Source organism: Dendrobates tinctorius, unplaced genomic scaffold (assembly GCF_039654945.1).
Source record: "Dendrobates tinctorius isolate UK_male_01 unplaced genomic scaffold, ASM3965494v1 ptg000044l, whole genome shotgun sequence".
Classification (NCBI taxonomy): domain Eukaryota; kingdom Metazoa; phylum Chordata; class Amphibia; order Anura; family Dendrobatidae; genus Dendrobates; species Dendrobates tinctorius.
In genome coordinates this window covers 23,539,103-23,611,191 of record NW_027361712.1, presented here as the reverse complement: position 1 = coordinate 23,611,191, position 72,089 = coordinate 23,539,103, and the positions used below count along the sequence as shown (strand labels likewise).

Here is a 72,089-nt window from a genome sequence, read left to right as displayed (position 1 = left end):
GCCGATACCCCATATGTGGTCGAAAACTACTTTTGAAGCACATTGCAAAGTTCAGAAGGGAAGAAGCACCATGTTGGAGTTCAAATTTTGTTGGACTAGTTTGAGGATGCCATGGCACATTAGCAGAACCCCTGAGCTGCCAGAACAGCGAATACCCATAAGAGACCCCTTTTTACAAACTACACCTCTCAATGAATTCATCTAGGGGTGCAGTGGTCATATTGACACCACAGGTGGGTCACAGAATTTTATACCATTGGGCAGTGAAGAAAAAAAATGCTTTTTTACCACCAAAATGTTGTTTTAGCCCCAGATTTTACATTTTGACACTGGTCAATGGGTAAAAATGGCACCAAAATTTGTCCCAAGATTTCTGCTGAATGTAGAAATACCCCACATGTGGCTTTATGGTACTGCTTAGCCATATGGTGAGACTCGGGAGGGACGGAGAACTATTTGCCTCCCTAGAATAGTTTGCGGACTATATATACAGAACCCCTAAGTGCTAGAAGGGCAGAATCCCCCCCTCAAGTGTCACGCTGTGACAGTCTTCAGTAATGAAGGGGGCCTCAACTGTCCCTGGAACTGGGATCCTAACTATCCCTGTCCCAGGGGGTACTCTTAAAGATAGGGAGGCCCTTGTCTCCGACCTTACAATGCCTCTGTAAAAACCCTAATCTGTCCCCTCCCCCACCCCCTAAGACATGGGACAGGAGTGAAAGGGTAAACCAGACACAAAGACAAAACAAAACAGAAATAACAGAAAACCACTATCACATAAAAGTACTAACCAACAAAAATGAGGAGAATAGGGACAGAAGCAATAAACTAAATGGGAAAAGGGAACAGGAAATAAACATACACGTACAACAGCAACCTACAGAACACCACAACTCCAAACTTCAACTACTTAGCTTTAGCACACAGCAAAGGAAGACAAATCTCCAAAAGCAACAGCGAACTCCTATTCAGCACAGCGTCTCCTGAGAGCAAGGAAGCAGAGCTTTCATAGGCAAGACATAGAGGGTCTTGCCAGGTTTTATAGGAAGAGGTAACACCAGATAAGAAGCTGCTGAAATAGGGCCGAATGTTACTGACCAGCATAGAAAGGTTCATTAACCTCTTCAGCAACAAAGGAAACCAAATTTATTCAATATGGGATTTAAAAACACAGGCTAAAAGGAAGTCTGCGATTCACATTACACAGTGATATTCTACTCCCAGATCTCACAGGTTGGCGTGAAACACTTGTGACATCAAATGATTCCACTTTGGAAATTTATTTACAGGTGTAGTGACAATTTTGACTCCATGGGTGTTTTCCAGAAACAAGCAGCAGTGGATGTTGCTGAGTAAAAATTGCAAACTGCCATTGTAGTGCCCAGTACATTGTAGTGCCCGTACATTGTGCCCCGCTCATACACCTGTAAATTAGGTGGGCTTTCATCGCTACAGAAATGCCAAACTTGTGGAGGCTAATTGTGGTTTAGGAACACTGTGGTGCTCAGAAGGGATTGGGACATTTGGATTTGATGATTTTTTTTTTTGGGGGGGGGGTGAGCAGCCATTTCACTTTTCCAGAGACTTTGCACTAGAAGTAACGTGGAAGCCCTTTATATTTATGTTAACAGATGACGGACAAGAGTGAAGACTTGCTTTTTTTGTGGATTGAGTTGAAGCTTTTGCATAACATTTTGGATCACATTTATCGATGAAACCCCCAATGAGCCACTCACTATAAGGCTGTGTGCACACGCTGCGGATTTTGCTGCGGTTCCGCAGCGGTTTTGGCCGCTGCGGACCCGCAGCAGTTTTTGCTGCGGTGTACAGTACCATGATTCCCTATGGGAATCAAAAACCGCAGTGCAGACGGTGCGGAATTTTCCGCGCGGATTATCTGCGGTTTTCAATCCGCAGAAAGAATTGACATGTCAATTCTTTCTGCGGATTCTCCTGCGGTTTGCCATCTCCTCCATTGAGGAGATGAAAAACCGCAGGGCAAAACCGCAGAGCAATCCGCAGGTGAAACCGCAGGTCTTTTGACCTGCGGTTTCACCTGCGGATTTTACAAAATCCGCGCGGATGAATCCGCACATAATCCGCAGCGTGTGCACACAGCCTAATGAGGCGGAAGAGTTACTCTAGACTCCTTATGGCCTCTGTTCAGCGGTATCCTTTCTTCAAAAATGCACAAAACTGTGACAGAGAGCAGAGGGGTCTCCCTACCTCGACATGCCTGCTAAATGCTGCAATCGATATCAATCGCAGCAGGTAGCCAGATAAAGTGCCGTGTGTTAGCTGTCAGAATCAGCTGACACCCGGCGCCGATTGCCCGCGCCCAGCCTACTGAACTTCCCGTCCATGATGTATATATACTGCAAATGTATGGAGTGGGTTAAACCATTTCTTTTTGTGCAAAAGGAATACAACAAAAATTATATAGAAATTGGGTATCAGTAATAGTAATCATATTGTACTAAACTATTGTTTCAGAGGCAGGAAAAACACTGATATTATGAAAAAGGAAAAAACAGTGCAACATTGCGGTTTACCTTCATTCATGACAACTAAAAGCGAAAGAAAAAGTGATCAAAAAAGTCACATTTACCCAAATATTGCACCAGCTAGAAACACAAAAAAAGTTAAAAAGTTAGGAGTGTCAGAATATTGCAATCAAAATAAAAAATTTTAAGTGATTTCTTTTTGTGCAACTGTAGAAAAACATGCAATAATTTTGGTATTGTCATTGTTTGATCGACCTGCGGAGTAATTTTTTTATTCGTTTTATAGCTCAGAAAGAGTAATGATTAAAAAGATGTATGTACCACAACAGCAGGTCACCCAAAAAAAAGTTCAAGTCATAAGCCCCGGACGTTACAGGAATGTCCCCTGAAGATCATTGCTGACATTCTCATACTGCCAGAACATTGCGTACTTCTCATATACTCCAGCCCTCTGGCCTTGAACTCTTACTAAACCTTATCTATCTCTTAATCTAATCTAACCAGGAAGTGCTCCAATTTTTAGTTGCACCCACCTCCTCCCATGCTGGGCTTGCCCCAAACATATTAACTATCCAACCTTGTTGTCATGATCCAGTTTGGATCTGACAGTTTAAATGGACAAAGTGAACTTTTTTTTCCTTTGGCTAGTTGCCAAAGTGATGTGATTGCCCCCGGTGACCATTAGAATTATCACACGTGGTGTCATTCATTCTGAGTTGGTGAGTTGGCCCCAATGGTGGTGATCGGTAGTGCACTTTAGTTTCTTTGGTTTAATGTGCACTTAATTACAAAGCAGGTGTTAGGCTCTATAAAAGAGAGTCAGAGGTTTTCAATCACTGTTGGTGATATTGTGTGTTCATTTGGCAAGTAAGCCTGGGGTGAGGAAGGAGCTGAACATGAGTCCTGCGTAGCCCAGCCAGAGGGGACGAGTGGCAGCTATGTGGTCTGCAAGAAGGGCTGGCATGGCGTGGTGGAGTCACAGTTTATGGTGTCGGCAGGAAGTGCTTGCATGGCTTGGTGGAGTGGTGACTATGGAGAGAGTTGCACTCAGCATGCGGGACTTGGTTGCAGAGAGCTGGACTCAAGCATGCTTGACTTTTTGGGCAGGAGCTGAACTCATCTTTGGGACTCTGTTACTGGACTTCTGCAATTGGTGGTGGACTCTGCTCCAAGGCTGCACGATGGATAAGGATCCAGTTATGGTGATGGATCCGGGTGGAGGAGAAGATGCATGCAGGTGGTGGGCTCTGTTGCTAGGAGCGTACGCAACAGAGCAAAGCTAAGTGGTGTTTCCCCTGTTTTGTCATCTTTCCTCATGTGTGTTTAGTGCAGTGGTGGGATTAGTTTCCGCACCGACCAATTCCCTAGTGAGGGTTTAGGTCAGGGCGAGCTAGGGCTTTTAGGTTCCTGTTACGCGCCCGGTGCGGAACCGGCATAGGGAACGTTAGGAGTGCAGGGACACTGGCTCAGGGGAGCTCAGGAGGTCTCCACTTCTCTATTCCCTATCGCAGGGCCCACCATTGTTAATGTTTCCCAGGTTTCCCTTATTGTTTAAATTCGCCTTACTGGAGGCGGGGTTTCCAGACTTATATACGTGTAATGTCTAAATTCGCCAGTTGGAGGTGGTGTATCCAGCTGCACGTGTTTATTATTTAAATTCGCCCCACTGGAGGCCGTGTATCCAGGGTCACGTGTGTCATATGGGTTCGCCTTGCGGTACTCGCTGCGTCCAGACACACGTGACCGTGACACTTGTGCTTCACTTCCTATACTTAATATGCCCGCCTCTGCATATTTCCCTTTCCTAAATCTAATTATCTCTAACCTAAGCATTAAACTGTATCCTACACTTTCCCTAGATCGTACATTACGCACAAATAACACAAATTGATTTTATTTATTTTTTACGCCGTTCCTCGTGCAGTATAAGTAATTAGACAGCTTTATTCTTTAGGTCAGTGCAATAACATCAATACCAGATTTATATAATTTTTTTTATGTTTGGCTGTTGTCACACGCGAAAACATGCTTTTATTGCAAAAAGCATCACCATATTTTGAGAGCTATCATTTTGCCATATTTCAGCCCACAGAGTCATGTGAGAGCTTGTTTTTTGAGGGACGAGTTGACATTTTTATTGGTACCATTTTCAGACACATTACTTCTTTTATTGCTGTCTATTCCGATTTTTGAGAGGCAAAAGGAACGAAAAACAAAAATTCAGGAATTTTTTTTGGGTGGGGGTGATTGTGTCGTTTTGCTAGTGGTTGAATTTAAATTTTCAACTTCTTTTTAACTTTTTTAAACTTTTTTACTTTGTCCCACTATGGGACTATTATTTTTTGCAGGCTGATTGCTTGTACAGTGGGTACGGAAAGTATTCAGACCCCTTTAAATTTTTCACTCTTTGTTTCATTGCAGCTATTTGGTAAATTCAAAAGAGTTCATTTTTTTCTCACTAATGTACACTCTGCACCCCATATTGACTGAAAAAAAACACAGAAATGTAGAAATTTTTGCAAATATTTCTACATATATATAGAGTATATATGCTCTTATCGGCCCAACGCGATTTGTAAAAGTAAAAATAAACACAAAAAAGTACACATTTGGTATCCTCATGTCTGAAGCGAGCCGCCCTATAAAACTGTCCCACTAGTTAACCCCTTCAGTGAATGCAATTGAAAAAATAAAAAATGAGGCAAAAAACAATGCTTTATCATGATATCGCTGAACAAAAAGTGGAATAAAACGCATTCAAAAAGACAAATATAAACATAAATGGTATCTCTGAAAACATCATCTTAGTCTGCATAAAACAAGCTGTCATACAGCTTCGTCAGTGTAAAAATAGATATCACTCTCAGAATAAAGCAAAGCAAATATAATTGTTTTATCTATAAAATATATTTTATTTTGTAAAAGTGCCAAAAGATAAAAACACTTATATAAATGTGGTATCGCTGTAATCGTACTGATAAAAATAAAGCTGCCTTATCAATTTTACCACACGTGGAACAGCATAAAAAAATCCCAAAAAACAATTTCTGAATTGCTGGATTTTGTTCATTCTGCTTCCCAAAAATCGGAATAGAAAGCGATCAAAAAATGCCCAACACTGGTACCAATAAAAAAATCAACTTGTCCTGCAAAAAACAATCAGTCACAGATGTTACTTGATTGGAAAGTGAAAATCGGTGGGAAGGAGTTTGTTGATAAATACGTGGTGCTAAGGGGGTTTAGTGCCAGGCTGAAGAAATAATAGGAAGATCAGTACCCGCCCTCCTTCCACTATTTTTTTATCACAATGTTTGCTGAAGGGGGGGTATGTCATACACTATGCTGGGTGAACTTGGTGACTGTTTCATGGTTTTGTTATTTTAACTATTTATTGATTAAAGTTTGGTTGATATTTATATTTATTCATGTCACTTATTTATTGGGTAACCTCATCAATAAACATTGGTTCAATCCACAATTCTGGTGTCTCTGTCATTTTTATGTTTGATGGTGTTCAAGGTATTTGGGATTGGGGGTTGTGATACTGTGGTGACAACTGTGCATGCCCCTTAGGGAGGGTTTGAGCACAGAAGATGAGGAAGGGACCAGCACTACTGCAGGTCCAAATCAAGGAGCTGCAACAAAGGGTTAGAAAGTCTATGTTCCCGTTTGTCCCCATTAGAAACAATATTTTAATTAAGATGAGGGATCTATTTAAGCAGGTGCTAGGTGATGTTTTTGGCTAAGGCAGAATTTAGAGCTGGCACTGGGATTGCTGAAAATTCTTTAAATAAGAACAGAGATACCCTCAGTTTTAGTAAAGATTCAGGGGTGGCTGAAACTTGTTTAAAGGAGGCCATTATTTGTTAGACATCCATTTAGGTTTTCATTTAAATACTTTGGAATAAGGAGTTTGCAGACTTGCTTGCTCTAATGCCCTCAACAATAGAGTAGCTTGGTAGTGGGGATAAAAAAAGCTGAAAATAATGAATAGAATGATAAATAAAAATGTAATATCCCCAGTTCATTTAATAACTGGTTGCAATTCTTTTGAATTCACTCTGCCATTCTGGTGGAAAGATATTCTGGATATTATACACATACTATATTATAATATATAGATTTATTTCAACATATCAACATTATACTGGAAATATACTGTATTGCTACTTTGGCAGTATAGCCTGGTTCAATTACAAAGAGTCATTTACACAGAAACCGGCAGTACACCCTTCTGTGAAGTGGGGGGTAAAAGACGTTAGTTTATGCCTCAAATTAATATTACCATACAGAAGTATAGTATGCAGGCAATCAACCCCAGGGCAGAGAAATAAAAAAGAACACTATTTCGCATTTAACCAGGAATCATGCAAATGGATGAGTAATTGTCAGTTTCAGCCTAAGTGCTCCATTAGTGGGGGGACACATTCCTTGTGCAAATGTTTTAAAAGAAATGCCCAGTTTAGCCAACAAGAGCCTAGCACCAAAAATACACCTATGTAAAAGCATCGACTCCAGTGAAGCTAGCAAGAATATTACTGTGATTCGAGCTGTTCCCAGATCGGGATAAAGCTGAATTGATTATCCAAGGTTTAATCAAGACTTTACGGTGCCAGGGTTTTAAGATCATGGCTGTTGATGGGTAGAGAACTTGGCATAAGTTAAAATTTATAAGGTACTGTATAAAACTATTGTTAAAGAAAAAATTGTTAAAAGGTTAGAACTCGATAGGATTTCAGGTCCATTCAGCACTCCTCCACCATTAGGCATTATTCCCAAAAAAAAAACATGATCTTTTAGGCTGATACGCCACATTTCTTATCCAAAGAAGGGATCTTTAAATGATGAGTGTCACTACTCTGTTGTCAGGTGTCCAGAACCAGGAGCTCCTTCCCTGTCCCTATCGCTAGGGGCGCCCTACCTCTCCCTGCTCCCGATTAATTTTGATGGTGAAGACACCGAGACCTCGTTCTTTGCCTTAGCTTCTGAATCTCCCTTCAGTCTGCACCCTTCCCCCACCCAGAGAAGAAGGGAGTAGTAGTGTACAATAGTACACCAACCAAACTAACAAGGTAATACGAACAGGGGTAACAAAAAACACCAAACATACAAGTATACTCACGTATAACAGGTGAATGCACCAGGGAGAGGAGGATGGGGTTAAACCAAAGTAGAAGAAGTAAGGGAATTATAACACTCAAAACCTAACAAGAGTCACAGATAAATCCACTAAACGCTTACTCCAATGATAACCAACAACCTCCAGCCAGGCAGCATAAGTTACTCTGACAATGAGTGCTAACCAGGACCCAGTTTATATAGGAGATTGGAGTGGCTAACAGTTCACAGCGGAGCGCCTTAATGCTCCAGGAGCGCTCAGCTGAGCAGATTAACCCTTGAACTGCCAAAATAAATTTACACAGTTTAATACAAAGTTAAAATGCTTCTAACCAGTGCAGGAATAGGAGAAATCAGGCGCTGCGGTCTTCTGGCTCCTCTCTGTTGCGCTAAACCCATGACAGTACCCCTCCTTCTACAAGGGGCCTCCGGAACTTCAGAACCGGGTTTATCAGGGCATGCCTTGTGAAAAGACCGGAATCAGCCAGGCCGCATGGACATCAAATGCTGGTACCCACATCCTCACTTCAGGACCGTATTCCTTCCAGTGTACCAGATACTGTAACGACCGACAAACTAAACAAGAATCAACTATCTTGGCTATTTGAAATTCCAAATTTCCATCCACAATGACTGGAGATGGCGCTAGCAGTGATGGTACAGAGGACACAACTTTTTTTCTAGTACAGATCGATGAAACACATTATGGATCCTAAAAGTGAGCGGCAAAGCATGGCGGAATGCTACGGGATTGACGGCCACAATCTTGAACTTGGGACCCTGTTTCCAAGAGGGAACCTTCAAACTATATGTTCCTTGGGGACAACCACACCAAGTCACCAACACACAGGTCTGAACTCTCCAAATGTCTCCGATCAGCCACACTCTTATATTTGGACCCCATCTTCCTCATGATCCCTGGACTATACAGTGGGGGAAATAAGTATTTGATCCCTTGCTGATTTTCTAAGTTTGCCCACTGACAAAGACATAAACAGTGTATAATTTTAAGGGTAGGTTAATTTTAACATTGAGAGATAGAATATCAAAAATAAAATCCAGAGAATCACATTGGATAAATTATATAAATTTATTTGCATTTTGCAGTGAGAAATAAGTATTTGATCCCTCTGGCAAACAAGACTTAATACTTAAGACTTATGGGTGGCAAAACCTTTGTTGGCAAGCACAGCAGTTAGACTTTTTTTGTATTTGATGATGAGGTTTGCGCACATGTCAGGAGGAATTTTGATCCACTCCTCTTTGAGCTCTAAATCATTAAGATTTTGAGGCTGTTGCTTGGCAACTCGGAGCTTCAACTCCCTCCATAAGTTTTCAAAGGGATTAAGGTGTGGAGACTGGCTAGGCCACTCCATGACATTGATGTGCTTCTTTTTGAGCCACTCTTTTGTTGCTTTGGCTGTATGTTTTCGGTCACTGCCTTGCTGGAAGACTCAGCCACGACCCACTTTTAATGTCTTGGTGGAGGGAAGGAGGTTGTCACTCAGGATTTTACGGTACATGGCTCCATCCATTCTCCCATTGATGTGATGAAGTAGTCCTGTGCCCATAACAGTGAAACACCCGCAAAACATGTTTCCACCTCCATGCTTGACAGTGGAGATGTTGTTCATTGGGTCAATATCAGCATTTCTCTTCCTCCAAACACGTCGAGTTTAGTTAATGCCATAGAGCTCAATTTTTGTCTCATCTGACCACAGCACCTTCTCTTGATCACTCACAGAATCATCCAGGTGTTCACTGGCAAACGTGACGGGCCTGCACATGTGCCTTCTTGAGCAAGAGGACCTTGCGGGCACTGCAGGATTTAAAACCTTTACATCATAATGTGTTACCAATGGTTTTCTTCATGACTGTGGTCCCAGCTTCAACAAAGGCAACAGTCTCCTCCAGGGATTGGAGAGGCTTTAGCTCGCCGAATTGGATACTTGTGCCCTTTTGGGCAATACATTTAAGTATCTGTACCGAGCTTGGAACGTAACCTTTTGAGGCAGTCACATTTACCAAGGCACTGAGACTTTAAACATATTGAATAAACCACCTCTCTTTATGTGAAATATGTCTGGATATATGATTATTCAATAGCAGAAGTAAACAACCTAGAAAATGTCTGTGCATTAGTTTAATGTGACAAAGAAACAAAATGAGCATGTTTGCTGAATCGGTCAACTGCTACCCAGATAGCAGTTTTCCCACCAGAGACAAATCCGTAATTAAATCCATGGACAAATGAGTTTGTGGTCTTTCTGGAATTGGCAATGGAGCAAACTCCTCAGCTGGCCAGCTATGACTGACTTTAGTGCCTGCACAGACTTCACAAACAGATACAAAATTTTTAATATCATTATGCATGGACAGCCACCAAAAAAGTCTAGCAATGGCTTCCGTACAGCAGTAATTCCAGGATGCCCACTTAAGACGGAATCATGAAATTCTCGTAACACCCACAATCTTAGGTACACAGGCACAAACAATTTTGACCCTGGAGTAGCGGAAGGAGCCAAAGACTGGACTTTACGAATCTCCTCTTCCAATTCCGAGGTTGTCATAGAAACCACAATACCCTGAGGAATAATGGAGGATGGAGGTTCTGGAGGAGAAACTGAATCGAGACTACGAGATAATGCATCAGCATTTACATTCTTAGACCCAGGCCTGAATGTAATAGAAAAATTAAACCTAGAGAAAAACAAGGACCACCTGGCCTTTCTAGGAGTTAACCTTTTAGGTGATTCAATGGAAGCTAAATTCTTGTGATCAGTGAGCACCGTAACTGGATGAACCGCCTTCCAAAAAATGACTCCATTTCTCAAAGGACAATTTGACAGCAAGTAACTCCCGATTCATAATTTCTTTTTGCCGGCGAAAAGTTTTTAGAAAAATAAAGCATATGGGGTCTCAGGTTAGTCAGAGTTTTGGGCCCCTGCGATAAAATTGCCCCCACACCGACCTCCGAAGCATCCACCTACACAATAAACGTTTCTTGATCAGATTGGATCAGAATGGGAACAGACATAAAACGCTCTCTTAACTTTTCGAAAGCTCTGATAGCACCCAGCGACCAAACCTTGAGATTCTCCCCTTTACATATAAGGTCAGTAAGAAGTTTAGCAATCTGAGAAAAACCTTTGATAAATTTCCTATAATAGTTGTTGTGATGGTGTGATATGCTATGTGGATATCATTTTGTGTATATTTCTATTTCACTGATTTTCATAATGTTTTTCTTGTTGCCTTGTAAATCTACAGCCTGACTGTATCTGTCTCTTGACCCCCTGTAGTTCCTTAATCCCCAAGGCTCCTTTGTCATGTCTGGGAGGCCTGCAAACCGCCATAACCTGTCTGACTACCCCAGGACATGAGGGGGCTAGGGAGGACAGGGGATGGACAAGTCAGACCGTGTGGTGATGATCGTGTGAAGACGGCACGTCAGAGAGAAGGAAGCATATGGACCCATTTTATACTCTGATAGATTATTGGACTCTCATCTCCTTGAACATTCATCCTGTTACTGAACTGCATTTGTGTTCTGGACTATTGTATCCTCAGTGTGGTGGATTGTTTATGGACCTTTTAGTTTGGCCTATAATAAAGGTCTTGGGATTGTTCACACTTCCCTCGCTCTGTTGATTGTGTGGTATCGGAGAAGGACCCCGTGACAGTTGTCAAATCCCAGAAAACGCTGCAAAGTCTTACAATTATGAGGTTGAACCTTCCCAGGGTCCATCTTAAACCCTTCTGCTGACAAGAATAAAATTTCCTGAACAGAAGAAACACATTTCTCTAATTTAATAAAGTAAAAATTCTCCTTCAGTCATTGTAACACAACATAGACATGTTGGTGAGAGTCCAAATCTGAATGAAAAATTAGAAAGGTAAATCACAACATATCTTCCAATGCAATCAGAGAAAATATCATTACCAAAATTTTGAAAGAAGGCAGGTGCATTGGATAAACCAAATGGCATGACAAGGTTTTCAAAAAGACCCTCAGACATTAAAAACATTGTTTTCCTCTCATCACCCTTCCGAATGCGTATCAAATTGTAAGCCCCTCTAATATCAAGTTTAGAAAACACCCTGTTCCCCAGAATCTTATATCGGTTTTGGATGAGTGGAAGTGGGTAAGAATTTTTAACCGTGATTTTCATTAGTTCTTGGAAATCGAGGCAAGGACAGAGACCCTCATCTTTCTTTTTAACAAAGAAAAAACCAGCAGCTACATGGGAGCAGAAAGGACTGATATGACCACTTTGTAACTTTTGCTAACATATTCTTTCATGGTGGTCCGTCCAGGGCCCAAAAAATTGTAAAGGCGAACTTTAGGCAATTTGGCGATAGGAATGAGATCAATAGCACAATCATAAGGATTATGGGGAGGTAGTATCTCCACCAGTTTTTATGAGAACACATCTCCGAAGTCCTTCAGGTACCCCATGCACACCCTTCATTCTAGCGGAGCATATTTGTACAGTATTTAGACATTTGGGGCTCCATTTAACAATTTGTTTCTGGCACCAATAAATAACAGGATTTTGAGTCTGCAACCATGGAAGCCCCAGTACCAACCTAGTAGGTAAACTATCCAATAGGAAACAGGAGATGGATTCAGAGTGGAGTGCTCCCAATTGGAGAGTGAAGTCCACTGTTGCCCTCTTGACCAAATTCCAGGCTAACGGCGTCTTATCAAGGGCGACGATTTGAATGTGACTTTCTGAACTGTCCCTAACCCTAACTTCAGAACCAGTCCTGAATCAATAAAGTTAGTAGCAGACCCACAGTCAATGAACGCCAGTGTTGATAACACCTGGTTCTCGAAGGATAACACCATATTTATCAGTACTTTATCATAGGAAGAAAATGGTAACTGGGAGTTAAGGTGACCGCCTCGGCCGCCACCCAGACTCCCGATGGTTTCCTAGCCTGAAGACGAGTTGGGCAATTCTTAAGAAAATCTCCATAGATGCCACAGTACAGACAAAATCCGAGATATTGTCTACATCTTTTCTCCACGAATACTGTCAACTCTAACCTCCAATGGCTCCACCTCTGGTAAAAGGACCTGCCCTGGGGAAGTGTAATGAGCAGCTTGCTGTTCACCACGTCTCTCACAGATTCTGTGGTCCATTCGTATGGTCTGGGTCATGGCCTCCACCAGAGAACAAGGGGCATCATGAAATACCAGAGCATCCTTAAGGGTTTTGGCAAGGCCTTTGTGGAACTGGCACCTGAGAGCAGCATAGTTCCACAGAACTTCAGAGGACCAATGACAGAACTCAGTACAGTAGTTCTCAGTGTGCAACCCTCCTGTGCCAGGATCATGATCTTAGCCTCAGCAACCTGGATCTTGTCGAGTTCATCATATATCAGACCTAAACTGTCAAAAAAGGTGTCAACAGTAAACGGTTATGGGGCTTGTGTGAGGACAAAGAAAATGCCCAGGTCTGAGGACCCCCGCACAGTAAGGACATTGTTATATGATTCCCGCTTATCCTCAAGGTCCAGCTGCTGCTCCGTGTACCGACCCCTGGCTATATCTTGACGATGCTACCTAAACCTATCGAAACGGCCGCAGACCATCACAATACCACCCCCAGCTTTTACCGTTGGTATAATGTTCCTTTAGTGAAATGCTGTTACGTCTACGCCAGATGTAATGGGACATACACCTTCCAAAAAGTTCATCTTTTGTCTCATCAGTCCACAGAGTATTCTCCCAAAAGTCTTGAGGATCATCAAGATGTTTTCAGGCAAAACTGAGATGAGACTGTATGTTCTTTTTGCTCAGCAGTGGATTTTGTCTTGGAACTGAGGCATACAAGCCATTTTTGCCCAGACTCTTTTTTAGGGCTCATACCCATTTGCGATAAAAAAAGGTCCGTTTTCTGGATGGAGAAAAACGGATCAAAAATATGCAATTGTCATGCGATTTGTATGCAATTTTTAATCGCACCATCCGTTTTTCATCCGTTTTCCATCCATTTTTCATCCATATGCAATGCGTTTTTTTAATCTGCAACTATTTTTCTACAGTCATTTACAGGCCCATTTACAGTGTTCTATAACACAGAATGGTAATGTATCCATAAAAAACGGATGGAAAACGGATTGTCCGTCTTTTTATCGCATCCATTGAACTGCATTGGTGAGTCTCATCAGAAAATCACAGCAAATCGCAGGATGCTGCGATTTTTTTCTCAGTCCGATTTCGGATGAGAAAAAAAAAATCACAAATGAGATGTCACCTATTGAATAACATTTGTCAGAGTGCAATCTGATTTTTTATCGGCTTGCACTCGTCCGATTTTCTCTCCAGTGAGTATGAGCCCTTATGGTGGAGTCATGAACACTGGATGGCTGAATGATGTTTAAATTTGAGGAGCTTTTGGTCTATTTCACTTTGTCAGGCAGGTCCTATTTAAGGGATTTCTTGATTAAGAACAGGTGTGGCAGTAAATTAAATGGGATCTCCTCTCTACAGAAATGCCAAACATGTGGACTCTAAATGCGGTTTAGGCACACTTTGGGGCTCAGGATTAGGGGGTATTTGGGAGCACAAATTTTGCTGGATTTCTTTTGGTGGGAGCCAAGTCACTATTCCAGAGCTTTTGAGTTACCAGTAATGTGGACACCTCCTATGTTTCTGTTAACAAGTGACGAACCTGAGAAGGGACTTGTTTTTTTGTGGGTTGAGTAGAGGCTTTTACTGGAGGTATTTTGGGGTACAGAACATTTTGGATCAGTTCACATGTATCTGGTGCATTTATCAGGTGATAGAAATTCTCTCCAATACATCTTGGTGGTTATGGATTACATGAACTGATACTCGGAAGCAGTGCCCCTGAGGAACTCGTTGGCTAAGAGTATCGCCCGGGAGCTGGTACACATCTATATCAGGACCGGTTTGCCCAAGGAAATTTTGACAGATCAGGGAATGCTGTTTATGAGCAAAGTGATGCATGAGCTGTGCAGAGTCCTCCAGATCACTTAGGCCTCTTTCACACTTCAGTTTTTTGCATCAGTCATAATCCGCCAAAAGGACGGATGGCGGATCCGTTGTACTACTGATGACAATGGATGGCACCCGTCCGTTTTTTTTACGGATCCGACAAATGAAGAATTTTAAAGGAATCGCAGCCTGGAAAAGGAGAGAGAGAGAGAGATTTTTTTGTCCGGCACCCAGAAAGAATTTCGGGTTAAATCAGTGTCTGGAGGATCCGCCAGAGAAAAAAACGTTGCAAGCTCCATTTTGAAATCTTTGAGGATGGTGACGGACAGCAACTTTTGGTGGATCCGCAAAAAAAACGGATGCAACGGACGGCAATCCGTCACAATCCGCCAATAATGGAAGTCAATGGGGAAAAAAACGGATCTTCAAAAGAAAATTGCGGATCCGGACTGATTGTAAAAAACTGAAGTGTGAAAGAGGCCTTAGCTGCGAACCTCTGTGTACCATCTGCAGACCGATGGCCTTGTGGAGCGCTTCAATAAGGCCATACTCAAGAGGGTCGTTGAGAAGGACCATCAAGACTGGGACTATCTGCTCCCATCATTGCTTTTTTCCATTAGAGAAGTTCCACAAGCATCCATGGGGTTCTCACCATTTGAGATTCTGTACGACCGACATCCACGAGGGCTCCTGGACACATCGCCAAGGAAACCTGGAAAGCCGAGGTCACGCCACACTGAAGCGTGATGGAGCATGCCACCCAGCTGCAGGAGAGGATTGCTCTCGTAATGCCCATCGTGAAGGAACATCTGCTCCAGGTGCAGGAGGCCCAAGCCAGGGTGTACAATCGATCAGCAAGGCTGAGGCAGTTCCAGCCCGGCCACCTCGTGCTAGCACTCATACTGATGGTGAAGAGCAAGTTCTTGGCCTATTGGCGGCTCACGGAGGCTCTGTTATACACTGCGGGAGCGATTACCTCCTGTCAGCGTACTGCTGGCGGTCGGGTGAGATCGTTGTGGGACACTCGGTATTAAATGCACTGCGGTGGACAGGGAGTATATGTTGGAATATTATTTTTGATTGTTTGCAGGAGACGAGGGCATCGGGGATTAGGTGTTCGGTGAATATGTATATTGTATGTGTCAATGTTTTGTTTTTTTACAATTGCACACAGGCGCCGGATGATGAGACTATTCTCCCATCATTGGCTCATGCTGTCTCTGCAAGGGTATGTGCACACGTTGCGGATTCTGCTGCGGATCCGCATCGGATTTGGCCCTGCGGATCCACAGGCATTGTACAGTACATTGCATATCAATGGGTTTTCAAAACCGCAGTGCACATGCTGCAGATTTTTCAGCGCGGATTTGCTGCGGTTTTAAATCCGCAGCATGTCAATTCTTTCTGCAGATTCTGCAGCGGTTTGACACCTGTTCCATTGTCCAGGTGTCAAACCGCAGGTAAAAAGCAGGTCACTTTACCTGCGGTTTTACATGCAAATCCGCAGATGATTCCGCACTGTGTGCACTCACCCTTATATGTGACAGCAGACATAGCCGGATAGAAGTTGTAGTCCCATCAGACGACGCCTAAGTACAATCACTATAGGGTGTTTGTGGCATGGGTACACTCTCGCAGACACAGACACGCACATATTCTCGGCTCACACATATTCACCGCCCACACACGCTTCCTCCTTCTGACATCATTTCCTTTGACAATTCTGCGTTTTTGGCAGCAAATCTGCAGCAAATCCTTGTCTGACTCAGTAAAAGTCAATGGGTGAAAAACGCTGCAGATCCGCAAAAAGAATTTACACACTGCGGAAATTAAAACGCTGCAAATAAGGACGTAAATTTCTGCAGCACAAGCACAACAATTCAGGAATGTCATTAACACTGCATAAGTAATCCATTGCATTTTTGGGGCATTTCCGTGCGGAAACGCTGCGGAAACGCAACAAATCCACGTGTGCACATAGCCTTAGGGTGCCCCCTCCCTCTCATAACCTTCCAAATTTTGCGATCACTATCGATTGTGGCATCTGGAGGTTTCATCAGCCAGGGACGATATCTGCATCGTCCCTGGATGTTACAGAAGCTTAGCTGTCAGCTGAGTCGAGCTTCTGTGGTGATCATGCAGGAAAGTGCTGATGTTTCAGCACCTCACGCACGATCATGCTGTAATCGATTAGTCATATTGACTGAGTACAGCGATCAGAGAGCAGACACCGATGAAATGAGGACTTGCATCTCTGCCCATGCCGATCAGTAGTCAGTGACCTCTGTGTTTTAATCTATGACTGACAAGTCACGTCAATATGCAGGAACTGACAGCTGCCCATAATGTGCTATGTCCGCCATTGGTCATTAAGCAAAAATTAAATTCCTTTCCATATGAAAAGGTTCGTTATATTTGACTAGATGGTGGCCCGATTCTAACGCATCAGGTATTCTAGAGTGTCTCTCTCTCCGCACCGCAGATCTCCCGACGGAGGCGTGCGTCGTTCGAATGCGCTGATTGGCCGCGGCCAATCAGCACCGCGGGATTTTCGTTACAGACAGAATTAGAAGATTTTATAGTAGATAACGAAAAACTTCCTCAATTGTAGACTTTTTTTTAATCAATATAAAGGTTGGCCCGCAACTTTGTCCAAGCTTTTAATTTTGGCACTTGAGTTGTTCAGTTTCACATCCCTGCGCTAATGCGTTTTAAAGGTTTTGTTCCCGAAAAACCATAAACTTTTCCAGGGGTTTGTATCTGTACAATAAACTGATTTATCCTCCCAGCTCATCTAGTGCAGGGTGCCCCATGGTCTGCAGGAGACGTTCTACGAGCCTCCGGAAACCTGTGATTGGCTGCAGTGTTCAGACTTGGGCAATGCCCTGCCCGCTGCAGCCAATCACAAGCTGCGACTTTTCTCCGCTGCCGGAACACTGATGTCTCCTGTCAGGGCAGCCTGAGCTGGATCAGCCGCTGAGCATCAGTTCTCCATTTCTCGAAGCCCCGGGGAAACGGCTCTCTTTCTGGTCCGCCGTTGAATTACTAATTTCGCTCCAGTTGCCTCGTCTATGACAGCAATTCTGTCCCATTATATCAGGCTGAACGCCATGCTATGGGCGTCCATCTTGTTGATAAATGCCACTACGTAGCCATGAAAACCGCAGTCAGCTTTTCACGACCAGTACTTTACATTCTTTCCTGCAGTGTTAGTAAAAAGTGCGTCCGCCATTAGTGTCCTGCTGTCTTGTGAACCCCGCTATCATTTACGTCTTCCTCCTCACACTGTGACTGCACCAATGGCCGTCCGAGCGCTCTACTTCCTGTCACGTAATGACGGGGAGCCCGACTGCTGCTGTGTACGCACTGCGCCTGCGCGTAACCTTCCTGTCCTCGGTCTCTAGCCAGTGACGTCACGAGTAACATGGCGGCCTTCAGTATGGAAGCAGCATGCCGGGCAGTGCTGGGCCGGAGGTTACAAAGCGTCTGGAGGATGACGGAGGCTGCAGAGCGGCAGGTCAGGGCTGTGTTACATGTGACTATGGCAGAAGTGTCAGGTCTGACCGCTGCTGAATGATTACAGGTGTGAGGGAGAAGATCCCTGGAGGTCATGAGAAGGTCCGGACTGTAACAGAGGCTTCTTGCTGTGCCCTGAGAGGACAGATCCTGGGCACGTGTCTGAGTAATGGCCTCTTACAGCAGCCTGTCACTGAGCAGAAGGCCAAATTCACCAATGTGTGTGGCCATTGTGGGTGATGGGGTGATGAGGGTCCTGTGACCAGCGGTGAGCATCCTTGTAAGCCGGGCTGCGCGCGGCGGGTCTCTGTTTTCTGAGGGTTTGCATCAGTTCATGTAAGGAAAATGCCTATAACTGTGAACAACAAATAGGACGAAATAACTGAAAACCTAAGTGCATAACTATTCACCCCCTAAAGTCAGAGGCAATTACAGCTGCAAGTTGCTTTGGATAAGTCTCTATGAGCTTTCCACTGGGATTTTTGCCTATTCCTCAAGGCAAAACTGCTCCAATATATGAAGAATTGCAGGGGGGATATATTTGGTTATCCCACCGCTGCCACCAATATGTCACGAACTGTAGGGGTGTTTGGTTGCCCCCAGATCTTCAGCAGAGATTTATGTATATCCCACTTTCCGATTTGGAACTTGCAGCTATCCGGCGCCCCCCCCCTTACCCTCAAGTCAGGGAACTGCACCTAGGATAAGTAGTCGCCAGACGGGCCGCCTCACCGTGTACAGGCTAATGGGAAGGCTGCAGTGAGGGAGATGACTAATCCCAGTCCTAGGCGGGATATACACTTATCAAACTCCGTCCGTCACTGCCAGGGTCTCCCCCCAAAAGCCCAGAACACACTACGCCACCACCAGCTCCTGGTTCTATTCAAAATCTGGTCAGGAGCCACCCGATCAGTAGCGTTGGCTTAATTTAGTACAGAGGTCGTGGGGGTACGTTATAGAGTAAGGAGAAACGAAGCTAGTAATTTTATATCTTACTCCAAAAAAGTAGGCAGTGTTTACAAATATACAAAAAGATGTTCAAGTAAGGTAGTTTCCTCTGGTGAACAGCAGTTTTCAAGTCTGACCACAGATTCTCAATAGGATTAAGTACAACCAATGCCAGATTCATCATAACATTAACACCGGGTATACACACACCCTATAAGTGCATAAACCACTCCACTGTGGGATATCAGAGAACCACAGGAGTTTTATAAAATAAAATAATTTTTATTAACATGTACAAAGGGTAAAATTACACAACACATGCATAGACAATGAATTCAATATATACACCAAAACCGGGGTAATGTGATTCTACGCTCGCCATAAATGACAGTCATAATAATGTGACCCCAGTAATCAATCTCCCATGTCTAAAGATCAGAAAAAGACCAGACGTGAAACCCCATTGAAGGTAATTTATGGTGCCTCAAAAAAGTCAGGCCTACCATATAGCCTGATTATCCTGCTTTTTAAGTAAGAAAAGTCACCATGTAAAGGTAGAAGCACAAAAATGTGGGAGAGACAACATGGGGGGCGGTAAAAAGTACTCACATAGTAGAGCGCAGACATCGCAGCCCGGGACACCATGAATTACCTTCAATGGGGTTTCACGTCTGGTCTTTTTCTGATCTTTAGACATGGGAGATTGATTACTGGGGTCACATTATTATGACTGTCATTTATGACGAACGTAGCATCACATTACCCCGGTTTTGGTGTATATATTGAATTCATTGTTTATGCATGTGTTGTGTAATTTTACCCTTTGTACATGTTAATAAAAATTATCTTTTAGTATACAGATATACACCAGCGCTACCAATAGAAAAGGAGGGCTGCTGGTGCCTAGACAGAAGCTGTGCTTGTTCTGCCAAAAAAGGGTTAAATAAGTAAATAGAGAAAGACACCACGCTCACAGGAGGATTCACAGATAATAACATGAAAGTCCTGCCTTTCACACATAAGCCTGATAGTCAAAGCTGCAGGAGATGAAAATCTGCCACAGCAAGATACACTGATGAATGGTAAAGGACTTGTACAAACTTACCCTAGCTCTGCTGAATGAAGGTGCTGTGCTGATCACAGTGAATGATCCACAGAAATGCTGGAAAACCAGGTGAGAAGCTGGGAGGATGAAGTGAATGAACTAGTTGACTGGGGTGCAAGTAATGGAGAGAACTGGGCAGAGCCAGGATAGCTTCGGCCGGTAGCGTCCTGGATGCACAGCTGAGGGGGGCCGACACTGTCCTGCACTGACAGCGTGTGACGTCACAGGCTGAGGCTACGGAGCATAGCTGGGGCCAAAAACCTACGCCTTTCAAAGCAAAACGTGCTTCTTCATCAACCCTTTGGTTAGTGGTGCCTCTTGATTAATGGTGTTGCAGCCTCTGTGGCCTTTCAGAAAAGGTGTATATATACTGAGGGTGTGTGCACACGCTGCGGATTGTGCTGCGGAATTTTCCACACGGATTTGTCTAAATCCGCAGATAAAACCGCAGTTCAAAAGACTTGCGGTTTATCTACAGATTTTCTGCGGTTTAGCCTGTGGGTTTCCCCTGTGGTTTGTCACCTGCCATGTAGGCGGAGGCATGCGTCGTTCGAATGCGCTGATTGGACGCGGCCAGCCGGGCGTGACCAATCAGCGCCGTGGGATTTTCGTTACAGACAGACATACAGAATTAGATTTTATAGTAGATAAGGAAAAACTTCCTCAATTGTAGACTTTTTTTTAATCAATATAAAGGTTGGCCCGCAATTTTGTCCAAGCTTTTAATTTTGGCGCTCGGTTAGTTCAGTTTGACATCCCTGCACTAATGTGTTTTAAAGGTTTTGTTCCGGAAAAACCTTAAACCTTTCCAGGGGTTTGTATCTGTACAATAAACTGATTTATCCTAATAACTCCCAGCTCATCTAGTGTAGGGTGCCCCATGGTCTGCAAGAGACGTTCTACGAGCCTCCGGAAACCTGTGATTGGCTGCAGTGTTCAGACTTGGGCAATGCCTTACCGCTGCAGCCAATCACAAGCTGCAACTTTTCTCCACTGCTGGAACACTGATGTCTCCTGTCAGGGCAGCCTGAGCTGGATCAGCCGCTGAGCATCAGTTTTCCATTTATCGAAGCCCCGGGGAAACGGCTCTCTTTCTGTTCTGAACCTTACAATTTTTTTGTGTAGGTAAAGGCTTTTTTCCGTCCACTTCTCCATAAAGGCCACTTCTATGGAGTGTACTGCTTATTGTGGTCATATAGACAGATGTTCCAGTCTTTGCTTAACTCTGCAGCTCCGTCAGGGCTACCTTTGGTGTCTCTGCTGCCTCTCTGATTAATGCCCACCTTGCTGGGGCTGAGCGTTTTGGTGGGCAGCCCTCTCTTGGTGGGTTGATTGTGGGACCCTGTTCTTTCTATTTGATAAAAATGGATTTGATGGTGTTCTGGGGGAATCTTCAGAGATTGAAATATTTTTTTTATAAACCAACCCTGATTTGTAATTCTCAACAACTTTGTCCCTGACTTGTTTGGAGATCTCCTTGGTCTTCATGGTGTTTGGTTAGTGGTGCCTCTTGCTTAATGGTGTTGCAGCCTCTGTGGCCTTTCAGAAAAGGTGTATATATACTGAGGCTGTGTGCACACGCTGCGGATTGTCCTGCGAATTTTCCAAATCTGTTGACCTGCGGTTTATCTGCAGATTTTCTGCGGTTTAGCTTGCGGGTTTCCCCTGCGGTTTGACACCTGTCATGGAGCAGGTGCCAAACCGCAGCAGAATCCGCACAAAGAAGTGACATGCTGCGGATTTGAAACCGCAGCAAATCCGCACTGAAAATTCCGCACCATGTGCTCTGCGGATTTCATTTCCCATAGACTAAAAGGGTACTTTACAATGCAGCAGAATCCGCAACGTGTGCACACACCCTGACCGACCATGTGACACTTAGATTGCACACAGGTGGACTTCCTGTCACTAAGCATGTGACTTATGAAGGTAATTCCTTGCACCAGAAAATTTTAGGGGCTTTATCGCAGAAGAAGTGAATACATATGCACATGGCAATTTTTAGTTTTGTTTCCATAAATTTAAAGCGTGCCTATATTTTTCTCACTTCACCAACTTAGACTGTTTAGTGCTGGTGCATCACACACATCGGATTACAAAAATATTTAAACACAGGTTGTAATGTAACAAAATAGGTAAAAAGCCAAGGGAGGGTGGGGTGAACACTTTCGCCAGCCTCTGTTCTTTGTATGGTTTAGTGTAAAGTGCCACTTTGATAAAATCATGCCTGTTTGCAGTGGCCGGTGAGCCTCTGTTTCCATGGAACGTGCCGTGAGCAGTTCACATAAATATTACTATTACAACAGCTGTTATGTTTTGGAATAATGAAAAATCAATGACTAACTGTATTTGTGTTGTGTTTTTCAGTATCACAGATGCCCATCTACAGCTCGTCTGCACAAGGTGCGAGCTTCCGGGACACATCAACTGCTGTTCGTCACAAATGTTCGCCACCAAAGCACTGTAACCACTGCTGCCAGTCAGGTAAATATTCAGTCTTGGCGACCAATATATCTGCTGCCCCACGGTATTGTTGACACAGTTGCAGTGGTGATATGACTACAACATGTGACCAGTGCAGCCAGTTACTGCACTCAGTGATGATTCCGATGTAATCAACAGAAGATCAATGAGCCCAGTGATTGGCTGCAGTGGTTGACTGCTGTTGTCATGTCACCGCTGCAGCATTGGAGAGCTAGTGCTGCACCTGCGATGAGTGAGTAAAGAAGTGTATTGTATTTTTACTGCAGGCAGGCCTAATCATTAAAGGCTTTATCAAAGGGGTAGGATAAATCTAACCCTTAATCAGAAATCTAAAATGTCACTCTCTTGGGAACATAGGCAAATAAGAACACAGACATAAATCGAGAAAAATTCCCGTATAGTTACCCAGTGCCAATATCAGGACACCTGTTTAGCAGTAGTATAACTATATGGGATATATTATGAAGAAATATCTTATGACATATTAGACATATTAATGAAAGACAAGTTTCACCCAATCTATAAAGGGATGCTCAAGTTGATCCTTCAAACGATCATGGGGGGCATTAATCCAATAGCTACAATCCTCCTTGGAAGGAAGAGTCTCATGCCAAATAAGATCTTTGTGTGATGTCTGTGTGTTCTTGCTTGTCTACGTAGCCAGGAGAGTGACGATTTTGATTAAAGGTTATATTTTATCCTACCCTTTTGCTATAGCTTATTTGCATAATTATTAATGTGTCCTATTCTACATTTATTTTTTTGATTTATGCCAAATGCTTAAGCCTATGCAATAAAATAAATTCTTTATCCGTCATGAGAGCAGGTCACTTTGTGCTCCTTCACTGATGTGATCAGCTGCAAGTGCGCTGCTGATATACAAAGCCAGGCTCTTGCTGTAGCTGCTCCAAATCAGTGTAGCCATTCCAAGCAGCTTCAGTAGTGACAGCGGCATGTGAGTAGTGTGGCAGAAGGACAGCTGGCACCTTGTGATCTCGTTGCTGGGTTGCCAGCGAGTTGCTGTGGCACCCTTAGGCTAGGTTCACATTAGCGTTTGAGTCCGCAGCGTATCATCCGCATGTGCAAATGCATGCAAAACGCAAGTGTACGCAGCGCTTTTTATGCACATCTTACGCATGACGGGGAAAAACCGCTGCTTGTACATGCGTTTGTATGCGTTTTTGCATGCGTCTGCATTGTTTATGCGCGTGCATTAGATATGACACCAGACAACAAATGGGCGTGTCTCATGGGATTTCTATTTACATTTTGAAGAATGCATGCGTACGCCTGTCCTTGCGCACCAATGCATTCCCATAGACAGTAATGCATTTTTTTGACGCACTCGTGCATGCCTGCACATATTTGACGGATTTTTGACGCCTCAAAAAATGCAACATGTTCCTTTTTCCGGACACCACTGCAAAACGACGCATGCATACGCCTACGTACACCATGTTAAATATATGTACGCATGCGGATCTATGCAGATCAAATGCTGCACACACAAACGCTAATGTGAAACCAGCCTTAGACTTGACAATAGGCTGTAAGTCTATCAGATTCTGCCGGATACGGGTTCTGCTAGACTACCTATCATTATTATTTATTATCAGGGCTGTGGAGTCGGAGTCGGTGCTCATTTTGGTGGAGTCGGAGTTGGAGTCGGTATAAAATGGACCGACTCCTAAAATATATAATAAATTGGGTACAGTAATTCAATGCAGGATGTGCTGAATATTTTTTCATAGGAGTTTGGGAAAGTTATGAAATGTCCTATAAATGGCTGTTATATTCCTGATCTAAGGCTACATTCACACACAGCGTTTTTCCTGTGTTTTTTGAGGATACGTTTTTCAGCTGCAAAAGCTGATCATCTTTTTAAAAAACTGCATCACCTGAAAGGTTTTTGAGCTCTTAGATAATGTTTTCAATAGCAAAAGCAGATTAGAAATCTGCTCTATCTATCCATTTATCCATATCTGTCTATCCATATCGTATCTGTACCAAAAAGAATTAAAACTGGGTAGTACACCAATATATATTCTGTTCTATATAAATATCTTGATTATTGGATCATAAAAATGATTAAATGTCTGAGGTTCACATTATACTACAATAAATTTTTCACTTAAATATAAGCAATATGTGTGGGAGTCGGAGTCGTGGAGTCGGAGTTGGAGTCGGTGTAAGGGAAATTGAGGAGTCGGAGTCGCAGGTTTGGCTTACCGACTCCACAGCCCTGTTTATTATAGCGCCTTTTATTCCATGGCGCTATGTGAGGAGGGGTATACATCATAAAAACACAAGTACAGTAATCTTAAAAAAAAAATAAAAAAAAAAAAGTCATGACTGGTACAGAAGGATAGAGGACCCTGCCCGTGATGGCTCACAATCTACAAGGGATGGGTGAAGATACAGTAGGTGAGGGTAGAGCTAGTCGTGCAGTGGTTTGGTGGTTACTGCAGGTTGTAGGCTTGTCGGAAGAGGTGGGTCTTCAGGTTCCTTTTGAAGGTTTCGATGGTAGGCGAGAATCTGATATGTTGTGGTAGAGAGTTCCTGAGTAGGGGGGATGCGCAAGAGAAATCTTGTATGCGATTGTGGGAAGAGGAGATAAGAGGGGAGTAGAGAAGGAGATCTTGTGTGGATCGGAGGTTGCGTGCAGGTAAGTATCGGGAGACAAGGTCACAGATGTATGGAGGACACAGGTTGTGGATGGCTTTGTATGCCATGGTTAGGGTTTGGAACTGGAGTCTCTGGGTAATGGGGAGCCAGTGCAGGGATTGACAGAGGGGAGAGGCCGGGGAATAGCGGGGGGACAGGTGGATTAGTCAGGCAGCAGAGTTTAGAATAGATTGGAAGGGTGCGAGAGCATTAGAGGGGAGACCACAGAGCAGGCGGTTGCAGTGGTCAAGGTGGGAGAAGATGGAGTGCAAGGACTAGGTAATGTACTGCATTACACAAGAAGCCAGTGCATTTATGCAATCATAAGATCACTTGTTCAAATCAGCTTGAAGACTAAAAAGTAGTTGGAAAAGAAAAATAATTTTCTTTTAAATTAAAAAAAATCACCTTCCCCAAATTCCACCTTAACCCTTTCTGCCATGTGACGTACTATCCCGTCCATGTGCCCTGGGACTTGGTTCCCAGGGATGGGATAGTACGTCACAGTGATCAGAGTGAGCGCCGCTGATCGCGGCCGGGTGTCAGCTGATTATCACAGCTGACACCCGGCACTATGTGTCAGGGACGGTCACGGACCGCCCCCGACACGTTAACCCCTTGCACACCGTGATCAAACACGATCACGGTGTACCGGGGGTTAAAGAGAAGCAGCAGGGAGGGGGGGCTCCCTCCGTGCTTCCCTGAGCCCCCCCACAGCAGCGCAATGTGCAGCTCTGCTGCGGGGGCTACTTCCCTGCAGGTCCCCGGATCCAAGATGGCGACGTGGACCTTCGGGGGCTTGCAGGGAGCTGGCTTCCTCAGTGCCTGCAAAGCGCAGGCATGAGGAAGTCTGCTTCTATGCCTGTGACAGATCGCTGATCTGTCACAGCGATCTGTGATGTGACAGATCAGCGATTTGTCACATGACAGTGATGTCCCCCTTGGGACAATGTAAAAAGTAAAAAAAAAAAAAAAAATCGCTAAATAAATTAAAACAAAATATTCCCTAATTCATTTCTTAGAAATAAAAAAAAGACAATAAAAGTACACATATTTGGTATCGCCGCATCCGTAACGATCCGCCCTATAAAACTGTCCCATTAGTTAACCCCTTTAGTGAACCCCTTAAAAAATAAAAATAAAAAAAGAAGCAAAAAATAATGATTTATTATCATACCGCCGAACAAAAAGTGCAATAACGCGCGATCAAAAAGACACATATAAATATCCATGGTACCGCTGAAAGTGACATCTTGTCCCGCAAAAAACGAGCCGTCACACAGCGTCATCAGCGAAAAAATAAAAAAGTTATAGCTCGCAGAATAAAGCAATGCAAAAATAACTTTTTTATATAAAATTGTTTTCATTGCATAAAAGCGCCAAAACATAAAAAAAGACATAAATGAGGTATCGCTGTAACCGTACTGACCCGAAGAATAAAACCGCCTTATCAATTTTACCGCACGCGGAACGGTGTAAACGCACCCCCCAAAAGAAATTCATGAAGCGCTGGTTTTTGTTCATTCTGCGTCCCAAAAATCGAAATAAAAAGCGATCAAAAGATGTCACGTGCCCGAAAATGGTACCAATAAAAACGTCAACTCGTCCCGCAAAAAATAAGACCTCACATGACTCGGTGGGTCAAAAACGGAAAAATTATAGCTCTCAATATGTGGTGATGCAAAAACTATTTTTACAATAAAAAGCGTCTTTTAGCGTGTGACAGCTGCCAAACATAAAAACCCGCCATAAGTAGTAAATCACACACACACACACCCCCCCCCCCCCCCCGTTATCAGCCCCTTAGTTAGGGAAAAATAATGAAATTAAAAAAAAATTATTTCCATTTTTCCGTTAGGGCTAGGGCTAAAGTTAGGGCTGAGATTAGGGTTAGGGGTGTGTTGGGGTTAGGGTTGGAGTTAGAATTGGGGGTTTCCACTGTTTGGGCACATCAGGTGCTCTCCAAACGCAACATGGCGTCTGATCTCAATTCCAGCCAGTTCTGCGTTGAAAAAGTCAAATGGTGCTCCTTCCCTTCCAAGCTCTGCCATGCGCCCAAACAGTGTTTTACCCCACATATGGGGTATCAGCCTACTCAGGTCAAATTACAAACAACTTTTGGGGTCCAATTTCTCCTGTTACCCTTAGGAAAATAAAAAATTGGGGGCAAAAATACCATTTTTGTGGAAAAAAATGTGATTTTTTTTTTTTTTTATTTTCACGCCCAGGCGTTATAAACTTCTGTGAAGCACTGGGGGGTTCAAAGTGCTCACCACACATCTAGATAAGTTCCTCAGGGGGTCTAGTTTCCAAAATGGTGTCATTTGTGGGGGGTTTCCACTGTTTAGGTACATCACAGGCTCTCCAAAGGCAACATGATACCCGCTGACCATTCCATCAAAGTCTGCATTCCAAAACGTCACTACTTCCCTTCCGAGCCCCGACGTGTGCCCATACAGTAGTTTTCTCCCACATATGCGGTATCAGCGTACTCAAGACAAATTGGACAACAACTTTTGGGGTCCAATTTCTCCTGTTACTCTTGGGAAAATAAAAAAATTGGGGACTAAAAGATCATGTTTGTGGAAAAAATACGATTTTTTTATTTTCACACCCGGGCGTTATAAATGTCTGTGAAGCACTGGGGGGGTTCAAATTGCTCACCACACATCTAGATAAGTTCCTTGGGGGGGTATAGTTTCCAAAATGGTATCATTTGTGGGGGGGTTTCCACTGTTTTGGTACATCAGGGGCTTTCCAAACGCGACATGGTGTCCGATCTCAATTCCAGCCAAAAAAGTCAAATGGCGCTGCTTCCCTTCTGAGCTCTGCCATGCGTCCAAATAGTCGTTTACACCCACATATGGGGTATCAGCGTACTCAGGACAAATGGCACAATAACTTTTAGGGTCCTGTTACCCTTGGGAAAACAAAAATTGGGGGTGAAAAGATCATTTTTGTGGAAAAAAATATGATTTTTTTAATTGTACCGCTGTACGTTATAAACTTCTGTGAAGCCCTTGTGGGTTCAAAGTTCTCACCACCTACCTAGATAAGTTCCTAGGGGGGTGTAGTTTCCAAAATGGGGTCACTTGTGGGGGGTTTTCACAGTTTATGCACATCAGGGGCTCTCCAAACGTGACATGGCGTCCGATCTGAATTCCATCCAATTTTGCATTGAAAAAGTCAAACGGCGCTCCTTCCCTTCTGAGCTCTGCCATGCACCGAAACAGTGGTTCCCCCCCACATATCAGGTATCAGCGTACTCAAGACAAATTGCACAATATCTTTTCCAGTCCATTTTCTCCTGTTACCCTTGGTAAAATAAAAAAAATTGAACCTGAAGTATTTTTTTTGTGAAAAAAAGTTAAATGTTCATTTTTTTTTTAAAATATTTAAAAAATTCCTGTGACGCACCTGAAGGGTTAATAAACTTCTTGAATGTGGTTTTGAGCACCTTAAGGGGTGCAGTTTTTAGAATGGTGTCACTTTTGGGTATTTTCTATCATATAGACCCCTCAAAGTGGCTTCAAATGTGATGTGGTCCGTAAATATAAAATGGTGTTGCAAAAATGAGAAATCGCTGGTCAACTTTTAACCCTTATAACTTCCCAACAAAAAAAAAAAATTTGGTTCCAAAATTGTGCTGATGTAAAGTAAACGTGGGAAATGTTACTTATTAAGTTTTTTGTGTGCCGTATCTCTGTGATTTAAGGGCATAAAAATTCAAAGTTGGAAAATTGCGAAATTTTCAAAAATTTCGCCAAATTTCCGTTTTTTTCACAAATAAACGCAAGTTATTTGAATGAAATTTTACCACTAACATGAAGTACAATATGTCACGAGAAAACAATGTCAGAATCACCGGGATCCATGGAAGCGTTTCAAAGTTATTACCTCATAAAGGGACAGTGGTCAGAATTGTAAAAATTGGCCCGGTCATGAACGTGCAAACCACCCTTGGGGGTTAAGGGGTTAAGATTAAAAAAAATGTCCTTTAAGTAACATATGTATGCTTTCTTTTATGGGAAAATTGTAATATTTATTGCTGTCAAAATATGGCAACACAAAATCAATTTTTTATATTTTTTTTTCAAATAGTGTATTTGTTATCATACAACTACACAAATGATTGTGTCCAATAAGTGAGCTTTGGAACATTTCCACATGCATTTTTTACAAGGTTTTTATTTGCGTTTTTACCTATTTGGGTGGGTGAAAAGTGCTGCAAAAATGTGAAATGACATGCTGCATTTTGGAAAAAAAAATACATGGCTCAAAATATGCACAGAAGAAAAACTGCATGGGCAAGAAATTTCAGAAATGTCACAGATTATGCTGGTACTGTAAAACACTGCATATTTTATGTTTGGTAATAAGTTTTATGTACCTCCAAAGTGGTGCCACTGATAAATACAACTGCCACAAAAACAAGCAGTCATTCATCTATGTCATAACATACTAACAGTAACATAGTTTTGAAGGCTGAAGGAAGACCTTATGTCCATCTAGTTCAACCTATTTTTAGTGCAGCTGTTCTGCGTTGTTGATCCTGGGGAAGGCAAAAAACCCACAGAGTAGAAGCCAATTTTCTCCATAGGGAAAAAAATTCCTTCCCCTAAGCTGGGTCAACCATCTACCTATAATATTATGTTATTCGTAACCTTCTATACTGTTACTCACAAGAAAAGCATCCATTCCTTTCTTAAATTCATTCAATGAGTTGGCCATCACCACTTCCTCAGGAAGAGAATTCCAGAGCCTCACTGCTCTTACCGTGAAGAACCCTCTTCTATGCTGGTGCATGTCAGCGGATTAAATATAACTCCTGGAAAGCATCGATAAAAAAAACTAGAAAATAAATAAAATGCTTTGCCCTGAAGGCCTAAGATGGGTGAGTCTTTAAATAGTTAAGGAAGAAGCAATGCAGGCAGGGATGTAATAGAAGTCTTATTTTTCACTTGGCTTTTCCATAGTATAAGTAAAGGTTAATTTACTAGGTAGTCTTATAAATGCCTATTTTTGCATTTGCTTTCAGGAACCTGTATTTAGTAAACATATCTTTGTTATATGGGACTTAATATACTTAGACCAAAAATCCGCAGAGTTTCAATGAATGCCAAGCTATTATATTAAAGTTTGCCGATGTCCAAAACGCACCATCATTTTACCATCCTAGGAAGATAAGTTCCAAGACAACCTAGTCAGGTCCTACTGTTCCATCCATACGCAACTGCATTCAGCATCTAGATCCAGTTCAATATAGAATATCGATTCGTGGCTCAAATATTGTCACCTGCTCCAAGGGGGTTTGGTGAACTGTTACCTGTCTAATGAATGGAGTATATTGTGAATAACCAGTAGATGCCAATAATATAATGTAGTATATTGATAATACTCACAAAACGTGTTAAAAAGTGGTTGTATTAAAGTGAAGCTCTGGAGGGAGACCTGTGTCCGATCCATAAATCTTAACAGCTCATTTACATATTAAGAAAAATGAGGATTTCGCAAGGATAAGCCATCGGATCTCGGATATCAAGGTATGTTGTTCAGCTTCCTATGACATATGGCCATATAGACAGCTTAGGAGGGACGAGCCTACTGACTAATTACCTGTAAAAAAAAAATATTCCTGATTTGTGAGATTACCAATAAATTGCTATATATATTTTTATATCTAATGGTTCTGCACCATATACTCCTATTCATCAGGCAGGATGCAGATTTACAAACCTACCTATACAGGAGACAATATTTGATTTGTGGCAGGGATGATGAATATTTGCTGACTGCAGCTGCTTCTGGATAGATCAATAATAGAACCTGACCTTGGTTTTCCCGTATGGCAAAATGGTGGTGAGTTTTGGACATCACCAAACTTTGGTGGTATTTCTAACAGCTTGGTGTTGAAGAGCGTTGAACTTTGTTGCATAGACTTGGGATTTGGTGACTTAGCCCATTCACTGGCAGCAACTTGTCTTAAAGCTAATGGGTTGATGAGGCCCCACACCTATCTGTATCATTTATACTGTTCGTAGTGTGCCCATCACATCTAGATACTGAAGAACAGATCTGCTGATTTTACTGCACTTGTATAGGGGAGGCTGGTCAATAACTGTGCGCATTGAGTGTGCTGCGCCCTGATAGGACAAGCACGTTCAATGTGACAGATCGGCAATAGACTGTGTTCAGGAAATATGGAAGAAGTTGCGTTTACTCGATGGCTTACAGTTGCATTTTTATGTTTCTTCTTTTTGCTCTAGGACTTTATTTCCTTTAGATTAGCCATGTAGTCTCATTTGTCATGTTTCTTTTTAGATCCCAGTTGTCTCTGAGGCTCAATTACCACCATCCCCTCCGGTTCCTGAACCTCTCCTTCCATCACCAGTCTCTGAAGTTGCCCCCACAGTGACAGAAACACTTGGTCAAGTGGATCAAAGTTTGAGTGAACTGGGGCTTGGGGGTTACAGTCCTGTTGGTTTAATTCAAAACTTCCTGGAAATATTACACGTAGATGTGGGCATTCCCTGGTGGGGGGCAATTGTGACAGGTAATTGTATTCTCAGCATTCCTCTATCTTCTGACCCCTTTATTGGACAGCGCCTATCCTTGTACTTACTGTCAGATTTTGCTTTCTTTCAGGCACCGTTCTTGCACGTATTTTGGTTTTTCCTCTAATAGTCAAAGGACAGCGAGAAGCAGCTAAACTGAATAACCACATGCCTCAAATCACCGCATTGTCAGCTAAAATGAACGACGCCAAGCGATCAGGCAACAGGTTTGAATGTAAGAGCATAACGGGACGATATAACATACTAATGTAAAAAATAGGGAAGTAATTGTCTACGGCAGACCCAATCTTCCCTGCTCTTATTTTCCAGAGGTTTTTTGTAACAGCATGCACCAGATTGTGGTGGGCATCTCGCCTACTGTGGTATTACCATTGGTGACTAATAGCTTAGAAATTATATGAAACTATAGGTCAGAAATTGCTAACATTGTACCATATTAGTTTTTGATTTCGTGTTTCTTCTCATTAGTTTCCAAAGCATACTCTGACCTCACGCTGTATCAGAAGAAACATGATGTCAATCCTCTCCGTGGATTTTTGGTGCCTCTGGTCCAGGTATGTTGTGTTGTGAAAAAGTGGTCTTTAGAAATTAAAAAAAAAAAATCCAACCACTGTATGTTTCATAATGTATCACCATGATGTCTTTTTTGACAAAAGATTTACATATACTAGTGAGACAATGTAGTGTTGATTTAATCGGCTGCCTCACAAACAGCTTTTTGACACATTTGGTCTTCCAAAATCTATGGTAACATTTTGGAAATTGAATATATACAGCTTTTGTTTTGTTTTTCCAACACAGCCTGGTCGGCGTATATTTTCTCCAAAGACTTTTTTTTTTCAAAAACCTGAGGAAATATAAAAAGAATGGCAAAAAATCACAAACGTATGAGGCCTGACTCGCTATTCCATTAGTTAGGTTTTTGTTAAGCCTGTGTTTGATTTTCCTCTGAATTCTTCTTTTCATTTACTCCTTTTATGAAGTCTATTTTATCTTTTTTTTTTTTTTGGTTTGACAGTTTGGGAAGGTTGTTGTGTTTTTCTTGTTTTTTTTTTTTGTTTAGATGTTTGCGACAAATTCCTCAATTGTGAATTTTTAAAAAGTCGCAACATTTTTGCACAAATTTACTCCTGTCCTCCCGACCAGAGAGATTTTAAGTATACCTGCAAATTTTGTGTCAATTTAGCAGAGCATGTGAATTTTCAGTCTATACGAAAACTAAAAAGGAGTAAAATATGAATACAAAGAACATTTTTTACTTTTCGCAAAATTCTTGAACTATGTGCACCATTTTGAAGAATTTGGTGTCAAAACACCAGCGAATACCAGAAACTAAAAAACAAAAAGTGACTTAAAAAGATAAGTGCAAATGATTAATCGGGACCATTGGTGTTTTTTAACATTTGTTTGAAGAGCATGTGTATGTAACATGGGCCATAATTTCTGCTTTCCCAGAAGAAGCGGTAGATCAGGCCTGGGTGGCTGCCTGCATAGTGGAGATCTTTGGTAATATTATTATTATTATTGTTCCTTTAGAGGTTTGGTATATTCAGGCTGTGTACTGTCTTGGGGATACTCATGTAAGGTCTTTTACTTTTTTGTGACATTTGTGAATTTTACTGGCATGAAAATACTTATCTTGACCCAATTTGCACTCTACCCTCCCTATGCAGGTAGCCTCCATTCACTTTTTTCTCTTCTGGATAAACTATTGGGTATCTGAAGTATATGCACATCTCTTAATATTTCTATATTCATGTTTTTTTTTTTTTAAAGTTTTTCACTCATCCCACTATTTTGTCATTTATAACTTACAGGTAATGTGATAAAATAATAAGCCGGGATCACACATGTGAGAAACTCGGACGAGTCTCGCATCTTAATACCTGGCACTGCCGCCGGCACTCGGTAGTGGAGAGTGCGGCTGCATAGAAATCCACTCGTCCGAGTTTCTCGCATGTGTGATCCTGGCTTTGGGGTATATACACGTTCTCTAACCCCCGTCGCTCCAGGGCAGGCTGTTACTGTGGTGACGGGATAGGGAGCGATGACCTTCCATTTCTCCCTTACCTGACTGCTAAAGTCATGTGATTGACTGCAGCAGTCAGATCACTGAAACTAGACATTTGCTGTACGTTGAATGAATCCAAGTCCAGCCACCTGACTTGTGCAGCCAATCACAGGCCTCACCAGTCAGCGGAGCTTAAAATACCTCTATCGCTTTGCCTCCAAGCCTATGCTAGAGTAAGAAGGGTAAGAATACTTGCCTAATTTATGACATTTTTGTAAGTCTGACAACGTTTAGAGTGCCGGTAAGAAAATTTGATTTACCAGGGTCATAAATAATTACTAATGTTTTATAATATAAGTTCTTGTTTGATATAACTTAATAAATACCTGCATAGAACTATATGGTTCCATTCTGTATACATTAACATTGTCATCTCCGTCCTCCAGGCACCTATATTTATTTCCTTTTTTGTGGCCCTGAGGCAGATGTCTTATCTTCCTGTTCCAAGCCTGCAAACTGGTGGTCTCTGGTGGTTTGCCGACCTAACTGTAGCTGACCCATATTATATCCTGCCGCTAGTAGTCACAACCAGCATGTGGGCAGTTCTAGAGGTAAAGACTTGTATTGTTAACCTCTATTAGTGTTATTTCTTGGTATATAGTCTAGTTCCAGATTGTTGTTTTTTTTCCCGTAGCTCGGAGCAGAGTCTGGAGTAAATAATCCTAATCTCAAAATTATGAAGACTGTTTTTCGTGTTATGCCGCTGGTTATTTTGCCTCTCACAATCAACTTCCCCACTGTAAGTAACCCGAGTATGGCCAGCAGACTCACTTACTGTGTGTTATCCGCTGTGATTTATGTGAACAGCAAGTGGTGCTTTAACCCCTTCCTGACATGAGACGTACTATCCCGTCCACGGTACCCGGGCCCGTATGACCGTGGACGGGATAGTACGTCTACCGCGATCAGCGGCGCCCACGTGGTGAGCGCCGCTGATCGCGGCCGGGTGTCAGCTGATTATCACAGCTGACACCCGGCACAATGTGTCAGGGGCGGTCACGGACCGCCCCCGACACATTAACCCCTTGCACACCGCGATCAAACGCGATCGCGGTGTACCGGGAGTTAAAGGGAAGCATCGGCAGGGAGGGGGCTCCCTCCGTGCTTCCCTGAGCCCCCCACGGCAGCGCAATGTGCAGCGCTGCTGCGGGGGACTCCTATCCTCCAGGCCCCCGAATCCAAGATGGCGACGGGGGCCTTCGGGGGCCTGGGGAAGCTGGCTTCCTCAGTGCCTGCAAAGCGCAGGCATGAGGAAGCCTTGTGCACTGCCTGTGACAGATTGCTGATCTGTCACAGTGATCTGTGATGTGACAGATCAGCGATCTGTCACAGGACAGTGATGTCCCACCTGGGACTATGTAATAAAGTAAAAAAAAATTTAAAAAAAAGTGTAAAAATAAATTAAAAAAAATCGCCAAATAAATTAGTAAAAAAAAAAAAAATATTCCCCAATAAATTCATTTTTTTAAAATAATAAAAAAAAAAAACAATAAATGTACACATATTAGGTATCGCCGCGTCCGTAACGACCTGCCCTATAAAACTGTCCCATTAGTTAACCCCTTTAGCGAACCCCTTAAAAAATAAAAATAAAAAACGAAGCAAAAAATAATGATTTATTATCATACCGCCAAACAAAAAGTGCAATAACGCGAGATCAAAAAGACGCATATAAATATCCATGGTACCGCTGAAAACGTCATCTTGTCCCGCAAAAAACAAGCCGCCACACAGCATCATCAGCAAAAAAATAAAAAAGTTATAACTCGCAGAATAAAGCGATGCAAAAATAATTATTTTTTATATAAAATAGTTTTCATTGCATAAAACCGACAAAAACATAAAAAAAGACCTAAATGAGGTATCGCTGTAACCGTACTGACCCGAAGAATAAAAGCGCTTTATCAATTTTACCGCACGCGGAACGGTGTAAACGCACCCCCCCCAAAAGAAATTCATGAAACGCTGGTTTTTGTTCATTCTGCGTCCCAAAAATCGGAATAAAAAGCGATCAAAAAATTTCACGTGCCCGAAAATGGTACCAATAAAAACGTCAACTCGTCCCGCAAAAAATAAGACCTCACATGACTCGGTGGGTCAAAATACGGAAAAATTATAGCTCTCAATATGTGGTGATGCAAAAACTATTTTTACAATAAAAAGCGTCTTTTAGCGTGCGACAGCCGCCAAACATAAAAACCGCCATAAATAGTAAATCAAACCCCCCGTTATCACCCCTTTAGTTAGGGAAAAATAATAAAATAAAAAAAATGTATTTATTTCCATTTTTCCATTAGGGTTAGGGCTAGGGTTAGGGCTAGGGGTGTGTTGGGGTAGGGTTAGGTTAGGGTTAGGGCTAGGGTTAGGGCTAGGGCTAGGGCTAGGGCTAGGGCTAGGGTTAGGGCTAGGGTTAGGGCTAGGGTTAGGGTTAGGGGCGTGTTGGGGTTCGGGTTGGAGTTAGAATTGGGGGTTTCCACTGTTTGGGCACATCAGGGGCTCTCCAAATGCAACATGGCGTCTGATCTCAATTCCAGCCAATTCTGAGTTGAAAAAGTCAAATGGTGCTCCTTCCCTTCCAAGCTCTGCTATGCGCCCAAACAGTGTTTTACCCCCTCATGTAGGGTATCAGCCTACTCAGGACAAATTGCAAAACAATTTTTGGGGTCCAATTTCTCCTGTTACCCTTAGGAAAATAAAAAATTGGGGGCAAAAATATCATATTTGTGGAAAAAAAATGATTTTTTTATTTTCACGTCCGAGTGTTATAAACTTCTGTGAAGCACTTGGGGGTTCAAAGTGCTCACCACACATCTAGATAAGTTCCGTGGGGGGTCTAGTGTCCAAAATGGGGTCACTTGTGGGGAGTTTCAATAGTTTAGGTACATCAGGGGCTCTCCAAACGCACATGACAACCGCAGACCATTCCATCAAAGTCTGCGTTCCAAAACGTCACTGCTTCCCTTCCGAGCCCCGACGTGTGTCCATACAGTAGTTTTCTCCCACATATGGGGTGTCAGCGTACTCAGGACAAATTGGACAACAACTTTTGGGGTCCAATTTCTCCTGGTACCCTTGGGAAAATAAAAAAAATGGTGACTAAAAGATCATGTTTGTGGAAAAAATACGAATTTTTTATTTTCACGCCCGGGCGTTGTAAACTTCTGTGAAGCACTGGGGGGGTCAAAGTGCTCACCACACATCTAGATAAGTTCCTTGGGGGGTCTAGTTTACAAAATGGTGTCATTTGTGGGGGGTTTCCACTGTTTAGGTACATTAGGGGCTCTCCAAAGGCAACATGACACCCGCAGACCATTCCATCAAAGTCTGCATTCCAAAACGTCACTACTTCCCTTCCGAGCCCTGACGTGTGCCCATACAGTAGTTTTCTCCCACATATGGGGTAGCAGCGTACTCAGGACAAATTGGAAAACAACTTTTGGGGTCCAATTTCTCCTGGTACCCTTGGGAAAATAAAAAAAATGGTGACTAAAAGATCATGTTTGTGGAAAAAATACGAATTTTTTATTTTCACGCCCGGGCGTTGTAAACTTCTGTGAAGCACTGGGGGGGTCAAAGTGCTCACCACACATCTAGATAAGTTCCTTGGGGGGTCTAGTTTACAAAATGGTGTCATTTGTGGGGGGTTTCCACTGTTTAGGTACATTAGGGGCTCTCCAAAGGCAACATGACACCCGCAGACCATTCCATCAAAGTCTGCATTCCAAAACGTCACTACTTCCCTTCCGAGCCCTGACGTGTGCCCATACAGTAGTTTTCTCCCACATATGGGGTAGCAGCGTACTCAGGACAAATTGGAAAACAACTTTTGGGGTCCAATTTCTCCTGGTACCCTTGGGAAAATAAAAAAATGGTGACTAAAAGATCATGTTTGTGGAAAAAATACGAATTTTTTATTTTCACGCCCGGGCGTTGTAAACTTCTGTGAAGCACTGGGGGGGTCAAAGTGCTCACCACACATCTAGATAAGTTCCTTGGGGGGTCTAGTTTACAAAATGGTGTCATTTGTGGGGGGTTTCCACTGTTTAGGTACATTAGGGGCTCTCCAAAGGCAATATCACACCCGCAGACCATTCCATCAAAGTCTGCATTCCAAAACGTCACTACTTCCCTTCCGAGCCCCGACGTGTGCCCATACAGTAGTTTTCTCCCACATATGGGGTATCAGCATACTCAGGACAAATTGGACAACAACTTTTGGGGTCCAATTTCTCCTGGTACCCTTGGGAAAATAAAAAAATGGTGACTAAAAGATCATGTTTGTGGAAAAAATACGAATTTTTTATTTTCACGCCCGGGCGTTGTAAACTTCTGTGAAGCACTGGGGGGGTCAAAGTGCTCACCACACATCTAGATAAGTTCCTTAGGGGGTCTAGTTTCCAAAATGGTGTCATTTGTGGGGGGTTCCACTGTTTTGGTACATCAGGAGTTTTCCAAACGCGACATGGTGTCCGATCTCAATTCCAGCCAAAAACGTCAAATGGCGCTGCTTCCCTTCCGAGCTCTGCCATGCCCCCAAATAGTGGTTTACCCCCACATGTGGGGTATCAGCGTACTCAGGACAAATTGCACAATAACTTTTAGGGTCCTGTTACCCTTGGAAAAATAAGAATTGAGGGTGAAAAGATCATTTTTGTGGAAAAAATATGATTTTTTAATTGTATGGCTTTATGTTATAAACTTCTGTGAAGCCCATGGGGGTTCAAAGTTCTCACCACACATCTAGATAAGTTCCTTAGGGTGTCTAGTTTCCAAAATGGTGTCATTTGTGGGGGGTTTCCACTGTTTTGGTACATCAGGGGTTTTCCAAACGCGACATGGTGTCCGATCTCAATTCCAGCCAAAAACGTCAAATGGCGCTGCTTCCCTTCCGAGCTCTGCCATGCGCCCAAATAGTGGTTTACCCCCACATGTGGGGTATCAGCGTACTCAGGACAAATTGCACAATAACTTTTAGGGTCCTGTTACCCTTGGAAAAATAAGAATTGAGGGTGAAAAGATCATTTTTGTTTAAAAAATATGATTTTTTAATTGTATGGCTTTATGTTATAAACTTCTGTGAAGCCCATGGGGGTTCAAAGTTCTCACCACACATCTAGATAAGTTCCTTAGGGGGTCTAGTTTCCAAAATGGTGTCATTTGTGGGGGGTTTCCACTGTTTTGGTACATCAGGGGTTTTCCAAACGCGACATGGTGTCCGATCTCAATTCCAGCCAAAAACGTCAAATGGCGCTGCTTCCCTTCCGAGCTCTGCCATGCGCCCAAATAGTGGTTTACCCCCACATGTGGGGTATCAGCGTACTCAGGACAAATTGCACAATAACTTTTAGGGTCCTGTTACCCTTGGGAAAATAAAAATTGGGGTGAAAAGATCATTTTTGTGGAAAAAATATGATTTTTTAATTGTACCGCTGTACGTTATAAACTTCTGTAAAGCCCTTGTGGGTTCAAAGTTCTCACCACATATCTAGATAAGTTCCTTGGGGGGTCTAGTTTCCAAAATGGGGTCACTTGTAGGGGGTTTCCACTGTTTAGGTACATCAGGGACTCTCCAAACGTGACATGGCGTCCAATCTGAATTCCAGCCAATTTTGCATTGAAAAAGTCAAACGGCGCTCCTTCCATTCTGAGCTCTGCCATGCGCCGAAACAGTCGTTCCCCCCCACATATCAGGTATCTGCGTACTCAGGACAAATTGCACAATAACTTTTGCAGTTCAATTTCTCCTGTTACCCTTGGTAAAATAAAAAAAATTGAACCTGAAGTATTTTTTTTATGAAAAAAAGTTAGATGTTCATTTTTTTTTAAATATTCAAAAAAAATTCCTGTGACGCACCTAAAGGGTTAATAAACTTCTTGAATGTGGTTTTGAGCACCTTAAGGGGTGCAGTTTTTAGAATGGTGTCACTTTTGTGTATTTTCTATCATATAGACCCCTCAAAGTGGCTTCAAATGTGATGTGGTCCTAAAAATAAAATGGTGTTGTAAAAATGAGAAATCGCTGGTCAACTTTTAACCCTTATAACTTCCTAACAAAAAAAAATTTTGGTTCCAAAATTGTGCTGATGTAAAGTAAACATGTGGGAAATGTTAGTTATCAAGTTTTTTGTGTGCCTTATCTCTGTGATTTAAGGGCATAAAAATTCAAAGTTGGAAAATTGCGAAATTTTCAAAATTTTCGCCAAATTTCCGTTTTTCTCACAAATAAACGCAAGTTATTTGAATGAAATTTTACCACTAACATGAAGTACAATATGTCACGAGAAAACAATGTCAGAATCACCGGGATCCATGGAAGCGTTCGAGAGTTATGACCTCATAAAGGTACAGTGGTCAGAATTGTAAAAATTGGCCCGGTCATGAACGTGCAAACCACCCTTGGGGGTGAAGGGGTTAAATTTGAACTTTTCTGCTGTTCTTTTATAGGCTGTTTTCACATATTGGGTCACTTCGAACTTTTTCTCTATCGCCCAAGTGGCTTTCTTAAGAATTCCTGCTGTCCGACAGAAGCTGAGGATACCAGAGCAAATCAAGCATGATTCATCAGTTCTCCCTACCCAGGATGGCTTCATAAAGAGCATGAAAAGCGGTCAGTTTTATCCGTTTTACTGTGACGTGTGTTGCTTGTTTTTTTGTTGTTTTTTTTGTTCTGCTTATGGCTATTAAAACGGCAATTTAGAGTCCTGAAGTTCAGATTTTCTGCAGAAAGGTGCTGGTAACCCCTGCGTTAGAGACTCGTTCATTTAAATTGGGGTAAAATAGCCCTGCACGCTGCCTGATTAGGGTTTGTGGAAACCCTGCAGATTATGGTGGCGGAAAATTCGTAGAATATTGCACCTAATTCAGATGTCCATATATCATGAGCCACGGTTTTCGGACTGACCATTAATCGATTGACCTGAAGCCTCATAGTTCATCTAGCACTACATTTTGGTTTTCTTTTATAATGAAAAGCGTATTGCGGATGTGAATAATATATTGGTCTCTTAAATTCACTATTATATCTCTGTCTAATGTTTCATTAATCTCTTGGATTTCTTAACATTGCTTACATTGAAAGGTTATTATGTCTATGCAGTTCATAGCTGATAAATGTTAGTTCGTCATAGGTTGGCACCAGGCCCTCAATCAGAATAGCTGATTAAAGGGGTTTTCCTACAAACAAAAGTTCACTTTAATTAATAGATCATGGAATAATAACTTTCACAACTGGATGTGTTTAAATAAAAGGTTCCTGTGCTGAGATAATCTTATATATGTGTCCCTGCTGTGTACTGTGTAATGGCCGTGTCTGACCTTGTAGGAACATAGTCTGATCATATCACATCTCCTAGCCAGGGGAGGAACCAGAAGAGAATATACAGATATTACAGCACTGAGTGAAGTAAAAGCTTGATAACAGGCACGGAAATATTTTACCTCCCAAAAATAATCAGCTGTGATCCCCTGCTGTCCTGTCTGTATACTCTTTTGCTTCCCCCCTGCCCAGGAGCTGTGGAATGATCAGACCATGTTTCTGCACAGTCAGACACAGGCATTACACAGTACACAACAGGGGCACATTTATAAGATTATCTCAGCACAGGAACATTTTATTTAAACACATCCAATTGTGAAGTTTATTATTCCAAGAACTATTGAATAACATGAACTTTTAATGTTCATTCTCCCAGGTTGTGCCTGCTAACTTCCGCTTTTTTTCAAGTCAACAGCACTGATCAATGGGCACAACACTGCGTCAACTGTCTTGGTACCGTAAGCTCCAACTTCAAGTGGAGTAGCAGGGCACGTGCATGACCAACAGATTCCACCGCGCCTTACATTGATATCACCGTTCAGATCATAAAAATTGATATCAATTTTATAGGAAGACAATTAACCCATCAGAGTGATTTTGGAGATTTGAAAGGAAGCCAGCGCATACAAATTTCTTTCCGTGATCATCTGCACTTTTTGTCTTACAGGTTGGAACAACGCACAACTTGCTCAGCAACTGAATGATAGAGAACACAAAATAAAACATCACCTGGACATTGCAGCGAAAGGTTAGCATGCTGCCAGTACTACATGTACAGCTATAATGTAGTCAGATTTAAGTAGCTGTAAGTGGATCTGATAGATGAGCATGGCGGATTCAAGCACATCTAATATTGCTAGGGTGTTTGGGATGCTGGGGGGAGGCTCTCATTAACCCTAGGCTTTCTTTTTTTTACAGGACCACTGCGACAGACCTTTGCTCAAAATCCTTTGCAGCAGCGTGAGAAGACACCGGTATCTCCAAGAAAAACCAAAACTAAACCATGGCAAGACACAATTGGATGAACCACAAACCTATGCACCCAGTCACGATGAACTGATTAATCTCTGCCAGGCTCATGTGGCATTAACTGAACTTTCCCAGGACTCTGAGATAAAAACAAAATAAATTACCAAGTTGATCCCGGATGAATAAACAGTGGATCCTGTGTAATATTTAAGAGTAACATTGAATCATTGGATGTCTGGATAAGAAATACTGAAACAAACCCCACAACTTATAAGATGATGCTTCATACATAGACATTTTTTAAAAGACTATGACATTTATATGTCATTGTAGTATTAAATCGCCTCTTTAACTTTGCATTCAGTGCAACACGCTATCTTGGAGATACTATATATCGCCTTTATACACCAGTTCAGTGGAAGAGAAGCAAGGTCATCAAGATGTGTTTGAAGTGTAGACTATACACTTTATAAAGAAATATTGCATTCATTGTTTATTAGTTACAACTATTTTTTACATGGTTTAATTTTCTTATTCTCAAAACTAATTGGGCAATTGCTGAGCTATTTCATAGTCCGGTACAGCACGGTACTTTATTTCATGGCAGATTTTAAAATAGAGATTGTATGTAATTCCAAGTGTTACAGTTTAGAAGACCTGCCATGAGTCTAAAGCCAACTAATGTGAATGATCACAGAATACTTTCCGGTTAAAGAAAAACTTCTTGCCACCCTTTAGCCAAGTCAAGAACACCCAAACTAATGTCAGTTTATTGTTGTCAGTAGAGAAATATGGAGCGTACTCGGCGTTGATGGGTATCTGCAGGTTGAACTGGGAGACCCAAGTAGTAGACTTGTAGAAAATCAACTGCACTCACACGAAGGATTTCAGTTTGATGCTGTTTTGTTTAACACAATAGTTCACCATAGTCCTGGGTAAGGGGACAGAAAAGCGACAAGCAGTGCTAGAAGCTTGACGTTTCGACCCATCCTGGGTTTTTTTCAAATTTTGGAGTGTGAAGGAGTAGGGTATCAGCGCTGCATGTCCTCAGCAGTGGTGGAGCGACCACGTGCAGTGCTGTTACCCTACTCCTTCACACTGTGGTGAACTATTGTGTTAAATCAATCTGAAATCCTTCGTGTGAGTGCGGATGATTTTCTACAGGCATATCGTCCAGTATCTTCTTAAATATAAGGTCAGCAGGTTTATCCACAATCCAAACCACCAGTAACTCTTGTATAGTAGGCCACATTAGACTTTACTAGGAAACGTCTATATTAGTCGCTCAGTTCTGAAACCAGAATATATGGACACACAACCAAGATTGACTTGTACCAAAACAATGGGAAGACGGTAGTAAGATGGAAAGTAAGACCTCATGATCTGAAGCAGTCCACACAACATAGAGTATACCACCGATTATGCCCCCCAAGGGGTCTGAGTCACTTGTGTTTTCTAACGATGTGGCTAGGAGAATGAATTCACTAGTGCTATGTAATTTGCTCAGAATCGGTAAATCCTACCGAACTGGTTGAACAACACTGATGGATAACAACCAAAACATAACAAAAGCTACCCAAGTACTTATGGCCCCTTTACATTTAGCGATGCACCAGCGATCCCGACAACGATACAACCCGGTCAGGATCGCTGGTGCATCGCTAAATGGTCGCTAGTGAGCTGCCACACAGGCAGATCTCACAGCGATGTAGTGACGCAGCAGCGGTCGATACTTAGGCTAGTTTCACATTAGCGCTTTTGAGCACAGCGACGGCCTGCGCACGGCCGCCACTAAGCCCCGCCCCCTGCCGCGCCTCCGCCGGTAGCTCCGCCTACCGGCACATGACACTGCATGCGTCCTGCGTCCCCTATCTTTATCACTGGGGGCGCAGGCTGTGCGCAGTATGCGTTTGGCGGCGCATGCGCCTTTTTGACGGTGCGCCGAGCGCAACCAAACTGCAGCAGGTTGCGTTTGGCGCAGGTCGGCGCACCATCAAAAGGATGCATGCGCCGCCAAACGCATACTGCGCACGGCCTGCTCCCCCAGTGATAAAGATAGGGGACGCATGCAGCGTCATGCGCCAGTAGGCGGAGCTACCGGAGGAGGCGCGGCAGGGGCGGGACTTAGCGGCGACCGTGCGCAGGCCGTCGCTGCACTGAAAAGCGCTAATGTGAAACTAGCCTAACCTTTCAGACGCGGCGATCCTGACGTCCTCCCGCCTGCGTCCACACGTCGCTCGTTGGCGCCACAGGAAGCCCAGCAGGAAGCGCCTGACGAGAAATGGATGTGGACGATCTCGCGTGATCAGCGACAGACCGCGGGGGAGCCGGTCGAGGTAAGTATCACACATAGCGATATCGCTGCTGCGTCACAAAATCTGTGATGCTTTAGTGATATCGCTAGCGATATCGCTATGTGTAAAGGCCCCTTTACAGTCGTCTTACCGCAACTGACTGAAAATCATACTAAAGGCAGAAATGCCCCACAAAAAAATAAGGCAAAGCCTAAGATGGCAGTAAAATGACCAAATACCCTGCTGTAAGTAAAATGTAATATTATGTAAAAATAACGTGGGGTACTTCAGTAGACACTGTTTTTTGATTTGTTTTTAAAAAAAAAGCGTAAAAGCCATCCCACCGCATCAAATTGAGACAGTCCTATACGGTCTCTAATATGAGAAACTCAAATCATAAGCGCCTGGTAAAGTATCTCAAGGAAGAGAACTCCGTTATTAAGAGTAATCCTTATTTATGTGATAGTTATTCTCAATTACTTTGGAGGTAAATGTAAAAATAATTTATTTATGGTAATGCAATTTGTTAATGAATTAAATCGAATTTCTACACTTCAGTCAGATCTTGATGACTATGTGTCACATCCATGGTGCTGGTGTTTAGAGATCAAAGGCCACCGTACACCTTAGATTAACGTCGGCCTAAATTGCCAATATAATATGATTGCAATATATCCAGTTGAATTTCAATGCACGATCCTTTTCTCACCAGAGTCCAGTGACCTCATAATTGCAAGCTTGGTAAACTTAAGGAAAATAACGACACTTATTAATTCCTTCTCATGTACCTCTCAGCTGCTGCGGAGCCAGTTTTGAAGAGCTGGGTAAAGGAACTGAGGTGCATATTGTGATGTTCTGCAGCAGCGGGACACAGAGCTATACAGTGCATTCTTGCAGCTACTAAAGAACCTCTGTTATTAAGGCCGGCTTTATACATCCATGTTTCAGTCTGTGTACACACCGCAGTGTTTGGATTGGCTGCAGGTCTGACCCAACATGGTGAGACCCACGGCAGACCCGTACATCATGGTCTGTATTCCGTGTGAAACAGAGATGTGTGTAAATGTCGAGTCGCCCTACTTTTCTCCCATTAATAAAGAAAATAAACATATTTGGTATCGCGGTGTCCATAAAAGTCCGGTTTATCAAGTATAAAAGGAGTTCCCCATATAATAAACACCTTAATGAGAAAAAAATGCAATAAAAACTGTTCAAAATGTTGAATGCACCTCAAATTTCTATCAGGTCATCACAAATATTTTTTTCTATTTAATACAAAACTCTAACTTTTGTAATCCGTAAAATGATTTTAAAAACAAAAACTCCAAAAAAAAAACTATACAAGTCTGGTATCGCCATTATCGTACTGACCTGGGAAATAATGCTGCCAGGTCCCTTTTACCATACAATGAATACCGTGAAAACAAATCCAAACATCAATGGCGGAATTGCATTTTTTTTAATCAATTTTTACCACACTTGTAATTTTTCTCCCATTTTCCAGAACACTGAATGGTAAAAGAAATGGTGTCATTCAACTTATCTCACTAAAAACAAGCCCTCGTGGATGGAAAAATGAAAGAGAGTGTGGTCTCTAGGGGCGCACTGGCAAATGCCAGACGGGCCAGCTTGGCAGTGGGCCACGTTGACGCTGACCCTTAACTGTATCACCGTTATCAGGATGCATTTGCTGGTAACAGATGTAATGGCACAGAGAGCCATCTATTCCTTGCCTGCCGCTTTCTCCACCAGGACACAGGCTGTAGTTGTGAAGAGCTAGAAAAGGAGACAGAGGCTGCTGTGGACGTGTCACCATGACTAGGTGAGTATAAGTTGTTTACTTATTGGGCATGAGGGGGTTTTGAGATGGGGCTGCTGTGGTGACCATCGTAGTGTATATAGAGGAGCTACTACTGTGGGGGGCTGTAGGCCATCATACTGTGTGGTGGCTGGGGGGGGTAATCGTAATGTGTGGGGCCATTTCGCTGTGTGTGAAGAGGAATGTGGAGATAATACTGCATTGAGGGCACAGTGTGTTCATCATACTCTTTGGTGTCCATGGAAAGGGGTATTTTTGTGTAGGTTAGAACACTTAAAGGGCTTCTGTAGGGTCAAAATAACTGTTTAAGTGCCGCATTACATGTCCCTCTTCCTATCATTAGAAGTAGAGAGGAATGATCTGCTGTAATTACACCAATGCGTCGTGATAGGACTTTTGCTATGGGGCCCAATCCTTTCTATGTATACCCTGCTTATATGGGCATTATTACCTTAAAGAGGCACCAAGGACCATTAGAATAAGGACGAATGCTGGGGGATGGTTAGACGGGAAGCATAGGAGGCATTATAATTATAAGAAAGTATAGGGGGTGTTTCTATTATTATAAGGTGTACAGGAGGACATTACTTCTATATGGTGCTGTATAACTGTAGGGGGCACAGGGGAGCATTATTACAACGAGGAAGTACAGAGGGAACCCCATTACTGTGTAGGGGCTCAAAAGGAGGGTAATGTTACAGAGGGGGCATTACTACTGTCTGGGGCTCTGATTATATCATATATACAGGTGGGTGAATGTGAGGAGGGCAGTAAGTCAAATATGTCTTTGTCCAAACACAGAAAATGACAGCTCACCTTACCCTCACTTGCATCTTGGGTCCACGGCGGCCTGGGCAGGCAAAAAGGTATATCAGCAGAGGATAGCCGGCATTCCGTTTTCCTAGGTTCAGTATTGTAAATCCATGCGCACAAATGACATCCAATGCAGTATTCAACATATCTGTCCCAAGACTGCAATGTATGTCATTTGTGCACATGGATTTACAATTAAGTAATAAACCTAGGAAAGCTGAGGGCCAACTTTCCTCTGCATAGATGTCTGTGTTACGTTTTGCATGGATGAATTATGGATGGAAGAAGTGGTCATGGCGGTCTGGGACAAACGAAAAAGAAAAATATAAATGAATGACTTACAGCAGGGTTCCCCAACTCCAGTCCTCAAAGCCCACCAACAGATCATGTTTTCAGGATTTCCTTTGTATTGCACAGGTGAAGCAATTATCACCTGAGTAATACTGAGGAAATCCTGAAAACATGATCTGTTGGTGGGCCTTGAGGACTGGAGTTGGGGAACCCTGACTTACCGTATCATCAAGAACATGACTGGTTAGAACCTGCTCTGCTTGCACATATGTAGTCTGCAGAACACTGGTGAAAAACTGATCTTACCATTATGTGATCACTGTATAGTGGTAATATCAGAAAAGTGGTTTTGATTGACAACCAGTATAGTGGAAATGTCATTACTGTATATGCTAGTAACATGTGGTATTGGCTATATTACAAAATTATTATTATAAGTAGGATAAGTGTGACTAGCGTAATGGCTTTAGAAATTTAGGAAAAACACATGAGATACTTAGCACGAAATTGGCCAAAAAATGTGAGCCCATTCACCAACGTCAAGGTGATCTCATTGAATGGGTCCCTGACCTGACTGCCTAGTGTGAACACTTACCTCTGGCTAACAACTTGGTAAAGCCTGTATTTATAGGAAGGTCGGATCCAAATGTGATTGGATGGAATTAAAATCACAGGAGTGCTCAGTCAGAAAGCTGGCATACAAATTACAGAAAACTGATGGCACATCTAGAACTAGTCTGAACAGGTGCATACCAAAAAACAGCTTACATATCAAAATTAGAAAATGGTTGCACCCAATTGCATTAAGGTGAAATACAAGAAGTGTGAATAGCGTAATGGCTTTTGAAATTTAGGAAAACCACATGAGATACTTAGCACAAAATTTGGCCAAAAAATGTGAGCCCATTCACCAAGGTCAAGGTGATCTAATGAATGGGTCCCTGACCTGACTGCCTAATGACAGCGGTGTTTAAATTAGACGTGCACTGAAAAAATACAATAAAAAGCTATCAAAATGTCAAATTGCTATCAATAAAATAGGCAAATTGCCTCTTCAGCGAGATAGAGGACTTGAACTCTATAGCGCCACCTGTTGGTAGTAGCGATCCTACAAGTCACAATCGACCCTTTAACGAGTCTTGCAATTTGACTTAGGATAAATCATACTATATATATGGGAACTGGGGCCATTATACTGTATATGGGAGAACTAAGGCCGCAGCGGCTCAGCCATCTGGAGGATCCGGGGCTGAACATGGAGTTGTACGGAACCAGCGGCATTGAGGTGTGTCTGCTGCCCGTGTGTCACCATCCTTGGCCCCTAGCGTCCCCGGCCCCCTGTGTCACCAGCCCTGTTTCCTCCATGCTCTGCCCTTGCTCCCTGCTCTCCCGTGCATCGTGTCCTCGTAGGTCCCCAGGTTCAGGTCATTGTGCTCCTCCGGGCCACCACATATGCTCCTTGTCCCTCCTCCCCTGATCCCCCAATGCTCCCCATCTATCTACTCTGCCCTCAGAATTTCCTTGTGTCCTCTTGTGCCGGTCTCCCTTGCCTCCTAGTCCCTGTGTGTCCCCTTGTGCCCTTCTCCACTTCCTCCTAGTCCCCATGAGTCCCCTTGTGCCTGTCTCCCTTGCCTACTAGTCCCCGTGTGTCCCCTTGTTCCTTTCTCCCCTGCCTCCTCACCCCCCTCTGTCCCCTTGTGCCCTTCTCCCTTGCCCCTGAACCCCCCTGTGTCCCCTTGTGCCTGTCTCCCATGCTCCCTAGCCCCCCTGTGTCACCCTTGTGTCTCCCCTAGCCCCCTTTTGTTCTTCTCCCCTGCCCCCCTAGTCACCGTTTGCCCGTGTCTTTCTCACTGCCCCTGTGTGGCCCTCCACCTTACAAGGGTCTCATGTTCGCACCATCTCCTGTGCTAATATAATGTCACTTGGTTGTGAATTATTGTTTTTTTCTTATCATTGATTTCCACTTTCACAAATGCATAAACAGCAGGATGCAGTTTTTTTTGTTCGCTCTGCACTTGTATAATGTGTGTAGTATTATCTGATATAACTAGTGCGGACTACACCACGCTGCATCACAAAACGGAGAAAGCGGTAACAGGAGATGAGAAACCTAAGGCTGTGTGCACACGGTAGGAATTTACAGCAGATCTTTCTGCACCAAAAAACGTGTCTGCTGGCAGGAAAAAAGCTGAAAGAATTGACACACGACAGGTATGAAACTGCTTCAAAACTACCAGGAAAAAATAAAGTAGATCTTGCGTCAGATTTAAGAAATCTCCATCACTTTGTGATACAGGAAACCTACGGTATCTTTTTTTGTGGAACAAAAGTGTAAAAACATTCTCTCTTAGAAACTTGGAAACGGGTATTATATTCTATGGGGAGGTGGGCTGTATTATACTCTATGGGGGGTACATTATATTCTATGGGGGTATATTATATTCTATGGGGAGGTGGTCTGTATTTTATTCTATGGGGGATACATTATATTCTTTGGGGGGGTACATTATATTCAATGGGGAGGTTGGCTGTATTAAATTCTATGGGGAGCTACATTATATTCTATGGGGAGGTGGGCTGTATTATGTTACTTTGAGGGGCTACATTATATTTTATGAGGGGGCTGTATTATATTCTATGAGGGAGGATTGCATCATACTCTTTGATGGGGCTACATTATATTCTATGGGGTGGTGGGCTGTATTCTATGGGGGCTACATTATATTCTATGGGGCTGTATTATATTATATGGGGGTGATTGCATCATACTCTGAGGGGGCTACATTATACTATATGAGGGGGCTAGATTATATTGTATGGGGGCTTTATTATACTCTGTGAGGGGACTACATTATATTCTATGGGGGCTGCATTTTGCTATATGAAGAGGGCTACAGTGTATTCTATGGAGGGGCTACATTATACTATTTTAGGGGGCTGCATTATATTCTGTGGGTGGCTACCATATATTCTATGGTGGGGCTGCATTATACTCTGTGGGCAGCAGTATACTGTATCGAGGACTATGGTGAATACATTATACCATATGAAGAACTATGTTGTGCATTATACTATGGGAAGTGAATTGTGCTAGATGGATGACAAAGGCGGTGCGTTATACTATATGTAGCATTATGAGGAGTGTATTATACTATATTGAGGTCTGAGCAGTGTATTTTAATATATTGAGGACTATGAGGTGTGTATTATACTACATGGAGGACTATGGGACATATATAATACTATATGGAGGACTGAGGAGTGTATTTTAATATGTGGAGGACTATAGGGAGTGTATTATACTACAAACAGGACTATGGGGAGTGTATTATACTATATAGAGGAATATGAGGAGTGTATTATACTATATGGAGAACTATGAGGCACATTATATAATATGGAGGACTATGGGGTGTGCATTTTCCAATATGGAGGACTGTGGTGCACATAATATATAGAGGACTATGGGGTGTATTATACTTAACAAGCAAAATGCTGCATATTCATCGAGTGATTGGATTGTTTATGCCGCAACAAAAATCATTGTTCACAGCAGCACATTGCCGGTGTAAACTGTAGATGTGCTGCTAATAACATTATACTGTATGGGGACAGATTGATCTAATAGTGATTGTTTGGATACCATCATTCTTTCTCAGTTGGTATAAAGAGGCTGGGAAACAAGCGAACGACTTCAATATTGTGATGTGCAATATGTTAGCATTTGGGGGCCTATTTTAAACTTTTGCCTAAGGTCCCACTTTGCCTAAAACTGGCCCTGCATGTTGGGAGTGTCCATTGTGCTCACTTTTATAATCCCCCTATTTAAGGTGTAGGACTGTTTTTGGCATATTGTGAATGTAATCTGCTTTCTGTTCTGATGATATTGTTTCAGTTGTTATTCTGTGTTTTCCCAGCTACCATCTCTGAACAGATGGACTACAAGACAGTGTGGAGGCCATATTTTCTAAGAGTCTTATTTAGGTCATAATATGGACAGATATTTTTTATTCAGGAACATTTTAATAACACTTATTTTTAAAGGACTCCGTGTCAGGATGTGCTGCAGGAGACAGGAGAAGAGGGAAGTATAAAGAAATGAGATGTGGATGAGAAAAGTCATCATGGCATCTGGACAAGATGGAGACTTAGGCCGGGGTCACACTAGAGAGGAATACGGACGAGTGAGAGGCGTTAAAAGCACGCATTTCACACGGACCAATGATTTTCTATGGGTTTGCTCCCAACAGCCATATATTTCTCGTCCGTATTCTACGGTCCGTGCCAATCGCAGCATGCTGCGATTGTCAGCGTACTACACCCGTAATACGCCAATGAAAGTCTATGGGTGTGCTAAAAATACGCATTACACACGGATCACACATGTGACTTGCAAGAAATATGCACCCGGTGTCTTTTAGAAAAGCCGGCAATTCAGTGCGCTATACAGTAAACTCACACTGACAGGTTTAATAAAGAAACGAAAGAATAGATATATACACATAGAATACATACATATACTGTATATATATATATATATATATATATATATACTAGATTATGGCCCGATGCGATTGCATCGGGAGGATGCGATAGCATCACACCTCTTGCCATGTTAACCCTCAACACACACACACACACACACACACACACACACACACACACTCTCCTCTCACCTTTCACCATCTCCACTCACTCTTTCACTCCACATACGACCCCTTCTCTCACTCCGTCTCTCATACTCACGCCGTCATCGCCGCTGATCCACGATAACCGACATCTTCTTCCGCCGGCGCCATCCTGGATCCAGACGTCCACGCCGGCGACATGTTCTTGCGGCGACGCCATCTTGAGTATCGTGAAATCCCGCGATAGTCAAGATGGCGTCGCCGGAAGAACATGTCGCCGGCGTGGACGACGTCGGGATCCAAAATGGTGTCGGCGAAATCTCGCGAGTTTTCGCCGACGCCATTTTGGATCCCGACGTCCTCCATGCCGGCGACATGTTCTTGCGGCGACGCCATCTTGACTATCGCGGGATTTCGCCGATCCAAAATGGCGTCACCGCAAGAACATGTCGCCGGCGTGGAGGACGTCTGGATCCAGGATGGCGCCGGCGGAAGATGTCGGGGATCGTGGATCAGCGGCGATGACGGCGTGAGTATGAGAGACGGAGTGAGAGAAAGGGTCGTATGTGGAGTGAAAGAGTGAGTGGACGTGAGTGGAGATGGTGAAAGGTGAGAGGAGTGTGTTAAGGGTTAACATGGAAAGAGGTGTGCGGTGATGTCACCGGTTACAACTGGACGGAAGTTGTTACAACCGGAAGCTGCTTAGGGCATTTATTATTATAGATATGTATACATGTCATTGAGACACACACATATACACTCACTGGCCACTTTATTAGGTACACCATGCTAATAACGGGTTGGACCCCCTTTTGCCTTCAGAACTGCCTCAATTCTTCGTGGCAGAGATTCAACAAGGTGCTGGAAGCATTCCTCAGAGATTTTGGACCATATTGACATGATGGCATCACACAGTTGGCGCAGATTTGTCGGCTGCACATCCCTGATGCGAATCTCCCGTTCCACCACATCCCAAAGATGCTCTATTGGATTGAGATCTGGTGACTGAGGAGGCCATTTGAGTACAGTAAACTCATTGTCATGTTCAAGAAACCAATCTGAGATGATTCGAGCTTTATGACATGGCGCATTATCCTGCTGAAAGTAGCCATCAGATGTTGGGTACATTGTGGTCATAAAGGGATGGACATGGTCAGCAACAATACTCAGGTAGGCTGTGGCGTTGCAACGATGCTCAATTGGTACCAAGGGGCCCAAAGAGTGCCCAGAAAAAATTCCCCACACCATGACACCACCACCACCAGCCTGAACCGTTGATACAAGGCAGGATGGATCCATGCTTTCATGTTGTTTACGCCAAATTCTGACCCTACCATCCGAATGTCGCAGCAGAAATCGAGACTCATCAGACCAGGCAACGTTTTTCAAATCTTCTACTGTCCAATTTCGATGAGCTTGTGCAAATTGTAGCCTCAGTTTCCTGTTCTTAGCTGAGAGGAGTGGTACCCAGTGTGGTCTTCTGCTGCTGTAGCCCATCTGCCTCAAAGTTCGACGCACTGTGCGTTCAGAGATGCTCTTCTGCCTACCTTGGTTGTAACGGGTGGCAATTTGAGTCACTGTTGCCTTTCTATCAGCTCGAACCAGTCTGCCCATTCTCCTCTGACCTCTGGCATCAACATGGCATTTCCGGCCACAGAACTGCCGCTCACTGGATTTTTTTTCTTTTTCGGACCATTCTCTGTAAACCCTAGAGATGGTTGTGCGTGAAAATCCCAGTAGATCAGCAGTTTCTGAAATACTCAGACCAGCCCTTCTGGCACCAACAATCATGCCACGTTCAAAGGCACTCAAATCACCTTTCTTCCCCATACTGATGCTCGGTTTGAACTGCAGGAGATTGTCTTGACCATGTCTACATGCCTAAATGCACTGAGTTGCCGCCATGTGATTGGCTGATTAGAAATTAAGTCTTAACACACAGTTGGACAGGTGTACCTAATAAAGTGGCCAGTGATTGTATATATATATATTTATATTTCACAGAGTTCTTCATAGCAGAATAGCCGCTAATTCAATTGCCGGCTTCTGTCAAATCATTCCCCAACCCGACATGAAATGACACATGGTGTACATACAGTAAACCATTTCATTTCATGTTTTTTTTATATGTCCCTGACTAATAATTAAATGAGGGTTTGTGTGCAAAATTTGGGAGGTGTAGGTGTTATTTTTAGGGGTTAATTCGTTGTAAAAAAATGCGTGGGCTTCCGCTTTAATTTATCAACCAGAGTGGTGAAGCAGGTGAGTGAGGGGAGATTTTAATAGCCATGAAAGGGACCATTATTTTTGGCCCCCCCTGGCTACAAAAATCTGCCCCCAGACACTTCAGAAATGGCGCATTTATAAGATGTGCCAATTCTGGCACTTATCCTCTCTATTTCCATTGCCCTGTCAGCGGTGGCGAATGGGTTAATAAAACAAAGGGTTAATGTCACCATTCGATTGTAAGGTGACATTAAGCCGATTAATAATGGAGAGGTGTCAATAAGACACCGATCCATTATTAACCCTATACTAAGAAAAGGTTAAAAACCACACACAGACATTAATTAAAAAGTCATTTAATGAAATAAATACACCAATCAGAGAAGAGGTCCCTTATAAAGTGCCAGGATGTAAATTTTTACTTGTTGATACTGATATAATGCGCAGTCTGATAAAGACATATAACAACTCCCAGCATCTCCTTACCATTGTTAAGGACATACTGGAAGTTGTAGGTTCATGAGATACAAATGTATATGTGCCTGACTTAGAAGGATTCAGCTCATCAATTATTAATCACATGATGTCATAGACCTAATGGAAAAGGGAAGAATTAGCTGGGTAGAAAGGCAAAATGGTCATATTCGGCTTCATCTGCCTTGGGCACCAAAATACTTTGTTCCGGCCCTGGTAACAGATAAAGCAAAATCCTACATGACCTGTAAGTGTTCTACGATTTGGGTTGAGGACACTTATTGTATGTGGGATGGTGAATTTTGTGTGCCAGGGCTGCTTTTTAGTCCCAATTCGGCCCTGAATCTCCTCATGTATCTGAATGCAAGGAAGAGTGTGAACTTGTGCTAATTGTGCAGTAACACTTTGTCATCTCTGCTCCGTCCTGTCTTCCAGCGCAGGGTTAAATTACTCCGACTCCATATCTGGCTTCATGGCTTGATCATAAATGTTGGATCCTGATCCCCAACAAAATCCCACCAACTCAAGATTGTGAAAGAAACACACAAAACACTTTTATTGGATGTTAAATTGACCGAATTTTATTTCAAATCTCATAATTATTATTTCATTCAGTGTCTGAAATTTAGAATCAGCCAATTACTATGAAAAAGACACTGAAAATGGCAGAACCCCCGACTCACGAAGAATCATCCTTCAGCACTCAGGAGAGGAAAAACCCCCTGTGGAGGAAACCTCTAGGGAACCATGGCTGTAGGACTGCCCTTCCCTTGGGCTTAGAAGGTTAGTGCCAACATGTAACAGCAAATTGTACCAGAATTTGTACATTGTGTCATATTTGTTATGGAGAAGCCTAATGCGACCTCTCCAGGCCGTACACATAAAGGTGAAGGCGGCGAATACCGGACGTGAGGGAGATCTGGCTGCAACATCTGTCACCCCATTGATCTGGCTGGCTAGGCGGTATGGCTGATCTGGCTGGCTAGGCGCTATGGCTGATCTGGCTGGCTAGGCGCTATGGCTGATCTGGCTGGCTAGGCGCTATGGCTGATCTGGCTGGCTAGGCGGTGTCCCCTTCCTCCCATTGTGGAGTGATGAAGCTCCAGGTCTCCAGACACATCAAGTACAGCTCCTCCTACGGCGGAATGACTTGTTGTTTTGGAATCTTCTTCTGTATCATAGATGCATGTGTTTATGACATCGGCGCAGTTGCCGTAGTTACCACAGGTGTTTTATACTGTGGTTTCATTGGCTAGAAAGTTCCTCTCAGTGTTCCAAAGAATTAACCCTTGAATGACTGGCATTGTGCCTTTCTCCAGAAGCCTGTAAAATAAACTTGTCACTAGACATTACCATTATCATTATTATATTTTAAAGTTGCTCCAACCAAAGTCTAATAAGTGAGCGCATCTACAGAGTTGATGTGTAACAAGCGCAATCATTCCATTAAGACCTACTGAATGCATAAATGCACAATATGAGAACAGAGCAGTCTCATAGAAAATGAATGATACCGAGGTGGATGCAGTTAGATATAGGAGGCTATATAAGGGCTCATACTGTATATAAGTGGCTATATGGGGACTCACACTGTATATAGGAGGCTATGTGGGTGCTCATACTGTATATAGGAGGCTATATGTGGCCTCATACTGTGTATAGAAGGCTATGTGGGTGCTCATACTTTATGTAGGAGGCTATATGTGTCCTCATACTGTATATAGGAGGCTATGTGGGCGCTCATATTGTATATAGGAGGCTACTGTATATGCGGCCTCATATTGTATATAGGAGGCTATATGAGGACTCACATTGTATATAGGAGGCAAACACTGTATTCAAGAGGCTATATGTGGGCTCATACTGTATATAGGAAGCGATGTGCAGGCTCATACTGTATATAGGAAGCGATGTGCAGGCTTATACTGTATATAGGAGGCTATGTTGGTGCTCATACTGTCTATAGGAGGCTATATGGGGACTCATACTGTATATAGGAAGCGATGTGCAGGCTCATACTGTATATAGGAGGCTATATGCGGCCTCATACTGTATATAGGAAGCGATGTGCAGGCTCATACTGGATATAGGAAGCGATGTGCAGGCTCATACTGTATATAGGAGGCTATATGCGGCCTCATACTGTATATAGGAAGCGATGTGCAGGCTCATACTGGATATAGGAGGCTATGTGGGCTCATCTGTATATAGGAGACTATATGGGATCTCACTGTATATAGGATGCGATGTGCAGGCTCATACTGTATATAGGAAGCAATGTGCAGGCTCATACTGTATATATTATTATTATTTATTATTATTATAGCGCCATTTACTCCATGGTGCTTTACATGTGAGGAGGGGTATACATAATACATACAAGTACAGTAATCTTAAACAATACAAGTCACGACTGGTGCAGGATGAGAGAGGACCCTGCCCACGAGGGCTCACAATCTACCAGGGATGGGTGAGGATACAGTAGGCGAGGGCAGAGCTGGTCGTGCAGCGATATGGTGGATCGGTGGTTACTGCAAGTTGTAGGCTTGTCGGAAGAGGTAGGTCTTCAAGTTCTTCTATAGGAAGCAATGTGCAGGCTCATACTGTATATAGAAAGCAATGTGCAGGCTCATACTGTACATAGGAGGCTATATGGGCTCATACTGTATATAGGAGGCTATATGTGGGCGCATACTGTATATAGGAGGCTATGCGGGCTCATACTGTATATAGAAAGCAATGTGCAGGCTCATACTGTTTATAGGAGGCTATGTGGGCTCATACTGTATATAGGAGGCTATATGTCGGCTCATACTGTATATAGGAGGTTATGTGGGTGCTTATACTGTATATAGGAGGCTATGCGGGCTCATACTGTATATAGAAAGCAATGTGCAGGCTCATACTGTATATAGGAAGCAATGTGCAGGCTCCTACAGTATATAGGAAGCAATGTGGGTGCTCATACTGTATATAGGAGGCTATGTGCAGCCTCATACTGTATAGAGGAAGCGATGTGCAGGCTCATACTGTATATAGAAAGCAATGTGCAGGCTCATACTGTATATAGAAAGCAATGTGCAGGCTCATACTGTATATAGAAAGCAATGTGCAGGCTCATACTGTATATAGAAGGCTATGTGGGTGCTCACACTGTATATAGGAGGCTATATGTGGGCTCATACTGTATATAGGAGGCTATGCGGGCTCATACTGTATGTAGAAAGCAATGTGCAGGCTCATACTGTATATAGGAAGCAATGTGCAGGCTCCTACGGTATATAGGAAGCGATGTGGTTGCTCATACTGTATATAGGAGGCTATGTGCAGCCTCATACTGTATATAGGAGGCTATGTGCAGCCTCATACTGTATATAGAAAGCAATGTGCAGGCTCATACAGTATATAGGAAGTGATGTGCAGGCTCATACTGTTTATAGGAAGCCATGTGCAGGCTCATACTGTATATAAGAGGCTATGTGCAGACTCATACTGTATATAGGAAGTGATGTGCAGGCTCATACTGTATATAGAAAGCGATGTGCAGGCTCATACTGTATATAGAAAGCGATGTGCAGGCTCATACTGTATATAGGAGGCTATGTGCAGACTCATACTGTATATAGGAAGTGATGTGCAGGCTCATACTGTTTATTGGAAGCAATGTGCAGGCTCATACTGTATATAGAAAGCGATGTACAGGCTTATACTGTATATAGAAAGCGATGTGCAGGCTCATACTGTATATAGGAGGTTATGTGGGTGCTTATACTGTATATAGGAGGCTATGTGGGTGCTCATACTGTATATAGGAAGCGATGTGCAGGCTCATACTGTATATAGAAAGCGATGTGCAGGCTCATACTGTATATAGGAGACTATGTGCAGACTCATACTGTATATAGGAAGTGATGTGCAGGCTCATACTGTATATAGAAAGCGATGTGCAGGCTCATACTGTATATAGAAAGCGATGTGCAGGCTCATACTGTATATAGGAGGCTATGTGCAGACTCATACTGTATATAGGAGGCTATGTGGGTGCTCATACTGTATATAGGAAGTGATGTGCAGGCTCATACTGTATATAGGAGGCTATGTGGGTGCTTATACTGTATATAGGAAGTGATGTGCAGGCTCATACTGTATATAGGAGACTATGTGCAGACTCATACTGTATATAGGAAGTGATGTGCAGGCTCATACTGTATATAGAAAGCGATGTGCAGGCTCATACTGTATATAGAAAGCGATGTGCAGGCTCATACTGTATATAGGAGGCTATGTGCAGACTCATACTGTATATAGGAGGCTATGTGGGTGCTCATACTGTATATAGGAAGTGATGTGCAGGCTCATACTGTATATAGGAGGCTATGTGGGTGCTTATACTGTATATAGGAAGTGATGTGCAGGCTCATACTGTATATAGGAGGCTATGTGGGTCCTCATACTGTATATAGGAAGTGATCTGCAGGCTCATACTGTATATAGGAGGCTATATGTGGGTTCATACTGTATATAGGAAGCTATATGTGGGCTCATACTGTATATAGGAGGCTATGTGGGCTCATACTGTATATAGGAAGCAATGTGCAGGCTCATACTGTATATAGGAGGCTATGTGGGTCCTCATACTGTATATAGGAAGTGATGTGCAGGCTCATACTGTATATAGGAGGCTATGTGGGCTCATACTGTATATAGGAAGCAATGTGCAGGCTCATACAGTATATAGGAGGCTATGTGGGTCCTCATACTGTATATAGAAAGCGATGTGCAGGCTCATACTGTATATAGAAAGCAATGTGCAGGCTCATACTGTATATAGAAAGCGATGTGCAGGCTCATACTGTATATAGGAGGCTATGTGGGTCCTCATACTGTATATAGGAAGTGATGTGCAGGCTCATACTGTATATAGGAGGCTATGTGGGTCCTCATACTGTATATAGAAAGCGATGTGCAGGCTCATACTGTATATAGAAAGCAATGTGCAGGCTCATACTGTATATAGAAAGCGATGTGCAGGCTCATACTGTATATAGGAGGCTATGTGCAGACTCATACTGTATATAGGAAGTGATGTGCAGGCTCATACTGTTTATTAGAAGCAATGTGCAGGCTCATACTGTATATAGAAAGCGATGTACAGGCTTATACTGTATATAGAAAGCGATGTGCAGGCTCATACTGTATATAGGAGGTTATGTGGGTGCTTATACTGTATATAGGAGGCTATGTGGGTGCTCATACTGTATATAGGAAGCGATGTGCAGGCTCATACTGTATATAGAAAGCGATGTGCAGGCTCATACTGTATATAGGAGACTATGTGCAGACTCATACTGTATATAGGAAGTGATGTGCAGGCTCATACTGTATATAGAAAGCGATGTGCAGGCTCATACTGTATATAGAAAGCGATGTGCAGGCTCATACTGTATATAGGAGGCTATGTGCAGACTCATACTGTATATAGGAGGCTATGTGGGTGCTCATACTGTATATAGGAAGTGATGTGCAAGCTCATACTGTATATAGGAGGCTATGTGGGTGCTTATACTGTATATAGGAAGTGATGTGCAGGCTCATACTGTATATAGGAGACTATGTGCAGACTCATACTGTATATAGGAAGTGATGTGCAGGCTCATACTGTATATAGAAAGCGATGTGCAGGCTCATACTGTATATAGAAAGCGATGTGCAGGCTCATACTGTATATAGGAGGCTATGTGCAGACTCATACTGTATATAGGAGGCTATGTGGGTGCTCATACTGTATATAGGAAGTGATGTGCAGGCTCATACTGTATATAGGAGGCTATGTGGGTGCTTATACTGTATATAGGAAGTGATGTACAGGCTCATACTGTATATAGGAGGCTATGTGGGTCCTCATACTGTATATAGGAAGTGATCTGCAGGCTCATACTGTATATAGGAGGCTATATGTGGGCTCATACTGTATATAGGAAGCTATATGTGGGCTCATACTGTATATAGGAGGCTATGTGGGCTCATACTGTATATAGGAAGCAATGTGCAGGCTCATACTGTATATAGGAGGCTATGTGGGTCCTCATACTGTATATAGGAAGTGATGTGCAGGCTCATACTGTATATAGGAGGCTATGTGGGCTCATACTGTATATAGGAAGCAATGTGCAGGCTCATACAGTATATAGGAGGCTATGTGGGTCCTCATACTGTATATAGAAAGCGATGTGCAGGCTCATACTGTATATAGAAAGCAATGTGCAGGCTCATACTGTATATAGAAAGCGATGTGCAGGCTCATACTGTATATAGGAGGCTATGTGGGTCCTCATACTGTATATAGGAAGTGATGTGCAGGCTCATACTGTATATAGGAGGCTATGTGGGTCCTCATACTGTATATAGAAAGCGATGTGCAGGCTCATACTGTATATAGAAAGCAATGTGCAGGCTCATACTGTATATAGAAAGCGATGTGCAGGCTCATACTGTATATAGGAGGCTATGTGCAGACTCATACTGTATATAGGAAGTGATGTGCAGGCTCATACTGTTTATTGGAAGCAATGTGCAGGCTCATACTGTATATAGAAAGCGATGTACAGGCTTATACTGTATATAGAAAGCGATGTGCAGGCTCATACTGTATATAGGAGGTTATGTGGGTGCTTATACTGTATATAGGAGGCTATGTGGGTGCTCATACTGTATATAGGAAGCGATGTGCAGGCTCATACTGTATATAGAAAGCGATGTGCAGGCTCATACTGTATATAGGAGACTATGTGCAGACTCATACTGTATATAGGAAGTGATGTGCAGGCTCATACTGTATATAGAAAGCGATGTGCAGGCTCATACTGTATATAGGAGGCTATGTGCAGGCTCATACTGTATATAGGAGACTATGTGCAGACTCATACTGTATATAGGAAGTGATGTGCAGGCTCATACTGTATATAGAAAGCGATGTGCAGGCTCATACTGTATATAGAAAGCGATGTGCAGGCTCATACTGTATATAGGAGGCTATGTGGGTGCTCATACTGTATATAGGAAGTGATGTGCAGGCTCATACTGTATATAGGAGGCTATGTGGGTCCTCATACTGTATATAGGAAGTGATCTGCAGGCTCATACTGTATATAGGAGGCTATATGTGGGCTCATACTGTATATAGGAGGCTATGTGGGTGCTCATACTGTATATAGGAAGTGATGTGCAGGCTCATACTGTATATAGGAGGCTATGTGGGTCCTCATACTGTATATAGGAAGTGATCTGCAGGCTCATACTGTATATAGGAGGCTATATGTGGGCTCATACTGTATATAGGAGGCTATATGTGGGCTCATACTGTATATAGGAGGCTATATGTGGGCTCATACTGTATATAGGAAGCTATATGTGGGTGCTCATACTGTATATAGGAGGCTATGTGGGCTCATACTGTATATAGGAAGCAATGTGCAGGCTCATACTGTATATAGGAAGTGATGTGCAGGCTCATACTGTATATAGGAGGCTATGTGGGTCCTCATACTGTATATAGGAAGTGATCTGCAGGCTCATACTGTATATAGGAGGCTATATGTGGGCTCATACTGTATATAGGAGGCTATATGTGGGCTCATACTGTATATAGGAAGCTATATGTGGGTGCTCATACTGTATATAGGAGGCTATGTGGGCTCATACTGTATATAGGAAGCAATGTGCAGGCTCATACTGTATATAGGAGGCAATTCAAAAGAAGGAAATATCCTGCTACAGGTCCAGGGGAAAAACTGTTAAAAACAAAAAATGAACGAGTCTCGGCGGATTTGCAGTAGGAGCAGGACCTGTGTGACGCGGTGGATCACGTGGTGCCGCGTAACTGCTGCTGGATGGAGGTACGGGTGGCAAAGAGGGCCAAAGCCAATGCGTTTTGGAGAACTCTGTTTCCTTCTTCAGGTCCGGGACATAATGCTTATGGCCATTTCATATTTTCACCCAATTGTGTGTTCTATGTACATATTAACCCTTTACTTCCTGCCGCTCTTATTTGCAGCCACTAGGAGAATTCTATTCGGGTACATGCCATCTCTCCTTGGTTAATCAACTGTTTGAGTGCAATACTTACTATTTCCATTAACTACCATTTTTTTCACAGCTTTGTACTGGGCGAGTTGCAATATATTTATTTATACTAATCACTATTTATTTCTCAGCTATTTATCCCCACGATTGGGCTAACTGCAATTTATTGTTTATTCTTGTCAGGTTTTACCAATTGCCGTATATACTCGAGTATAAGCCGTAGAGGATATAAGCCAAGGCACCTACTTTTGCCACGAAAAACTGGGTAAACGTATTGACTCAAGTATAAGCTGGGTATGCATTGTCCCCTCATCCCTGTTGTGGTATGCATGGTTCCCCAATCCCTGACATTGTATGCATGGCTCCTTATCCCTCATCTTTGTATGTCTGATTCCTTTAAAAAAAAAAAAAAACATCCTATTTACCTGCCTGCACGCCCTCGGTGGCACTGCATCTCGATCCGGCCATATAACATGGATTATTCTTGGTAATGACAGTGAATATTTAGAACATTCTTTACTGTACACATTATGCATTCCTGCAGGTATTTGTCCCCATTATCAGCCATTCATAGGCCAGGTCCAGCCCTCTAGGTTTGTTGCACTGTCTGTTAGAGCCCGATGTCATGTACGTTTCACTTCCTGCCCCATAACTGGTTCCAAGTCCTATTTTCCCTCCCTCCCGCTTTACACTGCTGCTGCACTTCATTATGGAGCAGGTGTGGTACGTGACTAGCGCAGCTGTATGTGCTCATTAAGATCCCCATCACCAGAGGCCCAGCGTGCTCCTCGGTCTCCATGCTTTACACTGAAGCCCTGACTGTGGAGCATATGCAAGAGTCAGTCCATGGAGAGGAGGAGATGTCCTGTTAGTGGGGTACGAGGGGAGACAAAAAGGGACTCCCTCTATTCTGCAGAATAATCCTCAGCCCACCTACCACCTCAGGGGCCCCAGCTCACTGCACACAGGTGATTCATCCTCTGTCAGCTGGGAGACCTCAACATAAAGGGGACACAATTATAACCCTGAGCACAATAGTCAGAGGCTCCGTGAGATCACCCCCTGGCACCAGCAGAGACCAGTGCAGTGGCTGAAGAGTTAACCAGCCCACGGGAATCTGCAGAGCATCATTATACATCAGTGCCAGTCTTCACTACAGGACTGTCATTGTATTCATGAACCAGGTGACCTAGGATGAACGCCAGGCAAGTATCAGAGACTCCACAGCGGAAACACCAGATCTCATCCAGGGCTTCTTGGTGCCTGATCAGTAAGCAATGAGGTCCCTGTAAACACAATGATCCTTGGAGAAATAATTGTCCAGCAGAACCAGAACGCACTATAACTGGTAAAACCATCGTTTTTACCTTCCTGCGCACCCTTGGTGGCTCTGCACCTCGTTCTGGTTGCCGGAGCCTGCAGCTCTTCCTGCCGAGCGATCACATGTTACCGCTCATTAAGGTAATTAATATGAGCGATCACGTGGTACCGCTCATTAAGGTAATGAATATGAGCGATCACGTGGTACCGCTCATTAAGGTAATGAATATGCGCTCCATGCCTATGGGAGCGAAGAGGCATGCAGGCATGTGAGTATGGTGTTCTGGAAGCTGGTGGCCTCTGTGACCTGCTGCTCCCCTCCTCTGTCAGCTTTCTGGGACCGTGACTCGTGTATCAGCCGAGGTGGCTGTTTTCAGCACAGGAAAATTTGCTGAAAAACTCGGCTTATACACGAGTATATACGGTAAATATTCTTCTATTTGTCTCATTAATAGGTGACTAGCTTTTCTCCCACTTCTTGTCTTTTTCAGCATGAGTCTATCACAAATATTTAAAAACAAAAAATGTATTGAAAAAATATTCAGAAGATCATAAAGAAAATGAAGAGCCAGACTTTCTCTTGATGAAATCTATCACTCTGCGGTGGATTAGGCTGTGATGCTGGTGAAGATACCAGGAGGAGAGGGCTTCAGTGACATGACTACTGAAGACGGAAACACCCTCAGCAAGTGAAGAAGAGGATGAGGAACAATTTGAACAACGGGTTTAAGAAGAGGAGGAGGTTGGCCTAACACTTGATCTACTTGCAATCATGGTCATAATGGGCAACGTACTTCATCGATTGGCTGAGGAATAGGACCTCCATATGGTTTATTCGTTGCAGTTTACAAATTCAATGGACAGTGCCATGTCAGTTTACAAAAACATTCACAATCAGAAGAAGAAGCAGAACCAGCATCTCTCCATGACTATGTTCACCACTCGAACGAAGAGGTTGGTTATGCCTTTAGTGGAAGTAGAAGTTACGGATGAGGCTGAAGATATGACTTATGACTGCATCACCTGAAGAAGCACCTGATGAAGTGGTGCCAATAGATGAGCTGTAATGCTATTCTTTGCTGTGCAGTACAGTACTGTACATGCATCCCATTTTCATCACCTTCAGTCATCAGTACTACACAGCTAATTCATCATCATCATCATCATGCAAGTTGTAGATTTAAGAGTGTAGAATTTGTTTAAGAACATAAGTAGTGTTTATAAAAATGTGTAAAAGGTTAATAAGGGACTGTGACTGATTAATAAGGGACTGGTAATGGTTAATAAGTATGTGGGAAGGGTTTGTAAAGCCTTAAAATATATAAATACTAACATAAATGTAAGCTTCTTACTTCATGGTGTAACGTTCCACCATGTGAGTGGACGGGGATTACTCACGTTGCCGGTCTTGGAGGTAAACACTGGCACACTCAGGGTTAAATTGAGTCCATTCATTTTTTTTGCTCCATGAACCTCACAGCAACCAAAACAAGGTTTCCAGCCTTCACAGCAGTCAAAAGCAACATAAACAGTCCTTATCTGGGCTTTGTTCCTTCAGGCCCTGTTCACACACAGGAAAGGGCAATGTCCATAGCAGAGCTCTATCTGCAGCCACAGACACAGGAAGGCTTCTCCTTGCTTAGAAGTCAGACCACTCTGTAATGTCCCGCCTGGACACATGGAAGTCTGTGCACACTCCCAAACTCCCAAACACTCACTGCCCATGTGCTAAACACAGCCTCCATTATGTGGGTAAGGTATGGATCACATGGGCTGGTCACATGACCTCATGGCAGGTCCTGAACCTTCTGAAGGTCCTGAAGGAAAACAGAGGTACAGTCAGCACCCTCACCCAGAGGTGAGGCAATATGGGTAGCCAGACCCACCCATCTCTCATAGCTACCCGCAACCCAGACCCAGTGCACTAAATGACATCTTTAGTGCTCATGTACACTGGAGACAAAATACTCTGGGTTGCATCACAGGGAGCATGCATCCATGTGACATATACCTCCCATTAACCACGCGACCACCCGTCACACATAACGGATTTTCAACTATCAAGGGGGAGGTTTAGAATGTAATACCCGCGATAAGTGAGGGATCATTGTATAGGATTTATTCACTTTTTGCAGCAGTTTTGAGGCACTTTTTAAGGCCGATTCCAGTCAGAATTTAAAACCAATTGGGGGCAATATGAAAATAACACCTGAAATCAGATAAAAAGGGGAGAAGTTGACTCAATCTTTGCAATGTTTGTCTCTGTGCCACAATAAGCATGGAGAACACAAAGAGAAGATGAGAACTGTGAGGACTTGAGAACCAAAATTGTTGAAAGATATCAACAATCTCAAGGTTACAAGTCCATCTCCAGAGATCTTGATATTCCTTTGTCCATGGTGTGCAATATAATCAAGAAGCTTACAACCTACGGCACTGCTGTCGCTAATCTGACGTGGCCAGCAGAGAAAAAGGATTTTGCAATGCTCAGTGTCAGGTTTGAGTCCTAGGTCATGGGTCTTCAAGCAGGGCAGTGACCTCAAACATACTTCAAGAAGCACCCAGAAATGGTTGGAAACAAAGCACTGGAGAGTTCTGAAGTGACCAGCAATGAGTCTGGATCTAAATCCCATTGAACACCTGTGGAGAGAACTTAGAATTGCTGTTGGGAGAAGGCACCTTCAGATATGAGAGGCCTGAAGCAGTTTGCAAAAAAAGAGTGGTCGAAAATTCCAGTTGAGAAGTGTAAGAAGCTTTTGATGGTTATGGGCGGGGGTGCCAGGTGTCGGTCACTGACTGATCAGACATTGATGACCTATCCTAATGATAGGCCATAAATGTAAAAGTAGTGGAAAACCTCTTTAAGTTAAGGGTGCCAACAATTTTGTCTTGCCCATTTTGGGGGTTTTGTGTGAAATGATGTCCGATTTGCTTTTTTTTTCTCTGCTGTTTTGTGTTGTTTGAAATAAACGTGTGAATGTGTGTAATTCCGATAACTTTACAAAAAAAGCCTGAATCACTATTAAAAGTAATGGTTTGAAACTTCACAGACCCTGACTGAGTGTCTGCTGCAGCTCGTACTGAACCGTGTGAAATCTCAGCACCAGGAGAGACACTGAAGACCTGTACTTCAGGCTAGCTGGTAGGAGATGGAGTTAAACTTATTATTTAGGATAAATTTAAAGATGACCTGTGACCAGGTCAAAAGTGGTCAAGTTCTCTTATTTTATTCCTGCGGCTCCTCTGAGTTTTCTGTGGATTTTTTGCTTTTTTTTTTTTTTTAATTGGTCATAAGGTATGGTCATTTTATTTAGTTCCATTTGTTATAGTCTTTACCAAAAGGGCATACTTTACAGGATTCTCTGGGGTGTGTCTTTAGGCTGCTCTGCATAATTACCCTGTGAGCCCACCCCCATTGTATTAGTATAAAAGATAGCTCTTACTAAAAAGGCCCATATCTCTGGAACCGGATGATGGCTGAAAAAGAAAAATATGGAATACTCTGGAGCAGCAGGAATAAATTAAGAGCAAAACCTGATGACATCTGACATCTTTAAGTTGGGTGGTCAAAAATACAAGTCCACTTTCAGCCTAAATCCCTATGATTTTAATGCTATAATGTAATCTATTTTCTAATATAGTTTAGTGAAAAATTCCCTATCTTTCCCTAATTACAGTAACTGCTTTTATTAAATATATATATATATATATATATACATATATATTCACACTAGTGTCCAAAATTGTGGCAACACTTCAAATTTTTGTCATTTTTTAAAGTGTTTAGCATGCAATTGATGCGCCCCAGGGGCCGTGGGATACTTGGTACCGGACCGGTCTTCTTAAAGGGATGTGTCACAGTGGCCGTGACCCGGTCCATGGCCCCAGGCGGTCATGTAAAAGGGGAGTATTGATTAGGGATAAAGATTGTATAGTGATTTGTGATGCCAGTTGGAGTGTTTGACTGTAGTATAGCTGAAACTGAAGATGATCCCTGGGGGAGTAGATGGTGATGGCAGTGCAGATGTTTAACCCTCGCCAACCAGGGCTGGCCCCCAGAGATTGTGATGGAAGTAGAAGGCATGGAGTAATAAGGCAGGAGACAAGGAAAGTCACTTTATCATTTACTGTAGTTCAGGTGCAGTTCAGAGGAGATATTACAAATCTCACCACGTTACAGTTTACTCTGGAGAATGGGAGTTATCCTTCTCTTTGCTGTGACTCAGTGTAAGCTTCCTGCTAGTCTAATCCCTTCAGGGACCAAGGCTTTCCGGAGTTTAGAACTTTCCAGTATAGCCACTACTCACTGTGTTTTCCTCCTCGGGCAACTTGTAGCTTGGATCCTGTGTGAAGCTCAAGTTTCTTCTTGCACAATTCTTCACTGATCCTAGTTTGCGGCAGTCTTCCCAGGGAAAACACTTTGCTGTTGGTTGTATAAACTCACTCAGTCTCTCAGCTTACCACCCTGCTCTGAAAGCGTGGAGAGTCTAGGGGATGATTGCCTGATTCTTGTTAGGTTTGCTCCTGAAGGAAGTGCATGTCATGGCTTCCAGGAGCGTTCTTCATTCTCTCTACCACTGAAAACAACAACTCGCGACTCCTCCCCCTTCCAGCTAGGGTGTGTCTGTAAAGCTCTAGGCTTCAGACAAGTAAGGGAGTGAGGTAAATTGTGTGTGTGTTGTGGTCTCTAGCAGAGAAAACACAACTCCCATTGTGTCATGATCCATGCGGGATCAGGACAGATAAAAGCACAGGTAACCTTTTTTTTTTTCCTCAAGCTGTGCTTAGAGATGTTTTTGCCCCCGGTGGCCATTTGGATTATTGCACTGTGATGTCGTTTGTTCTAAGTTTGCCCCCGGTGGTGGTGAGCGTCATTGCACTCTGTTTCTTTAGTTAAGTGCACATTTATAATGCAGGTGTGATTGCTGGCTCTGTGATAAAAGAGTCACAGGTGTTGCAATCAGTATTGGTGATAGTACTCATTTCAACCATCCTTGGTGGAGGAAGAAGCTGGAGAGCGTTCCTTGCAGCACAGTCTTAGCCCTGGTGTGGAAGGAGTCATAGGGGATTTCCTTGTAGAGCTGACAGAGCTTGGTGGCAGCGATTCAGCAGGAGAGCTGCATTCTGGTGGTGAACTCTGTTGCCAGAAGCAAGAGCAATAGAGTAAAGCTAAGTGGTGTTCCCCTGTTTGTGTTTTCCCTTCGTGTGTATTAGTACAGCGGTGGGGCCAGTGGCTGCGCCACCCAGCTCCCTAGCAATGGATAGGTGTAGGGTGTGCTAGGGCGACAGGTATCCTGAGCGGCGCCCGATGCGGATCCGGCATAGGGAACGTTAGGAGCGTTAGGGACACTGACTCAGGGGAGTGCAGGAGGTCTCCACGTCCCCTTTCCCTATCGCAGGGCCCACCGTTGTAACTGTTGTCCCTACCCCTTGTCTTGTTGTTTAAAATTACCGGCCTGCGGGCCGTGTCACACAGGACAGCTTCACGTGCCGCGTCGTGTTGTTTCAGTTACCGGCCTGCGGGTCGCGTCACACAGGTCGGGTCCACGTGACACATTGCTTACAAAACAGTACATATTTAACCCTTTTGTGGCGACAAAGACGTAGGGCGCCACATTATCATACAAAGTGTTTATAACAAAAATGCCACAAGTAGTCTAAGGTAGATTAAAACACCTCTACATAGAGAGAAAAGTTACCATGAAACAAAATATCTCATTACTTCTAATAGAACAGCGAAATGGCGGAATAAAAATATCACATCCTAATATTTTAATTTCATGCTATCCCTATGTGTTCTTCCTTTAGTAGCATGTAGGGTATCGTTTTGCATCGATAACAGATTTGCATCTTCTTGGCATTGACTCAACAAGACTTTATGTAAAAATTAATAAATTTTAATCACAGAGAACGAAGTACAGTATTTCTTGTCAAAATTATAAAAACTACCTACAAAATATCAAAAACAAGTCTCCCGATATCTTTAGTAACTGATTGCGTGTCTGGGCAATAAATATAATTACGTAATCAAGCACTTAAGATCGCCAAAAGTTCCAGAGGCCTCGAAAATTGTTACAAGCTTTAAGTGTATCCACAATAAACTTTAAGTGTTGCCACAATTTTGGCCATTAGTATGTGTATATGTGTATATATATACATATATATATATATATATATATACTGTATATACTGTGTATATACAGTTGTGGCCAAAAGTATTGACACCTCTGCAATTCTGTCAGATAATACTCAGTTTCTTCCTGAAAATGATTGCAAACACAAATTCTTTGGTATTATTATCTTCATTTAATTTGTCTTAAATGAAAAAACACAAAAAGAATTGTCCTGAAGCCAAATTGGATATAATTCCACACCAAACATAAAAAAGAGGGTGGACAAAAGTATTGGCACTGTTCGAAAAATCATGTGATGCTTCTCTAATTTGTGTAATTAACAGCACCTGTAACTTACCTGTGGCACCTAACAGGTGTTGGCAATAACTAAATCACACTTGCAGCCAGTTTTCATGGATTAAAGTTGACTCAACCTCTGCCCTGTGTCCTTGTGTGTACCACATTGAGCATGGAGAAAAGAAAGAAGACCAAAGAACTGTCTGAGGACTTAAGAAACCAAATTGTGAGGAAGCATGAGCAATCTCAAGGCTACAAGTCCATCTCCAAAGACGTGAATGTTCCTGTGTCTACCGTGCGCAGGGTCATCAAGAAGTTTAAAGCCCATGGCACTGTGGGTAACCTCCCTAGATGTGGACGGAAAAGAAAAATTGACAAGAGATTTCAGCGCAAGATTGTCCGGATGTTGGATAAAGAACCTCGACTAACATCCAAACAAGTTCAAGCTGCCCTGCAGTCCGAGGGTACAACAGTGTCAACCCGTACTATCTGTCGGCGTCTGAATGAAAAGGGACTGTAAGGTAGGAGACCCAGGAAGACCCCACTTCTTACCCCGAGACATAAAAAAGCCAGGCTGGAGTTTGCCAAAACTTACCTGAAAAAGCCTAAAACATTTTGGAAGAATGTTCTCTGGTCAGATGAGACAAAAGTAGAGCTTTTTGGGCAAAGGCATCAACATAGAGTTTACAGGAGAAAAAAAAGAGGCATTCAAAGAAAAGAACACGGTCCCTACAGTCAAACATGTCGGAGGTTCCCTGATATTTTGGGGTTGCTTTGCTGCCTCTGGCACTGGACTGCTTGACCGTGTGCATGGCATTATGAAGTCTGAAGACTACCAACAAATTTTGCAGCATAATGTAGGGCTCAGTGTGAGAAAGCTGGGTCTCCCTCAGAGGTCATGGGTCTTCCAGCAGGACAATGACCCAAAGCACAATTCAAAAAGCACTAGAAAATGGTTTGAGAGAAAGCACTGGAGACTTCTAAGGTGGCCAGCAATGAGTCCAGACCTGAATCCCATAGAACACCTGTGGAGAGATCTAAAAATGGCAGTTTGGAGAAGGCACCCTTCTAATATCAGGGATCTGGAGCAGTTTGCCAAAGAAGAATGGTCAAAAATTCCAGCAGAGCATTGTAAGAAACTCATTGATGGTTACCGGAAGTGATTGGTCAAAGTTATTTTGGCTAAAGGTTGTACGACCAAGTGTTAGGCTGAGGGTGCCAATACTTTTGTCTAGCCCATTTTTGGAGTTTTGTGTGAAATGATCAGTGTTTTGCTTTTTGCTTCATTCTCTTTTGTGTTTTTTCATTTAAGACAAATTAAATGAAGATAATAATACCAAAGAATTTGTGTTTGCAATCATTTTCAGGAAGAAACGGAGTATTATCGGACAAAATTGCAGGGGTGTCAATACTTTTGGCCACAACTGTATACATCACAGATGGACCTAACATGCTGTTTTAGGTCAAACATTTTATACTGATTCATTACATCT

The 72,089-nt window shown here is 42.9% G+C and overlaps 1 protein-coding gene across 1 annotated transcript; it reads left to right on the top strand.

Moving 5' to 3' along the window:
- The first annotated feature begins 17,926 nt into the window (after window positions 1-17,926).
- OXA1L (OXA1L mitochondrial inner membrane insertase) lies at window positions 17,927-42,733 on the top strand. Its single transcript, XM_073575468.1, has 10 exons — window positions 17,927-18,109; window positions 22,529-22,645; window positions 31,631-31,862; window positions 31,955-32,098; window positions 32,353-32,438; window positions 34,342-34,506; window positions 34,590-34,694; window positions 40,400-40,562; window positions 41,938-42,018; window positions 42,189-42,733. The coding sequence occupies exons 1-10, from the start codon at window positions 18,017-18,019 to the stop codon at window positions 42,293-42,295; spliced, it is 1,293 nt and encodes a 430-aa protein (XP_073431569.1). The 5' UTR covers window positions 17,927-18,016; the 3' UTR covers window positions 42,296-42,733.
- Window positions 42,734-72,089: the final 29,356 nt, after the last annotated feature.

Bases quoted from the DNA above. Each gene is read 5' to 3' on its own strand.
- OXA1L (XM_073575468.1), top strand. From the start codon at position 18,017: ATGGCGGCCTTCAGTATGGAAGCAGCATGCCGGGCAGTGCTGGGCCGG. The intron at 32,099-32,352 runs GTAAGAGCATAA...TCTTCTCATTAG, and splicing joins ATCAGGCAACAGGTTTGAAT to TTTCCAAAGCATACTCTGAC. The intron at 34,507-34,589 runs GTAAAGACTTGT...TTTTTCCCGTAG, and splicing joins GCATGTGGGCAGTTCTAGAG to CTCGGAGCAGAGTCTGGAGT.